Below are 72,089 nucleotides of genomic sequence, written 5' to 3'. Positions count from 1 at the left end.
AAAGGCCAATGTGGGGGAGGGAATCACATTGTAAATCGAGCTTGAGAGTGAGAGCTCTTTTGTTTTATGTCGAAATTGTGAGGGAGAAAAAGAAAGCAATGCGTGTCATCTTATCACCTTTGCACCATTTTTATATCCTCCTCTCACTCTACTCAAGGCTCAGTCAGACTCATTCCTAATATATATATATATATATATATATATATATATATATATAGTTAAATGTAATAATGAATGTTTGAATTGTTTTTTTTAATTAGATTGAATGAACAGAAGTAGTTGGTTCGACGACAGTAGATGAAGTTTGAGAGAATCAGAGAGGAATGTAGAGGTTTTAGGATTTTTAAAAATTTAGAAATTTTTAGAGGATTTATAAAATTAATGATTATAAATTTATTTTTAAAAAACCTTGTTATATAGTATTTATTGAGTAAAGTATGTTTTTAGAAGTTAATTATTCAATTTTAAAGTATTATTGGAATAAATAAAAGTAACTTTAAGCAATTAAGTTAACAAATATAATTTAAATGATTATTTTGTTATAACTATCGTTATTACATTTACTAATTAATTAATTTGATTCGAGTATTGTAGAGGTCCAATATAAAGTGACTCTTCTAATTCAGATTATTCTAATAATAAATTTTAAGATTCAAATTTTTTATTTACTTAAAGATTCTAGACTTATTCTATTAGACAATCTATTCATCATTTAAAATATTTAATTTTGGAAAATGGCTCTAATATTGGCAAAATTTATTAGATAATGGTGTGAGAAAAAATCGTGAAATAATGTTGTTGGAGAATTTTTTTTTGAGATAAGGTGTTTGCTAGTTCAAACGGAGGTCGCCAAGCAGTCCTCGCGACCTGTGCTGAGGTCGCCATGTGATCCCATCCAACTGTAGGTCGCCATATAAGCACCACGACCCGGAGGTTTGGCGGCAATTGATCTTACACAAAAACAAGTTCAGGAGACAACCACATTAAAGTTGGAGAACTTGTCTTCTTTTAAGGGTTGGTTTTAATATATATATATATATCTAAAGAAGAAGAAGAAGAATTTAAGGGTTGGTTTTAATATATATATATATAAAGAAGAAGAAGAATAAGGCTCGAGCCAACAAATGCTTATAGATGTCTTCTTACAAAGTTTGTTTGTCCGATCCAAAACTTGTTTTTGTGTAAGATCAATTGCCGCCAAACCTGCAGGTCGTGGTGCTTGCATGGCGACCTACAGGGATCACATGGCGACCTCACGCATGGACGGTTTGACGACCTGTAGTTGTAGTAAACATCTTATCTCAGCAAATAATTCTCTAACAACATTATATCACAGAATTTTTTTTCACATCATTATCTGATAAAATTTGCCCTCTAATATTATGTTTAAAAAAAATTCTCCAAATAATCCATTTCACCTATTATTTCCCAGACTAAAGTGTTTGTTATAGTAATTTTAGAAGACTCTAAGATTACTGTATGTCTTCACTATTACGATTTTTTTTCTTATTCTACAAAATTCCATACGTCTTCCACATGAGAAAATTGAGGTTTCATGAGAAAATTGAGGTTTCAAAAATTAAAATGATGAGTGTAATAAATTTTTTTTTACCACTGTTCTAAATGGGTGAGGGAGCCATTTAATTTTTATATTGAATTAAAAGTAAATAAAATATTGAAATGAAAAAGTAACCGTTTTATTATGCTCGATGGATCCGCTTTTCTCGCTGCTTCACCAGCTTCATATATATATAAAACTTTACACCAGCTTTTTTCCCTTCAAACTACACACTCATTACACCCTTCCCCATCTCTTTCCTTTGTCTTCTATTTTCATTGAACCCCCCCATCTTCCTTCTTTCTTTAATCGGAGATGGGAAGGGATTGGTATCGGGGAAGCGGAGCTGCTAAAACATCCACCGCCACCACCAGCTCCAAGAGTGCAGCAGCAGCTGATACCACTCCCACTGGTTGCATAAGTTCTGTCTTTCACTTCTTCCATTTTCATCATTTCCAGTTTCCTTTAAACCAAACTAATACTTCAACTCCGAGTAGTAGCAGCAGCGGCTGCGGTTGTTTCAAGCCCAATCAATCTTTTCTCTCTCCCCATAGTACCTTCGTCCCCACCACCCTCAAAGGTTCGATCTTTCACTCGTTCCTTCTCTCTCTCTCTCTCTCTCTCTCTCTTTTTCTTTTTCGTTTTTTGGCTGATCAGTATTCAAAATGTTCCACTACAAAACAGGTACAGAGGCCCTAAGGAATAGTTTGGAATCAGAGGGGGAAAGTTCAACTTCAGCTTCAGTCTCGGCTTCTTTGACATCAACCAGTAAAGAAGAAGAAAATTTAAATAACCCTGTAAGAATGTTTATTTGATTTCATCTTTTCGGGTTCCTATCCCTTGTTTTGATTTTCAAGATGGTAGTTTTTTGAATCGTGAGTAATCATGATGATAATGATAATGTTTACATATATGTGTGTGAAAATCCAGATGGGAATTCAAATTAAAACAAGTGGAGACATAAGGTCAAAAGACACATATTCAGAGATGAGTAGCTCTCCAGGGACCAGGACACCCACTTTGGTTGCTAGGCTTATGGGTCTTGACATTCTCCCGGAAACCCATTCACCATCTTTTTCATCACATTTGAAGCCAATAAGTAGACATCGAAGGTCATTGGATGGTGATATTCGGGGCACTCGTTCGTTGCCGGAAACTCCGAGGATTTCATCTTCTTCGAGGAGGTCGGACGTTGATCTTCACCATCGGCTTTCGCTTCAGATCAACAAGGAGAACATGACTGCAACCGAGGAGTCGATGATCTCTCGTCTCAGAGCACTGAAGAGGAAAGAGCATAAGCACGAAGACGAGAACAAGAGCCCGGGTCAGTACGCCAGGCAGATAGCGAAGCAGGTTAAAGAAAGTGGGAGCAGGAAAGTCGGAATGGACATTACCAACACGGTTCGGAACAGAGAGCAAGCTAGAGAAGAGCTTGTTAGCCAATTCAAGTACAAGAAGATTTCCAGGGCTTTGAACAAACTAGCTGAAGATTCAAGCACCGGGAAGCACTCGACTACACCTTCGTGTTCGCCCAGGCTACTATTTTTGGAAACCAAAACCAAAGATCACAATATTCAACCACCAAAACCATCAGTAGCAGCACCAGCAACAGCTCCAGAGATCACTATTCAGCCTCAGCCCAAGTTGCAGCCGGTTGAAGAGGAACAAGATGAGCAGGAAAACCACCACCAGCAACCACCAAGAGCCACAAGCAAATGCAAGAAGGTGAAAAAGACACGAAAAACGTCGGACACCATCCGAAACAAGCAAGAGGAGCCGTTCGTTCGTCCTTCAACAGCCAACAGAATTCACATTCCCGAAAAGAAATGTAAGAAAACTCCATTGTCAAATGATCTCCTCAACATCTTTCCAGTCAAAAAAGATCCTTCTCCTCCGGCCACCAAAATCCCTCAAAAACAGGTATTCAAATATTACTTTTACCATTCATCTGGAGGAAAAAAAAAAGATTTTTTTAAACTTTATGAGGTTATTGTTTGGATGCGTTACAGGTCTTGGATGCTGGAAGACCGAAACGTAGCTCACAGTTATCTAGTTGTTCGAGCCAAACGTACAACAAACAAGAAGCGACGTACGTACACGTTCCCCGACACGACAACATTGGCCACAGATGTAACGACGATACTACTACTGCTACTGCTACAAGCGCCACCACAATCGGTGAAGAAGCAGCAGAATATCATGAGTACATCGCTAGAATATTAAGACGAACAGGGCTAGAAGAAGATACCCCATTGTACTTAGCTTCTTGGTTCTCTCCTTCCCATCCTCTTAATCCTTCCATTTTTTACTACCTCGAACATTTCACCGTCTGCAATAAAAAAACCAGTGCCAGTCAACTGAGCCTTCGATGCAACAGAAAATTATTGTTCAATATCATCGATGAAATCTTGATTGAATTTTTGAAGCCGTTTTTCAATACAAAGCCTTGGGTTATGAGCGGACTCGGTCGACGTGAATATTTTAGTAACATGGATGGGTCTCAACTTATAGACTCATTGTGTTCGAAAATCATGGAGTTTCCTCGAGCTGATTGCGGTGTTCTTGAAGACATCGACGCCTTGATCGACAAAGATTTACCGGAAACGAAGCTCCAAAGTGCGGTGGCGTACGAGGATGAAGCAGAAGGGGTCGTGTCGGAGATCGAAAAAGGCATATTAGTGGCGCTGGTACATGAAACGGCGACGGATTTGAGACTTTGGTGTACTCGTTTCAACTTTCTAAGGTTGTCAAATCGAAACGTGGGAAGGGCTCACCTTTTAGGATCACATGCGTCATTCACGTGATGAGATGCTACTCGCTGGGGTCTTTGTGGACCATACACGTGGATAAAATTGTTCAAAAAGAAAACATTATTTTGTCTCTTATTTCAAAGAATTATATTTTTATTATTTTTGAAACGACATTGTTAAAAAAACTAAACTTATTTGAATACATATTAATTATAAAGTAGTTTTTATGTATATAAACTTACACACATTTACAATAAAAGCTGTTTGAACACTAACCACCTAGAGAGAAACTACATTATATTTATCATTCAGAATGAATATAAACAGATAAGCAAATATATATATGTAAGAAAACTTGAGGCAATTATTTTATTGACAATCAATTGTTCATAGTTTTAGAAATATAATTAAATACTTGACAGGAGAATTTTGTTATTTTTGTGATTTTATCAAGCTCATCAGATTAGTCTTTGCTTATGTATATTAAACAGATAGGCAGGGATACTCCTAATCCACGCATAAACTTTGTAGTATAAAATAACATGATCATTTGAAGTCTCTTGTGGATGGTTAAAATAAAATTAGAAAAAACGTAATTTTAAATATAATTAAAATTTATATGATTTTCGTATGAGATCTTAAAAAGGTAATACTCGTTGAAGTTTGAGCTTGTAGAAGAGAGAGATGAAAGGAATAAAGGCGAAATAAAAGCTGGTGTGCATGGATTTGGTGAGAAGATTCATGTTACGTACGTCTAATTTTACTATTTTTAGAGCCAAAGCTGAAGCATGCATGCAGGATACGGCTAAGACTTTGCTACTTTCACCACCAAAATCCCCACTTTACGATAACCCTACTTCAAATTACAACCATATCTCCATTGGAATATTGCCAACTTTTTATATTCTTTCTCCACTTTAACTTTAGCTTTATACAACGTAAAGACCAGTTGAAAAGAATCTAAGAAAAAGTATTAAAAAGCATACTGTAAATAATATGATTCCACTATAATATTTTGATTTTTATGTTGGGGGAAACATACACATAAGAGAATAAATAAACTATATATTTGAAATGTAAATTTTAAAATATGATAAATTGAATTATAGCTTGTTATTTTCAGTGATAGCTGGAGAGGGAACAACAAGGAAAATGGTGCAGTCAGGTTATCTTCATCATCAGAACAACAAAACAAAAAATAATTAATCAAGGCAGAGAGATTGAAATTATTTGAAAAATACAATGCAAGAGAATGAACAAGTGGCACAAAAATCCCCAGAATTTCCGAGAAAAAAACAAATCAAAGCAAGTCATGGTGTTCTGAGAGGTGGGGAAAACCCAATTTATTATAGGCGTCACATCAGGGGAAGGAATAAATCAGTTCTTGCATATATGTACCGTTGTAAATGAGATGAGACAGATAGTGAGTTATTTGAGATTAATTCGATCAATGCTCGATAAATACTCGGATCGAATGGACTCGACTCGAGTTCTTAACGAGCCTAAACGAGCTATTTGATATTCGACTCGAAAAGCTCGTGAGCAGCTCGAAAAAATGTTATATTATAATTTTAGAATTTTTTAAAATTACATTATAAAAAATTTATTAAAAATGCATTATTGATAATTATAAAATTTTAAAAATATATTAAAAATTCTATAATACAACTACCTCAAATTTTAATTTTTTTAATTAAGCAACCAAATTCCAATTGTTACATTGTATATTACTAAAAGAAAAATAAAAAGCCCATTTAATTAAGCACATATTAGATTAAACCCTAAACCTTAAACCCTAAATTATAAACCCTTAACACTAAACTTAAACCCTAAACTCTTAATCCAATTATATAATAGGGGTTAAGTTATGCACATGAAGATAACATATAAATTATGCAAAATGAAATTAACAATGATTTATGTGTAAATAAATTAATAAATCACAATTGGTCAAATCATTCACACTTGGTCAAATAAATCAATAGGTCTATTATCAAAACAAACGGTAATCAAAACATAAAATAAAAATAAATTAATCCCCGAATCATAAAAACGTAAACCTTGATTAATGATGAAATCAGAAGATTACAAATATAATAGGTCCTAAAATGATAATACTCCATTTCTAAAACACAGGCTACCCCTAGTCCTCAAGCGTTGTCATTTTGGTACTGCTTAAAGCTACGTCGGGTTATTGAAACTGGGATGCAGTTCTACTTTTGGATACGATTTCTTTTTATGGAGCTAGAAGAAGCAAGAAATCGAGGTTTATTTCGCTGCAGAATTTATTGCTGCAGCAAAATTATTAAGTGACCTTAACTTAGATCAGAATGATAACACAAAAAGTTTTGCTGATAATTAAGATGTCATTGCAATTTCTCACAATCCAATAGTTTTTCTATCGTCTATTGTATTTGTTCAAGTTTTTGCATGGCAAGCAGATGATAAAACCATTGAAATCAATTATGCATGATAGTAAACGTGCCACGTGAATCAAGAATCATACAAATGCATTTATTATGATACAAATCATATTATTATTACATTATTTCCTACCTTAATTCGAATGATACAGCAACATGAAAACATAGGAAATGAACATATACATACATGAATTCAAAACATGATACAACAGATGAACAAGCTTTGCTTTGACATCGGTCGGCGTTTGCAGTCCGAAGTTAGCCTCCCTGTCTTCTTCAATCCTCTCGAAAACACTCACACTGCTCTTGAGCGAAGGCATTATCCCCAGCTTCCTCCACCAGAAAACCCATTTCTTCTTATCCATTAATTTCTCCATTTGCATTTGCATCGCCACGCACTGGCTCTGCTCCCTCACCACCTCTTCTTTCAGCTTCTTTATCTCCATCTGTTGAGCGTTGATCTCTCGTTCGCGGGCACCGAGCCGGGGGTTCGACTTCGGCTGTGTTCGGACTCCTCATTCTGCTGAAGGATCCGCTCCAATCGACGTGCCGGTTGAGCTTGGTTTGCTCGGAGAACATCACTTGATTCACTGCTCGAACGGGCAAACGTTCGTTTTGAGCAGCGTGCAGGGATGCTTCTGGTGAGAGTTTTTGACAGTCTATCAATCTACAGAGAACTTTCCTTTCTTGCCACACCTGGATGTGCCTGCAATAGTGTAATCTCTGCTTCATAGAGCTATTTCGTATTTTACATGAAAAAAATTGTAAAAGGAATCAAAAGTAGTGACTGAGTTCTTTTAGAAAATACAACCCCTTAATGATTTATTCGGATTCATGTTCCTAGCACAACTCCTACTTGGGAGTAGAATAAGATAAATGATACAAAATAAGAGGGAAAATAACTCACTTGTTCATGCCCCCTTATTTTTATAAAACCCCGCAGCAATTCCCGTTTGTAGTGGATATCACCAGTTTCAACTGCCCAAATCCCACATCGGTAGGTGAATAACTCTAGAATCCTTGAGTCTATTATAAAAGGAGAGGGGGGTACACAGGTTTAAAACATATTTACGCTTGGGGGCAATTTAAGCTTGAATCGAGCTTGAATCAAGTTGAGTCTCAAGTTTCAATTGAGTTTTTGAAATTTTTTGAGTTCGAATTGAGTTTTAATATTATATTTTGAATTTGATTTGAGTTTGATAATTTTTAGCTTGTGAGTTTTTTAGTCGAGATGATTATGATAATTTTTAAGTCGTTGAATTTATTTTTAAAGTTTTTGAGTCGAGTTTAGTAATATTTGATTTGGCTCGTTCACATCCTACATATATGTACAATATAAGTTAGATTTTGTAAATTTGAATTACACTATTAGATTTTGTAAATTTGAATTACACTATTATAGAGGTTTAATATAAAAATAAGATTTCAAACTATAAATTTGTTTTTATTTAGGTGTTTAAATTAATTTTAGATTAATTTAAGTATTTAATGTTTTTAACATTATATTTTTAGGTGTCTAGACCGTCACGATCGTTAAATTCTATCGTTAAATGACACGTCTATAAAATTTTAAAATTATATATATATATATATATATATATATATATATATATTAAAAAACTTAAAATTATATATTTTAAAAAAAACCAAAAGTTTTTCAAATAAAAACTCCTAACATTTTGAAAACCCTAATTCCAATCCCTATATCCACCCCCCGCATCCACCATTTGTCGTTTTTACTGTTGACCCAACCTCCACTCGACAAGCAATTGAATATGATGACCCATAACCCATAAACACGATGAACAACTAATGAAGAAAACAACAAAGTCGAACATTAAACGGCAAAATCATGATACCCAAACAACCTGACGACGCTCGTAACGGCAAGGTCGACGATGACCAACAAGGGAGATTCCAAGGGTGGCGAAGTCAGCGGTAGTCATGGCTGACAATGGCGACAACAATAGATTTTAGGATTGATTTTAGGGATTTTTAGGGATTTGAGGTCTTTTTAATTTAAGAGAAATTAGAGGGTAGTATAATAATTTTTTAAATGTTTTTTAAATAAAATTTTCAAAATTACCTTAGCATGACACGTATCATTTAACAGTGAAATTTAATATCCGTTACGGTAGAGACACCTAAAAGTGTAATGTTTGAAATATTAAACACCTAGATTGATCGAAAAAGAAGTTTAGGCCCCTATTGGACACTTGTTTTTGTATTAGCCTATTATATAATTATAACAAAAAATTAAAATTAAAATATACAAGAATATTATTTGTTTCGTAAATTTGAATTACATTATATATAATTATAAACATAAATTTAATTAAAATTTACAAAATATTTCTTCCAACCCTAGGCTGAAGAAATAAATTGTAACTTAGACGGAAGAGAACATGTTTGATTCAATTATAAAGTGATTGTTTTTTATACAGAGTAGTTAGTTTTATTAAAATTAGAAAAATATCTATATTATAATGAAAATTTACAATCACAATTGTAAATTAAAACATATAATAAGAATATTTAAGGAAAATGTTAAAAATCTAACCAAATAAATTAAAATAAAATGTAGATACAAACAAATCTGACCGCATCGGCAAACAAACCATAAAACGAGATCAATCTATTAAAAGACCACCGACAAACCATAAATCAAAATCGAGATACGTGAAAAAACTATCCACAAATGCAAATCACGTATCCAAATCCAATCTGAGAGTTCAAAGTAGGGAAGATGAGCATGACAACAAATGAGTATAATCTTGATCAGTCGTGGCGATGTTAAATCCAACCCTAAGAAAAAAATATAAACGAAATAACGACCAAACGACTGAAAATGTGTCATAAGGCATAGGAAATGTGTCATAAAGATGGAGAAAACGAGACATAAAAATAAAATTATTAAAAATTTAAAAAAAAAAGAAAAAATATAAAGATACATCCTAATAAAATAAAGGAAAAACAATGAATACCGACGATCGACGACTAAAACTCAAATTAATACCGTTGCCGATTATAAAAATGAACAGAAAAAAAAACTTACGGCGGCACAAATAAAAGAGAAAAAACTAGGGTTGAAAACTCTCGGTCAAAAAATATAAATAAGTCTAGTGATTATAAAATGATTGTTGAGATTCGAATTTAAAATTTGATTTGATAAAATATATAAATTTATAGATTAATATTATTATTATATTATATTATATTATCTTTTATTAAGTCAGTTAAAATTAATATTTAGTTATTAAAATAAATATAAATTTATCATTAATAGTTAAATGAAAAATGCTAAAATATGTAAACCACTAAATAGGTAGTTTACCAAATACTCATATTATGTCCCTTTTTGAAAGCATGATGTCAGTACTTTTTATTATTATATTTTTATGTTAATATTATAATTCAAGTGATTAGTACTCTCCCCATCTAAGTTAATTAGATTTATTTATAATTGTATTTGTTGTTGTTTTTCAATTTATATTTATTTAATTATATAGTTTATCTATTTATGATTTAAAATTTTTAGGTTGATTCTCTCTCTCTCGTGTGTGTGTATATATATATATATATATATATATATATATATAAGGGGAAAAATCTAGTTACATAATGTAAAATATTTTTAGTTTTACACAGATTTATGATTGTTGTAAGAGTGAAAATAGATAACTGATATTAATAGTAGAAAATGAGAAGATAGTAACTGGAAAAAAAAAACAATGAGCCAATCTCAACCATTTATTTTCACTCATCAAACGATGCTAAATCTGTATAAAATTAAAGATTTTTGTATTGTATAAGTGGATCCTAACCAGTGGATGATGCAAAGCATGTCCAAAGTGGGTATATACCCACTCTGAAATACGAATTTCTTTATATTAATAATTAATTTTAACTATTGGTGCCTATCCTAAAATTTTATTTGTACCCATTTCATATAAAAAATCAATAATTAATATATGTGTACCAACTCTTAAAAATATTTTTGGATCCACTATTAATTCTAACCCTATATATATATATATACACACACGGGTGTACTTAATCTAAATCAGTTGTAAATTAAGTTGTGATAAAATCAATTATCAATGTATTATTATACTTACACTTATTTTTATATTAATATTAATGATTTTATCTTTCACTAACAACAACAATGTTTGTATTCGTACTCGTGTAAATATATATATTTTTGACGCATATCACATGCTCTACTTCTTTTTTAACAAAATGCCTACAATTTCTCTTTACATTTATGATTCATTATTCTCAATTTTCTTCCCAAGATAACGCCAGTTGCTACGTTGAAAGGTCCACCCCTTAAACCACGGCTTTTGAAAAGCATTTCAGACGTGGCTAACTTTTATGATCATATTTTTATTATTTGGTGGCTAATTTGTGTTATTTGAAGGAAAACGAGCAGTTAATGTGATTAGTTTACTCTAATTTTTATAGATTTTTATTTTTTGAGATTGTGGTTATATTGTATTCCTCTTTCTTTATTTAAGGCTTAATATAAAAAAATCTTTAAATTATATCATTTTTTCTTATTCAAATGCATAACTTTTTTCCGGTTAATTTTAGTGTCTAATGTTATAAATGTTATTTTTTAAAATATCCTGATTGTAACTATATTGAAAAAATTTCATATCGCAATTTTGAAAATTTAAGATATAAAGAGTTATATATGTATAGGGTAGGCAAGTGAGGTGATATATTTAATGCATGGGAGATTCAGTAAGCAACGCAAAACTTGGCAGATTCCGACTACACAATATTCCTGAGACCTGACTGGCTCTGAAATCCAAATTGAATCAGTCTGCTGCTTATTTCAAATTCGAACTGGTCTTGTGAGTGCCATTACCATATGCAACTGATCAGGTTTAATTAAAATGAACGGTGGTAGACAGATGGGGGTGCTGTTGTGGGGTTATGGCCTCAAACACTTTGTCTCCATGCTTGTGTAATCAAGAAAAAGGGTAATTGGGGAGGCTGAAGATGAAGCTATTATTGAAGTTTGCAATGCCAAAATGATGAAATATGAGGATCAGGGCAGAGGCTCCCTTGTCTAAACGCCTAATAATACCAATCATGTAATTATTACTATCAAGGTAGGGTTGGAGTGTCAAAGTTCGGCTTTATGATTTATATTCAAAACTTATGATTGTTATCTTTAATAATATTAATTTCAACCCATTTAACATTTGTCGATAATGTTGCGGAAGACGGCTATCGGATAGAGCAAAATCGCAACTGATAATTTGAGAAAATAAAAATGAAGATAAAAGAGACACAAAATTTACATGGAAAACCCCTAAATAATATAGAGTAAAAACCACGGACAAAAGAATTTCACTATGAGAAAATAGGAATTACAACTTCTCTCGATCTACCAAGGAGAAAACAATGATAATTCTCTCTTGATAAAAAGGAGAAAACAACTCTTAAGAAACTCTCTAAATTATCTCTAGTATTGGAAGAAAGCTAGAATGCTTTGGGATGATTTTGAAGCTAAATGAGCTAGGTATTTATAATAGAAGCTTTAAGGACTAATCTTGAAAATACCCTAAATTAAAGTGACTAAATGTTGTAATTATCCCTTGCATAATTTAACAAAAAATAATTTTTAATAATTCTTGAAAGCCACCGACTGCTTTGATGTTTTTCAACAAAAACATGCTTTGACTTTGAATAATCTCCCACTTGAAGATTTGACTGGAACAATCATATCTTCACACCATTCTTTCTACCTTGTACCTTCATGTTGATTACGTTTCTGACAGGCCACAAGAGGATCGACACCAGGTAAATTTATCAGCGTTGATTGCCTTCGTCATGAAATCTGCTATGTTATCTTTGGTATAGATCTTCTACATATCTATCGTCCATTCTTCCACCTTTTCATGAATGAAATGGTACTGAACTCGTATGTGCTTTGTCCTTGAATGAAATGTTGGATTCCTTGCTAGATGCAAGGCGCTTTGACTGTTACAAAACAGAGAAACATGCTCTTGATTATGCCCAAGCTCCTCCAATAGCATCTTCAACCAAATTGCTTCTTTACTGGCTTGTGTAGCTGCTACATATTCTGCCTCTGTTGTGGACGTAGCCACAACTGACTGCAATTTTGAAACCCAGCTTACAACTCCACCAGCAATTTTGAACACATATCCTGTAGTAGATTTGCTTTTATCCAAATCCCCTGCATAGTCAGAATCTACATAACCATTGATTAGTAAGTTTGATCCTCCGTAACATAATGCAACATTTGAAGTCCCTTTGATGTATCTAAGGATCTTCTTTACTGTATTCCAATGCTCTTTGCCTGGATTCGCCATGTACCGACTAACCACTCCCACTGCTTGTGCAATGTCTGGTCTTGTGCATATCATAGCGAACATTAAACTTCCCACTACTGATGCATACGGTTCTCGAGACATCTCCATCCTCTCTTCTTCGCTGCTAGGACTCATACTGGAGGATAATTTGAAGTTAATAGGAAGAGGGGTAGAAATTGGCTTACAATCTTGCATGTTGAATCGTGACAAGATCTTCTTTAAGTAATTCTTTTGTGAAAGCCAAATCTTCCTATTAGTTCTATCTCGGTGAATTTGCATCCCTAGAATCTTGTTTGCTGATCCCAAGTCCTTCATTTCAAATTCCCTAGCTAGTTGTGCCTTCAATTCTTCAATATGATCTTTGTTGGGTCCTGCAACCAACATGTCATCCACATACAACAACAATATAACAAAATTGTTATCACCAAACCTCTTGAAATAAGCACAAGGATCTGCATTAAGTCTGTTGTATCCAAGGCACATAATGAAGGAATCAAATCTCTTATACCAACACCTCGGCGCCTGCTTTAGACCGTACAAAGATTTGTTCAACCTGCAAACCAAGTTCTTCTTTTCTTTTTCTTCAAAACCTTTAGGCTGGAGCAAGCAAATCTCTTCTTCAAGATTTCCATGAAGAAAAGCTGTTTTAACATCTAGCTACTCTAGATGTAAGTCCAATATAGCACACATTGCCAAAACTACTCGAACTGTTGTTAGTCGAACCACAGGAGAAAATATTTCATTGAAATCAATACCTTCTTTTTGAGCATATCCTTTGACCACCAGTCTTGCACGATACCTCTCAACTTGATCATCACCATTTTGCTTGATTTTGAAGACCCATTTGTTACCAATTGGCTTCCTTCCTTGTGGTAGTGGCACAAGGTCCCATGTATTATTTTTATGAAGGGCTTGAATTTCCTCTTGCATCGCCATCATCCATAGTGAAGCATCTGAGCTGTTTATTGCCTCCTGGTATGTTGATGGCTCACCGTCCTCTGTTAAAAGGCAGTATGCAATATTACCTTCTATAACATAATCTGAGTGCCAATTGGGACGTCTTCTCGCACGATCTGATTGACGAGTTGTTGGAGCTTCAGAACTCTCTGGTTCTTGTTCATCATGTGCTGCTTCTTGTCCGCTGTTTGTGAGTACTAAAATATGATGCGGATATGTGTGAAAGTATACACAATCGAACAAGTAATAAAGTGATAAGTAGAGTATCGTCTCCACAGGGAATTGGGGAAATCAAATAGGTTTGTCAAGGCACTTTACTTTGTCACCTAAGTAAAGTTAGTTATGGTATATACAGATGAGAATGCAGTGGCAAAATGGAATGGACGTAGTGGAAATGGAGTGGTGATAGTGTGGTAGCAGATGGATATGTCGTGGCAAATTAAATTGTGATACGTGAAAACAAATGGAAATGTCAAGGCAAAATAAAAATGCAAATACTAGATTTAATATATGTAGGACTTTAGCTTTCTCACAAGACAAACAACAATGGAAATGAGTGATGGGAGACACAAGGAAAACTTAAGTTTATTTCTCTGAATGGTGCTTCTTCTATGCTTACCCTGCCCGACAGAGTCTACTGATGTGCCCTATCCTATCTCTAGTAAGGGACTCGACAGACTAAAGATGCCCTGGCAAAACCGATTGGCGTAAGCCCAAGCAGTGATCCTATTGACTCAGCTAATAGAATATGTCTCGGCAATACCTTTTTGCGGCAGCATTAACATCTAACCTATCGTTTATACACAACTCCTTTTAGTCGAATGAAATCATATTCTTATCTCTAAGGTGGATTAGGCCTAGTTACTATCTAGAACCCGTTGTTTATGTAGTTCCTCCCTAGCTTCTCTCGAAGACTAAAGATAAATTGTCAAGGCATTCTCTCGAACCTCATGAACCCTCCTAAGGAAAGGCTACTCTCGTAGCTCCTACAACCTCAATACTTTAAGCATCATAAACAAAATAGAATAGAGTATGAAACAATAACCATTCATTAAAATAACAACTTAAATAACCATGTGAACTCCCACCAAATAGGATTAGTTCATGGTGGGGCTCGAAATCAACAAGCACAAAGCAAGATTCATTCGTTCCTTACAACCCAACAACAAAATATAAAAGCAAGGACTAAGGGGAGGAGAGAAAGCCTTCGACGTGCACTGTCAGATGCCTTCCTCGGCCACCAAGGACTGCTCCCAGCAGACTAGCTCCTCTCGGATGCTCAGAACGCCACTCCCTTCTGCTAGTCAAGGAGAAATGCCACGGCAGGTGGGATTGACGGAGAAAGATGAGACTTTCTCTCTCTAACTTTTTAAGATCAAATGTGGCTGGAACTAAAGTCCTCTTCAATATGGCTTCCTCCTCTATTTATAGGGGAAAAGAAATCCTAAGGTTTGGTGTTAACCATCCTAGGAAACCCCAAAACCATAGTTGAGTTACTTGGGAGTCGAGCAGACTAGGCAATGATACATCCTAGGTAGCTGGCTAGAGACCGGCATAATCCCGCTACAGGCGCCCTAGGACCGACAGGATCTGTAGGGTCAGACTAGGCAACGTCATCAACAGAACCGGTGGTTGAAGCGCCAAAATGCTGCGGTGGGTATCTCGGGCAGAGCATGCGTAAAATCTGGGACAGCTGGCTAGAAAATATCTTTTCTCTCCTTGTACGCTCCTGAAATGCCATTTGAACTTGGCATTTTTATTTAGCTCAGCAATATCCTTATGTCACGGCATTTTAAATCCTCTTTTCCTTGCTTTCAACACCTGCACATCATCAGACAAGTACCTTTCCCATAAAGCAGCACCGCTGTAAAAATAAAATGCCACGGCAAACTGAAATCCACCACATGCAACTATATGCTCCTAAATGCATCTAAATGGTCCTAAATGGGCTCTTAGACATTCAATAACTTAAGTAAAAAGGTCCCAAAATATGACCTTTTCAAGGAGTTATCACACCCTCAAACTTAAGCTATTGCTTGTCCTCAAGCAATGGATAGTGATAAGCAAAACAAAAATACCATGACAAGTTCAGAATAAGAATAGTTATATGGGATAAAATTTCAGCCCTCAGCTCATATGGCTTCAACAAGCTAGACTAGTTTGAGAAATCAAGTACCATCCCCTAGGGCAAGATTCTCTATGTGGGTGTGTGCGTGTTTGTATCCAGTCCATGCTTAACAAACCTAAAAATTTTCTACTCAAGCTTTCTCAATTTACCATGACATTTTCAAATTACTACTCCCCTTTGTTTTCTTTGATTACTTCTGCTACGAGGAGAGTCAGCCCATCACTCTACCATCCCACACTCTAGATGAAAGGGAGCATACCTTTCACCCCCGAGCTAGTCAGGTAGAGTCATCCTGTGACTACTTTCATTCACTCATATGCCAAGACATAGTGGAGTGTTCCTCTACAGATATGCCAAGGCATTTATTTATAATTTATATTTCTTATTTTTTATGCGGGGTTTTTATCATTCACAGTTTTATGCCACGACATTTAAGAATTCTCTTATAAAAAATTTCTAAGTTTCTCAAGCATGGAAAACATACACTCGTGTTCAAGGGTTTCAAAGAAGTAAGTCCTAGAGTTGGTTCTATCATCCTCAACCAGTCATATACATTCTATCCTAGCCATCAATAATTCTTCATCATCAGGCATCCTCAATTAATTCCAGAAAACTAATTCTATATTTACTAATGTCATGGCATATTCATTTTACTAATACTATCATACAATGATGCGAGAACCCTACTTCCCCCAAACTTGAGAGAAGCATTATCCCCAATGCTTACTAAATCTAAGAAAAATGAAAACTACATGCTATGAATACAATGCAATGCAAGGTACCTTGGCTTCATGGTGGTGGTGCAACAGTTTGACATGGAGGAGCAGTCGATCCCTATCAACGGTCTTTCGTTTCAGTTGCTGACCGTTCCACTGAGTACCGGGAAGACACAAGTCTTCCAGGATGCCTTGGTAAGTTTCATGGTCGGCCTATTGGGCAAAGCTCGCATGGTGGTCATCAGTAACCTGCAGTTTAAAATAACGGTTAATAGCGGTAGGAGTAAAACGAATAGAAATGCCGCGAACCATCACGGCATGCTGATTTGGCTCGGTAATGTTAGAATAAAACTCCTTCACTATTGTGGCGTTAACAGGGGCAGGATGTTTGGCAAACTTCTGCCACTTATGCTTAGTGACCACGTCCAGCACTTCGCTGCCCAAATCGACGTTCTCCGCCTCGGAGAAGACAAAGCCCAACTCGAAAAAGACTCGTCGGTTCTTTATGGTTTGATAGCGTTCCTTGGCAGCCTCGTCGACAAAGCGTGGTGGTGAGGGTGGTAGGGCTGGTCGTGAGCGCACCATCGTGAGACTGCAAAAATAAATGAAGGAAGAGAGCTTTTTGAGGCGGTTGTTATGGTGGTCGACGGCAGTTGGAAAGGAGAAGAGGAAACTAGAAAGTGAAAGTAAAAAGAGAAAGTGAAAAGTAAGTGGGGGGGAATAGATAAGCGGTGGGGTAGGGCGGGAAAGAAAACAAAATGAAAAAAATTCATTCCTAAGTCAAAAGTCAAAATAAAATTTCCCTCCTTTTTCCTTTTCATTTTTCCGCCCAAAGTGTTCTCAACTTCGTCAACACGCCTCACGTACTTAGTGCGTGGGATTCCCTGGCAAAAATATGAAATGAAAATAATTACGGAATAATGAGAAATATTAAAATAAAGGCAAAACAAAAATAATTTATGTACAGATGTAAGTTAAAAATGCCACGGCATCCTTAAGATGTCGGACCAGTGTCAACGTCTTGCAAGAGCAACGCCGACTTGTCACATGCAGGTGGGACTCCTTGATAAGCCTTTAGGCGCTGGCCATTGACTTTAAAGATGGATCCATCGTCCATGTTCTTGATATCAACATCACCATAAGGGTAAACATGGTGAACTTCAAATGGTCCAGACCAGCGTGACTTTAATTTGCCTGGGAAGAGCTTGAGCCTAGAATTGAACAACAGTACTTTCTGACCCATATGAAATTGCCGTGGCAAAAGCATTCTGTCGTGCCACTTTTTGGTTTTTTCCTTATAGAGCTTGGCATTTTCATATGCTTGCACTCGAAACTCTTCTATTTCATTTAGATCAAGTAATCATTTCTCCCCAGTAATTTGCTCGTCAAAGTTTAACTTTTTGATTGCCCAGTACGCCTTGTGCTCTAGTTCAACAAGGAGGTGGCAGGCTTTTCCATATACCATCTTAAAGGGCGACATTCCTAAAGGTGTTTTGAATGATGTGCTATATGCCCATAATGCTTCGTCAAGCTTTGGGGACCAGTATTTCCTTCGGGGGTTAACCACCTTCTCCAGGATTTGCTTAACTTCTCGATTGGAGATTTCAGCCTGTCCATTCGCCTGCGGATGATATGCCGTGGCAATCTTATGTCGCACTCCATATTTCTGTAATGCCTTGGCAATCAACTTGTTGTCAAAGTGAGTGCCCTCATCGCTGATAATAGCTCTTGGGACTCCAAAATGAGTGAAGATGTTCTTATGAAGGAACTTGAGCACAGTCTTTGAGTCGTTTCTCGGCGTAGCAATTGCTTCAACCCACTTTGAAACGTAATCCACCGCTAGCAAGATGTATAAATCTCCAAAGGAAGATGGGAATGGTCCCATGAAATCGATACCCCAAACATCAAAGAGCTCAATCTCCAGAATATTTTGCAGCGGCATTTCGTGTCGTCTGGAAATATTTCCAGTGCGCTGGCATCTGTCGCACACCTTGCAAAATGCGTGGGCATCTTTAAATAATGATGGCCAATAAAAACCTGACTGGAGGACCTTTGCAGCAGTCCTCGAACCTCCAAAATGCCCTCCACAAGTTGATGTGTGGCAATGGTGTAAGATATCGCTTTGTTCCTCTTCGGGGACACACCGTCGAATCATTTGATCAGCACATTGCTTGAATAAGTACGGCTCGTCCCAAAAGTAGAACTTGGCATCATTAAGAAACCTCTTTTTGCCCTGGTTGTTCAATTCATAAGGAAAAATACCACTAACAAGAAAGTTAACCAGGTCAGCGTACCACGGAATTGCCGTAGCATATAAAATTTTCTCGTCAGGGAATTATTCTTTAATATCAAAAATGTCATGGCATTCTGAAATATTTTCTAGCCTAGATAAGTGGTCTGCAACCTGATTTTCAGTACCTTTCCTATCAATTACCTCTAAGTCAAATTCTTGCAGAAGTAATATCCACCTGATTAGTCTAGGCTTGGCATCTTTCTTGTTCACTAAATATTTTATAGCTGAATGATCAGTGTGAACTATAACCTTGGTGCCTATCAAGTATGGCCTAAATTTGTCAAATGCAAATACCACGACAAGTAATTCTTTCTCAGTGGTTGTGTAATTTAATTGTGCATCATTTAAGGTGTGGCTAGCATAATATATGACATGAAAGATTTTACCTTTACGCTGCCCAAGCACAGCTCCCACGATAAAATCACTTGCACCACACATTAATTCAAATGGGGCCGTCCAATCTGGGGGAACTACAATTGGTGCAGAGATAAGTTTCTGCTTCAGCTCTTTGAATGCATCATGGCATTTCTGATCGAACACAAAGGGTTGGTTCTATTGTAGCAAGGTGCACAAAGGCTTGGATAGTGTGGAAAAATCCTTGATGAATCGTCTGTAAAAACCAGCGTGGCCAAGGAAACTCCGAATGCCCTTGACAGAATTTAGTGGGGGAAGCTTCAAGATCACCTCGATCTTAGCCTTGTCGACCTCAATGCCCTTTGCAGAAATTTTATGTCCTAGAACAATGCCTTCAGTCACCATGAAGTGGCATTTTTCCCAGTTTAGTACGAGATCAGCCTCCTCGCATCGCTTCAGTACCTTTACCAAATTGCCGAGGCATTTTTGAAAATCGTCTCCGGAAACAGAAAAATCATCCATAAAAATTTCCAAAAAATCTTCCACCATGTCAGAAAAGATGGCTTGCATGCAACGCTGAAAAGTTGTCGGGACATTACAGAGTCCAAAAGGCATTCTTCGAAAAGCGTATGTGCCATACGGGCACGTGAATGTCGTCTTCTCTTGGTCCTCTGGTGCTATGGCAATCTGATTATACCCTGAATAACCATCCAAGAAACAATAGTATGCCTTGCCCGCAAGTCGATCCAGCATTTGATCGATGAATGGTAAAGGAAAATGATCCTTCTTGGTGGCCTTGTTAAGCCTGCAGTAGTCCATGTAGATGCGCCATCCAGTGACAGTGCGAGTAGGTATTAAGTCATTTTCTTCGCTCGTTACCACGGTCATGCCTCCCTTTTTAGGCACGCATTGGACGGGACTGACCCACGAACTATCCGAAATAGGGTATATCACTCCAGCATCGAGCCATTTGAGAACCTCTTTCATCACAACGTGCTTCATGATTGGATTTAATCTTCGCTGTGGCTCTATGGATTTGCCGTGGCATTCTTCTAGCAAAATTTTGTGCATGCAGATTGTTGGACTTATTCCCTTGAGATCTGCCATCGTCCACCCTAACGCTTTCTTATGCTGTGACAAAACACTTAGCAAACTAGATTCTTGGTTAGGAGTAAGGGCATAGGAAATAATCACAGGCAAAGTGTCATTACTACCCAGATAAGCATATTTAAGATGTTGTGGCAAATTTTTAAGTTCAAGGATAGGTGCATGCTGTAATGAGGGCTTAGGAGGAACAAACTCTTCGAAATTCAAAAGTTCAAAGCGCGTACCTGGGCTAGCTTTAAGGAAGCTAACCTGCTGTTCCTCGGATGAAAAGTCATTCGGCTCTTCAAGGAGCCTCTCATCAATATCTAGCTGAATGAAATTATCGTGGCAAAATTGATCTGCCTCTTTTGTAATTTCAGTGTCTACCTCAAAAATGCTCTGACATTCTTCATAACCATCCATGTGTTTGAGAGATCGGAAAACATTAACAGTGATCTATTGATCGGCCACTCGCATGGTTAGCTCGCCCTTCTCATAATCGATGAGAATACGACCGGTGGCTAGGAAAGGTCTCCCCAATATAATGGGCGTTGTGGCGTCCACCTCATAGTCCAGAATCAGAAAATCGACGGGGAAAACGAACTTGTCAATCCTCACGATGACATCTTCAATTCGCCCTTCTGGACGCACATGTGATCGATCGGCAAGTTACAAGATGACTGAAGTTGGTCTCGCATTTCCTATCCCCAGTTTTACGAAAATCGACTTAGGCATCAAGTTTACACTTGAGCCAAGGTCACACAGTGCTTTTCCAACAAATTTGTTTCCAATCGAACATGGAATGATAAAGCTGCCCGGATCACGTCTTTTTGGTGGTAGCTTGCTTAAGGAAGAGCAAAATTCTTTTTCCGTGGCAATTGTTTCGTACTGCTCAACCTTTCTCTTCTTGGTGACGATTTCTTTTAGAAATTTAGCATATGTGGGCATTTGTTCCATTGCTTCAAGAAAAGGAACATTGATCTGCAGTTGACCCAGAATGACAACAAATTTTTTAAACTGAGTATCCTCGTTATGTTTCTTCAGTCTTTGCAGAAAATGAGGCGGGGGTCTGGCTTCTTGTAATGATGGGGTGCGAACAGAAGTTACCGTGGTATTTTTATTTGCCCCCTCAGCTTTGTTACTTGATGAACCCTCAGATTTATCTTCTTCCTTCGGTGCTTCCTCCTGCAGTTCTTTATCAGCTTGACTGGTTGTGGGGTGTGATTCTTCCTTCGGTTTTCCCCCATACTTATCTTCTATATTAATTTGTGTACCGCTTCGGAGAGTTAGCACATTGCATTGTTCTTTGCTATGAGGTTTGGTGACTTCAGTGTCACTTGGAAGATGTCAGGGTTTGCGTTCTTGTAATACCGCGGCAATCTGACCTACTTGACTCGCTAGTGCCCTTAACGATGAACTATGGCTCTAGAGAAGAGCTCCTTGATTTTTTATAGAGGTCGAGTGGTCTTGCAGCATTGTTTTTGTTGTTGCAATGAATTCTTGCATTGTGGCCTCCAAAGAACTAGTATTTGATGAAGATGGCCCTCCCTTGTTTTGATTATGCCATGGTATATTCGATTGATAGCCCTGGGAATCATTAAAATTCTGCTGACGAGCTGGCTGTTGAGCAGTGTTGTTTCCTTGATTTCCCCAAGAAAAATTTGGATGCTGACGCCATCCAGGATTATAGGTGTTTGAATAGGGGTTGTTATTGCCTCGATTAAAATTGCCAACAAAGTTGGTGGATTCTTGATTGGTTGGGAAATTACTCTCATTGTGATTGCCTTGGCATAATAAACAAACTGAACAGGCTGCCTTCGCTTCCCTTACCTCACTTGGACTTTGTAAATTTTTTAGCATGTTGGTAATGGCAGCAAGTTGGGCTGACACGACATCATTAGAATCTAGCTCGAGAGCTCCATGTGTCTTACGCCCAAACCCATGCTTAGTTGAGGGAAACTGATAATCATTGGTAGCAATCCTATCCAAGATGTCAAATGCCTCTGCTGGTGATTTATCCAGTAACGTCCCATTTACCGAGGCATCTAGCATCATCATCGTGGGTGCGTTTACTCCATTATAGAACATCACTACTTGTGTCCAATCTTGAAAACCATGGTTTGAACACTTGCGAAGCAATGCTTTGTATCTATCTCAGCACTCATGCATCGACTCGTCATTAGCTTGACAGAATGAAGCAATGTCGTTCCTAAGTTGGGTGTTCATGTTCGGAGGATTATACCGCAACAAAAAATATTTGCACAGATCTGTCCACGACTCCATAGAACCCACTGGAACTCCACTCAACCATGCCCTTGCTCTGTCTCGTAGGGAATATGGGAATAGCTTTAATTTCATAACATCTTCGTGCACCCCTTATTGGCGAAAAGAATCGCACACTTCCAAAAAGTTACAAATATGCTGCCTGGCATCTTCATTTGGCATGCCCCCAAACTGCCATATAGAGTTTAACATGTTGAACATGACAGGTTTCAGCTCGAAATGGGCTGCCTGAATATCGGGTGCCACAATTCCAGGGTTAAGATCCTCTAAGATTGGATTTAAATGATCACGAATATCCCGAGGCCTAGCTGCATTCCCAGTATTTGGATTTGCCTCGGCATGTTGATCACCCTCATGGCCAATGCCCTGATTTCCGAGTTGGTACATATTGACACGTTGTGCTCGTCTTCTTTGTCTAAAGAGCCTTTCAATTTCAGGATCAATAAGTTCCAATGGCTCTTCAGGGTTACTTCTGGTCATAAACTCGAAAAAATATGAAAAATTAAAGAAAATATAAAGTAAAGATAACTAAAAGAAAAACAAATTACACAAGTAATATAAAAATGCTATGACAAATCAATTTAACTTCCAATTGCAATTCCCCGGCAACGGCGCCAAAAACTTGTCCGCTGTTTGTGAGTACTAAAATATGATGCGGATATGTGTGCAAGTATACACAATCGAACAAGTAATAAAGTGATAAGTAGAGTATCGTCTCCACAGGGAATTGGGGAAATCAAATAGGTTTGTCAAGGCACTTTACTTTGTCACCTAAGTAAAGTTAGTTATGGTATATACAGATGAGAATGCAGTGGCAAAATGGAATGGACGTAGTGGAAATGGAGTGGTGATAGTGTGGTAGCAGATGGATATGTCGTGGCAAATTAAATTGTGATACGTGAAAACAAATGGAAATGTCAAGGCAAAATAAAAATGCAAATACTAGATTTAATATATGTAGGACTTTAGCTTTCTCACAAGACAAGCAGCAATGGAAATGAGTGATGGGAGACACAAGGAAAACTTAAGTTTATTTCTCTGAATGGTGCTTCTTCTATGCTTACCCTGCCCGACAGAGTCTACTGATGTGCCCTATGCTATCTCTAGTAAGGGACTCGACAGACTAAAGATGCCCTGGCAAAACTGATTGGCGTAAGCCCAAGCAGTGATCCTATTAACTCAGCTAATAGAATATGTCTCGGCAATACCTTTTTGCGGCAGCATTAACATCTAACCTATCGTTTATATACAACTCCTTTTAGTCGAATAAAATCCTATTCTTATCTCTAAGGTGGATTAGGCCTAGTTACTATCTAGAACCCGTTGTTTATATAGTTCCTCCCTAGCTTCTCTCGAAGACTAAAGATAAATTGCCAAGGCATTCTCTCGAACCTCATGAACCCTCCTAAGGAAAGGCTACTCTCGTAGCTCCTACAACCTCAAGACTTTAAGCATCATAAACAAAACAGAATAGAGCATGAAACAACAACCATTCATTAAAATAACAACTTAAATAACCATGCGAACTCCTACCAAATAGGATTAGTTCATGGTGGGGCTCGAAATCAACAAGCACAAAGCAAGATTCATTCATTCCTTACAACCCAACAATAAAATATAAAAGCAAGGACTAAGGGGAGGAGAGAAAGCCTTCGACGTGCACTGCCAGATGCCTTCCTCGGCCACCAAGGACTGCTCCCAGCGGACTAGCTCCTCTCGGATGCTCAGAACGCCACTCCCTTCTGCTAGTCAAGGAGAAATGCCACGGCAAGTGGGATTGACGGAGAAAGATGAGACTTTCTCTCTCTAACTTTTTAAGATCAAATGTGGTTGGAACTAAAGTCCTCTTCAATATGGCTTCCTCCTCTATTTATAGGGGAAAAGAAATCCTAAGGTTTGGTGTTAACCATCCTAGGAAACCCTAAAACCATAGTTAAGTTACTTGGGAGTCGAGCAGACTAGGCAATGATACAGCCTAGGTAGCTGGCTAGAGACCGGCATAATCCTGCTACAGGCGCCCTAGGACCGACAGGATCTGCAGGGTCAGACTAGGCAACGTCATCAACAGAACCGGTGGTTGAAGCGCCAAAATGCTGCGGTGGGTATCTCGGGCAGAGCATGCGTAAAATCTGGGACAGCTGGCTAGAAAATATCTTCTCTCTCCTTGTACGCTCCTGAAATGCCATTTGAACTTGGCATTTTTATTTAGCTCAGCAATATCCTTATGTCACGGCATTTTAAATCCTCTTTTCCTTGCTTTCAACACCTGCACATCATCAGACAAGTACATTTCCCATAAAGCAGCACCGCTGTAAAAATAAAATGCCACAACAAACTGAAATCCACCACATGCACTTATATGCTCCTAAATGCATCTAAATGGTCCTAAATGGGCTCTTAGACATTCAATAACTTAAGTGAAAAGGTCTCAAAATATGACCTTTTCAAGGAGTTATCACTTCTGCTTCTGAAGAATCTCCTTGTTCAACCTCCTTTTCCACATGTATCTGTGTAGTCTCTAACTTTTCAGTACTATCATCGCCTATTTTTCCTTTTAGTTTATCTTCTACAAAGATAACATCCCTACTGATGATCACTTTGCGGGTAGTGGGATCCCACAAGCGATACCCCTTTACTCCATCAGCATACCCCAAGAATTTGCATTTCCTGGATTTTGGATCCAACTTTGAAATTTCTTGGGAATTGTACATCACGTACACAATACTTCCAAATACATGGAGGTTTGAATAATCAACTGGTTTACCAGTCCACATCTCCATTGGTGTCTTCAGCTCTATTGCAGTTGATGGAGCTCGATTCATCAAATAACAGGCGGTATTGACTACTTCTGCCCATAATGATTTTTCTAGGCCTGCATCCCTCAACATTACTCTTGTTCTTTCTAACAAGGTTTTGTTCATCCGCTATGCCACTCCATTTTATTGAGGAGTGTTTGCCACTGTGAACTCTCTTTTGATGCATTCTTTCCTGCAAAAGTCATCAAATTCTTCACTTGTGTATTCTCCTCCATTATTTGTTCTGAAACACTTGATCTTATTTCCAGAATCAAGTTCCACCCGCGCTTTGAAGTTTTTGAAAGTTGAAAACACATTTGACTTCTTCTTAATAGGGTACACTCAGCATCTCCTAAAGTAGTAATCAATAAATGAGACAAAGTATTTTGCTCCGCATAGGGATGTAACTGGTGCTTGCCATACGTCAGAGTGAACCAATTCTAGAACACTTTTGCCTCTAGAATTTGACGTGTTGAATTTCAACCGGTGTTGCTTACTTGTTATGCAATGCTCACACAAGGTAAGTGATACCTTTGTTAAGCCTGGAAGTAGCTTTTGCTCCACAAGGACTTTCATTCCTTGTTCTGACATGTGTCCAAGTTTATGATTCCATAGCATTGCCAAATCTGAACTACATGAGGCAACAGAGGCTTCTGCTTCTACCAAAGTCTCTCCCTTCAGCATGTACACTTTTGTAGCTATCTTTTCACCTTTCAGCACCACAAGCGCTCCACGGAACACCTTCATGATTCCTTTCCCTGTTTCAATCTTGCTTGCATTATTATCCAACAATCCGTAGGATAATAAATTTTTCTTCAGGCCTTTCACGTGTCGCACATCTCGAACAACTTTAATTGTTCCATCATACATCTTCAATTTGATGGTTCCCACGCCAATGATCTCTAAGGCATGATCATTACAACTATACACAGATCCTCCTGAGACAGGTTCATAACGATGGAACCATTCTCTTCTTGAGGTCATGTGATATGTTGCTCCCGAATCAATGAGCCATATGTCTGCATATCTCTTTCTACCTTCCACGGTGGTTGACGCTTCACATCATAGAGCATCTCCATCATCTGAAGTGTTTACAGTATTACCTTATGGATTGGAGTTTTTATTTAGACTCCAACAATCCTTCTTCAAGTGACCCTTCTTTCTACAGTTGTAGCACTTTAAATTCTTCTTTCTTCTTGACTTCGATCTACCATTTTTGTGACTGCTGCTTTGGCCACGTTCTGTTGATCTCCCTTTCATCGTTGTCAATGCTTCTGTTTGTTGCAGATTTACTTGTCTGTCTTTCTTGTTCTTGCGCCGATTTTCTTCTTGTAGAACAGCAGCTGCAACGTCATTGAAGACTAGACTAGTGACATTACTGTTTGTCAAGTTGATGATGAGTTGATCATACGAATCAGGTAGACTTTGAAGTAGAAGTTCAGCACGTTCTTGTTCTACTATTTTACAGCTTAAGGATGTAAGCTGAGAAAATAAAGTGTTCAGTGTGTTTAAATGCTCCGTCACTGAAGTAGATTCTGACATCCGGAGAGTGTACAATTTCCTCTTAAGGAAAATTTTATTGTGCAACGATGTGGCCTCGTACAATTTGGTGAGATGATCTCATATCTCCTTAGTTGTCTTCTTCTCCTCGATGCTTGACAATACTTCATCTGCTAATGCTAGATGAAAGTTTGCCATAAAATTCCCGTCCATTTCGATCCATTTGTTGTCATCTGTGAAATCCACCGGCCTTTCACTGATAGCTGCTAGACAACTGTCTTTCCTCAGGATGGCCTTCATCTTCAATTTCCACAATGAGAAATTTCTCCCATTGAATTTTTCAATATCAAATTTCGTTGCCATAGCTTCTTTTACGGATAGCTCCCACTATTTCACTATCATGAATAGTTCTCATGAACCTTTAAAGAATGGGTAATAACTTCTTATTTTCTTATGTTGGAGGATCCACCTTTTGGTGGCAACCACAAAGACAATAAGCATATATTACACACTCTAATCTGGCTCGGATACCAATTGTTACGGAAGACGGCTATCGGATAGAGCAAAATCACAACTGATAATTTGAGAAAATAAAAATGAAGATAAAATAGACACAAAATTTACGTGGAAAACCCCTAAATAATATAGGGTAAAAACCACGGACAACGGTAAAAGAATTTCACTATGAGAAAATAGGAATTACAACTTCTCTCGATCTACCAAGGAGAAAACAATGATAATTCTCTCTTGATAAAAATGAGAAAACAACTCTTAAGAAACTCTCTAAATTCTCTCTAGTATTGGAAGAAAGCTAGAATGCTTTTGGATGATTTTGAAGCTAAATGAGTTAGGGTATTTATAGTAGAAGCTTTAAGGACTAATCTTGAAAATATCCTAAATTAAAGTGACTAAATGTTGTAATTATCCCTTGCATAATTTAACAAAAAATAATTTTTAATAATTCTTGAAAGCCACCGGCTGCTTTGATGTTTTTCAACAAAAACATGCTTTGACTTTGAACAGATAATAAACTTGTTAAATGGTCGTATAGGATTTTGGTATTTCGAGTTTTTCTTTATGATAAATATATTCAAATATTTTTTTTTTATTATTGATTGATTTTAGATTAGATATATCATATGGTATTGGAATCAAAAAATTTAGTAAAATAATATTTGTGTCAAAACTATTTCGAGATATACAGTTGGTGGGAAATTGTTTAGAGATCTATGGCATTGCTATAGTGATTAGGAACTTGTAACGTGGGAATAGTGAGTTTCATATAAATATAATTTTTATAGAAACTCGTCCTGTGAACATGAGTTTTATTGAAAAATTATATTTTATAGAATCTGTTCATGTAACTTATTATGCTCATGTGATGAGTTCCTAATCCACCTCCACCCGTAACAAATATCATAGATCCCCCATTATATTTTTTCTATTTTTTAGCCACAGTATTTCCGTACATAAAAGGGGGATGAAGTTGTTTTGGGATTATTAAGCCCAACTACCAACATAGTATTGTTTAACGTAAAGTTGGGCTTCGTATTTTTGGATTACAGAGCCCAAAAGCATTGATACCGATTTATATACGTAAAAGGACTTCTTATTTTTCAAAAAAATTAAATTATTCAAACTGACCACTTAAAAAGAGCAACTTAATCAGCACCAATTTTAAAGCCAGTAATTGAAGACAATTAAGCATACTTTATGATTGATTCGAACTCATTTTAATAATTAATTTGATATTTTTTATTCGATTGTATGTTCGAATCAAATAAAACGTGTTATAATTTTAATAAAAACTAAGAATATATATCAAAATTATACATCAACTTCAGTTAAATATGTAATGTAATACATAAATAAATTTTAATTTTATGTAAAATAGATAAATTATATTTATCTAATATAAAAATAAACTATGTAACATTAATTAAAATTAAATATTAAATTTTATGTTATCTTAATTTATTAGCAGCCACATCATATATTCTCTAATTTTAATAAAAATGACTAATTTACTATTTTTCTTAACTCGAGTAGTCATTTTGTTATAATTGGAGATGCATTAGAAAATACTTTATAATCTATAGATTATTTATGTATTTTGTCCATTTAAGATAAAAGTTTTATAATTTTTAAATGATATATTTAAAATATTCTATTGACATATTAAACACAAATAATTTAAAATTTGTACAATATCTTAAAAAATTATAATACATTCATTCTTATAATTATAATAATATTAGTATTAAAAATTTATAAATATTTATAAAATTATCCGGGGCAAGGGACCTCAGATAATAATTATTGAGAGAAAATTTCCGAATTTCGAATATAGATTTTATGTCGTGAACTCAAAAAAAAAAATCGTAGTAGGAGGGAAGATAAAGCGCTTTCCAATGTACACGTGGCATTAACATGGGCTCCGGCAATGGCATTTAAAGACAGTTTATTTGTCTTTTAATAGAATCATTTAGCGTTAAATGCTGAATCGTTCAAAATTCAACGTATTTATTTCGTATATCTGAATGATTCAGTGTTGATTGATTTAACAAAACATTGTTGAATGATTCAGCATAGAGTACATTCTGAATGATTCAATACAGAAGTACATTCTGAATAATTCAGAGTCATTATCAAACAGCTTGTCACATAGAATTAATTCATTCATTCAACATTTAAATCATTCAACATTTAAATCATTTAACATTTAAATGATTCAACACTTAATTATTATGAATTAAACAAACAAGCCTTCATTAATTTATAACCAAAGAAAGCAAAAGGAGCTGCTTACTCTCTCAAACTCACCTTAGAAATTTTCTTATTTTCTCTCCTTCTCTGTTCGTTCCACTCAAATCTATATAAATTCAGACCAAACAAACTCTCATTTTCCCATTGATTCATTCATTATTTGAAGAAAAGGGTAAAGGGTTAACGTAGTAATGGCTTCTTGTTGCAATTCTTTGAGATTTGAAGGGATGTTCATGTTTTCTTCGGCTTTTAGATCATCGAAACGATCATCAAATGCCATTTGGATTCCTTCTTCTTCTTCTTCTTCTTCTTCTTTCTCTAATCTCTATACCAACGGTTTCCCTCTCAAAAACAACTCATTTTCTTTATCACACCCTCGTTCTTTTTCCATCAAAGTTTCTTCTTCATCCACCACCATTGCTGAGCCTGAAGGCATCAAGGTTGCATTTTTATCATTGGCTTTCTGTATTTTTTTATTATTGTTTTTAAAAATTATTTTGGTAATTTAAATAGTGGTTTTGGTTTTTATTTTCAACAGATAACTTCAGTTCCCACCAAGCCAATTGAAGGGCAGAAGACTGGGACAAGTGGTCTTAGGAAAAGGTGCATTTTTATTGCTGTTGCAGACATTTTCATTTTTGTTGATATTGAAATTGGGTTGGGATTCAATCGCTTAACAGAAAGTTTTATTTGTTGCAGGTTAAAGTTTTTATGGAAGAGAACTACCTTTCAAATTGGATCCAGGTTTGATTTTTTTTCTTTCTATATTTCTTCATTTTGCATTCATTATATTTGTTTTGGTGTTCAAAGGTATTGATGTGTTGATCTCGTATGTCTGCAGTCGTTGTTTAATTCATTACCACCTGAGGATTACAAGAATGGGGTTTTGGTATTAGGAGGCGATGGACGGTACTTTAACCGCGAAGCTTCGCAGGTTATTTTCCGAGCCGATTCTTGATTGTCAGTGCATTGTTCTACTTGGATCTCGTTAACATAGTTAAGACAATTTGGAACAGAAAGGAACAAATACACTCAAGCATGTACTTAAAAAAACATTAGTCTCTTTGACTGACTTCTTGTAATGTTTGAATTTGGAATGTAGATAATTATCAAAATTGCTGCTGGAAATGGAATTGGAAAAATCTTGGTTGGCAGGTGAGAGTTCTTTCACTAGTGTAACCATTGTCCCGGGGAAGAGTGATGAAACCTGAAATATGCCTTGAGTTGTCTTTCCCAGCTTTTGTTGTTTAGGCATTAATGAATTTTATTAAAGGATATAACCAAATGAAGGGTGGGGCATACGCCTTTTACAAAATCACTCCAGACTTGTATAACTTTCCACTTCTGCCAATATGTTGTCTATTTTCTTCAGACAATGTAATCATCGTTTAGGGGGGGAAAAGAAGGTTATCAAATAATTACACTTTGGGTATCATGTCCAATGTAATTACATTTGCTGCTCCCGATAATACGCTGTCTAGCAATATTTGTCTAATTTTGATTGTTTGACATTAAAGGGACGGTATCATGTCCACAGCTGCTGTTTCTGCTGTAATTCGAAAGAGGAAGGCAAGCATGCTTCTTTTCATTTTGAATGGTATCAATGTTTTCCCAATTCATGTATTTTTCTCTCTTAGTTAAACAAAATTTCCCCCCTTTAGGCCAATGGTGGATTTATCATGAGTGCAAGCCATAATCCTGGAGGCCTTGAATATGGCTGGGGTATCAAGGTTTATTCCTAATGCACCTTCAGCAACATATCTGGTTAAATTATGATAGATATTTTCCATTTAATGAAATATGACAGTGCTACATTACTTTCAACTTCAGTGTATAGGTTTGACTTCTAACTTCCATTGTGTTCATCTACTTGTTTTCTAGTTTAATTACAACAGTGGGCAACCTGCACCTGAATCCATCACCGACAAGATATATGGGAATACACTCTTTGTAAGTATTGCATGTCACTGTTATGTATGTATATATATATATATATATTGAAGAGTAAATTCCTAGTTGGTTAAAGAGGCTCTAGATGAACACCTTTTCCTGGATATATTCTCTGGTTTGTTTGTGTGTGCAAATCTAGATTATAAACTGTTTCCCGAGATTCAACCATTCAGGTTCTAAAATAGATTTCAGTTTAGTTTAGTTCTGGTTCAACTGTTACCAGATCAAGAAAACATATGAAAAGGAAAAACGAGCCTCACACAATATCAATTTTTTATATTAATAGAATAACGTAGTCAAACTCTATTGTTTGTATTCCAAAACTTAGTGGCTTTTCAGATTTGCAATTACCTCAGTATTGGAGTCAGTTATGAACTTAGTTTCACACAATCACTCTTGCATTTCTGTCCATGGTCGTTTAGTTTTGGTCAGTTATTTCATCTGTTTGTGTTTAACTTAAGAGCGATGAAGTGCCGTTGTTGTTTTTCCCCCTTTTTCATGTGTGAGCGGATGGCTGCTTGATATCTAAAATGGAAATACTGTGCAGATTTCTGAGATTAAAATGGCTGAGATTCCTGACATCGACCTTTCTCACACTGGAGTTACTAACTATGGAAACTTCACTGTTGAGGTTATAGATCCAGTGTCTGACTATTTGGAATTAATGGAGGTGAGGGAAAAAAATTGACCACCTCATCCTATAATTTTGGACGAAACTTCATGTGTTTGTATCATTGATACTATGGGGCAGACTGTGTTCGATTTCCAGCTGATCAAAAGTCTTCTCACGAGATCAAACTTCAGGTATAACTTCTGCCCTTGCCTAAGCAGGAATGGGTGTCACTGTCGGTTGTATTAGGTTGCTCCTAGCTTGTTTGGTTTTTGTTTAATTACGACATTGTTGCCTGCTATGAAGTAGAGCATGCTAGAAATGGCTATGGATAAGTTTAGATGTATGCCATAGTATCCCTATACTACACCTAACAAATTTTATCTCAATCAACTCATTTTTTCAACGGATCTTCCGTTCGAATATGCTTGAGAAACATAAGATCTTATAACTAATTTTTACTGTGTTGGGCGTTGCTTTTTAGGTTTGCATTCGATGCCATGCATGCTGTTACTGGGGCTTATGCAAAACCCATATTTGTCGACAAGCTTGAGGCCCACCTGGTACGTCATGCATATGAAACATCTGAAAAAAATACTATTTGACCTAATTGTTAATGAACTTTGTAAGCCATGCTATGTAGGATTCTATATCGAATGGAGTGCCTCTTGAGGATTTTGGACATGGTCATCCGGATCCTAATCTTACGTAAGATAGTCGCTATGTGCTAAAATTGTGGTTCCACTTCAACAATTAAATTGTACCACTATCTAACCTGTATGAAAAAACAGGTATGCAAAGGATTTGGTCAATACCATGTATAGTGAGGAGGCACCTGATTTTGGAGCAGCAAGTGATGGTAAAGAAATCTTAAATTTTTGTTTTTTGGAGTGTGGTTTGGCATTACGAAGCACCTTAACTTACGACTTTTGTTTGGTTTTGTTGTAGATGTGTATTTATTATATATTCTCAATATCGAGCCTAGTCCAAACTTGTAGAACAAAAGTTGATTGTATTTCCTTAGAAAAGGTAGATTTGATACTCTTAGAATTTAATCACAATCAAGTTGTTTTCTCTTCACTCAGGAGACTGCGACAGAAACATGATTCTCGGTAAAAAGTTTTTTGTTACCCCTCCAGACTCCGTTGCAATTATTGCTGCAAATGCACAAGAAGCAATACCATACTTCCACGGTGGTCCGAAGGTACGTTCTAGCAGCTTTTCTTTTCATGTTTTCTCAACCAAAGATACTCATATCTCACATTTTCAGGGTTTAGCTCAATCCATGCCAACCAGCGGTGCTCTTGATAGAGTTGCTGAAAAATTGGGTCTTACATTTTTTTTAGGTAAGCACTATTCTCAACTTTTGTGTTCTAATAAGATAAGAAACCAGGGAGAGAGGAAAATTTTGTGGGGGCGGTTGGGGGGCAAGCGATTATTTTTTAAGGGTACATTCTTCAAACCCCTTGGTATTTTTGTTCTAGGTTCCTACTGGCTGGAAATCTTATGGATGCTGGAAAGTTGTCAATTTGTGGTGAAGAAAGTTTTGGTACTGGTTCGGATCACATTTGTGAGAAAGATGGAATATGGTACTTGCTTTCTTTCTTTTTTATAAGAAAACCAAGAGATTTTTGGAACGTTGACTAAATAGTGTAACCAATCCCAACATAAGCTTGACTGCAGGAATTGTTTACATGCTCCTTTATGTAGCTGCATTTACTTTTGGTTCTCATTTTTGTAAGCTGCGTCTTCATAATTGCATAAAAGACCTGAGCACTTGCGTTTTATGGAAACGGTTTCTCATTCGTCAATACTTTTGGATGTTGTTATTTGATGTAAACTTATACATAGGATCAAAGTAAAATGATTTCTATTTTTGTGGATCGCAGGGCTGTATTAGCATGGCTCTCAATTATCGCATATCGAAACAAAGATAAGAAACCGGGGGAGAGATTGGTGCCTGTCTCCAATGTTGTCAAACAACACTGGACAACTTATGGAAGAAATTTCTTTTCCAGTTATGAAGTATGCATGATAGCTCCCTTACGGAACAAGATTTCATAAGTTTATAGTTTCTAACTCAGTTCAACTAGGGAATTCTTTGCTTTTGGAGAAGGTATATATTCTCTAATTAATGTTCTGTTCAGGAATGTGCATCCGAAGGCGCAAATAAAATGATTGAATACCTTAGAGATCTGGCCTCGAAGAATAAGGCTGGTGAAAAGTATGGTAAGTTTGCGATCAACCCCTCTACCCCCTGCATCGGCAACCGTCACTTCTGTATTTTGCTTCTGTTTGACTGTTTAAAATCACCGTATGTAGGAAATTATGTCCTCCAATTTGCTGATGATTTCTCATATACTGATCCAGTAAGTATTAGCTCTCTACAAGTTCCATAGTCTTTGCTTAAAATTTGATCTCCCACATACTACTGAATTCTTAAAATTTCTATGCTTTGTGATTCTAATTTTTATTTGTCTGATTTTCAGGTAGATGGAAGTGTGGCCTCGAAGCAAGGTGTTCGATTTGTTTTCACCGATGGTTCAAGGATTATATTCCGTTTATCGGTACGTGCACATTTTGTTTTCCCTCCAAATTCGAAGGCTCATACACTCTTTACTCATTCTGGTATGATTAATTCCATATACATACAGGGAACCAGCTCTGCTGGTGCAACCTTTCGAATCTATATCGAGCAGTTTGAACCAGATGCTTCTAAACATGACATGGATGCTCAAGTGGCATTGAAATCATTAATAGGTATGCTCATAATCATGTCGACAATTTATTCGTTTCTGCAATTTTATGAACAAATCATATGGTTGTGTTTCAGATTTGGCGTTGTCGGTATCGAAGCTGAAGGGCTTCACTGGAAGGGAGAAACCTACAGTCATCACATAAAGCACACACTCATACTAAGCCTATGAAATGCCATCAAATGAGACTTACTGATGATTTGAGTTTCCCCTTCGTTTCTGTCCCCTCTTCAGTTTTGTTCAGTCTAGCATTATGTAGTTTATGTGAAAGAAAGAAATAATAAAGCATTTAGCAAATTTATTATCTGCATTTATTCGATTCGGAATTTATCAGACAAATCAGAACGGAACATATCCGGACAAGGCCTACACCGTCCTTAACAAGTTCTGAAACTTATCATTTCCATCTCCAAGTGCAGCTTAGCAAGCAGATGAAATAAAATCTTTTAAGACCAAAAACAGTGCCTCAGCCTTAACAGGCTGTGAAACATCCACTCCGTGATGGTCGCCGGCATGAAAATGGCTCACTACCTATACACCCTTTTCTTCCATCAACTTGACCAGCCTGAGCTGACGATCGATTAAAGGGTCACCATCACAGCCGGTCACCAACACCCTCCATCCTATTGAGGCAAGGTTTCCCAAAAGCGTTGGCCCCTTGCCGGATGTTGGATTACAATACTCATGATCACAGTCACCCCCAATCGGCAATGCCAATTCCCATGACATATCGCTCACGCCTGGTGGCAATACGGGATCGTTGACCAACCTTAACTCGGACTCAACCTTCAAGGATCCACCAAAGAATGGTTGGTGCAAAATTAACCCTCGGATCTTCAATGGTTCAAGCTCATCGGATGCACGTATACCAGCATGGTACACAATATTACCACCTGAACTCGTCCCCATAAGGAAACAAAGTGTTTAAATCCATGTATTGTCTCAACCATTCTTCTTGTGTGGTTTTGATCCAACACAACGCTTCCATGGCATCATCGTAAGCCGCTGGAAGCCGATGCTCAGGAGCGAGACGATAGTCAACGGACACAACAATGGCTTGTATCTGCAACGCCATAGTGGAGCAAAAAACATGGAAGCCTGTCGTCGACGCACTACACTGGATAAATCCTCCCCCGTGGAAGTAAACTATGAGGGGCAACTTGTATGTGCCTGAAGATGTACCAAGCACCTGCTGCCGGGGCAAGAATATGCGAACACATGTGTTTTGACTGGTTGATAGTGATGTCCTTGGAGAGAACCGAGATGGGTTGATCCGGATCAGGCGTGGCCGGCATGTTGGGAAACCATTTGGGTTGCGTTTAAGTGAGCCGTCGGGGTTAAGACTGATTTCAAATAGCTTGTAGGGATCATGGACGGCGATGGGATTGGAAGGAGGATTTGCTTTTGTTTGATCCGACATTGGCAGAGTACTTGGACGACATTCTTTTGCTCTGGTTTTCAACGTTCTGTGTTTCAATCACCTCTATATAGTGACCAAATTATGAAGGTAGATAAGAGATATTGCTTGGCCAAGCAGTTATGTTCATGGTATAATGGCCATGTTTGTTAAACAAGTTTTCATTTTATTATTAGAAATCCATGCAAGTAGGCTCATTTGGAAGTTGGAAGGAAGCTTCATTTTTCATTGTTGACTTTATTTTATACTAACACTACCGGACCACAGGTCTAAAGACTTTGCAATAGTGGATTCTTAGCCCAAATTTGCTGCAGAAAACCAATTTCATAGTTCACTCTAAGTTCTAATTACAGTTCCTAAGCAAGTCAGTCATCTTTTTAAAAATAATATTTAAATTAATATCCATTTTAAATATTTCAAAAATTGATATATTTAAATCAATACTAAATAAATCATTACATTTTACTTATTCTTGTAACATATCCAAATCATTTAAAAGTTTGGATAAGAAATTAAAATATTCAAAAATTTGAAGACTAATATAGAATGAATATCATAATTTGATGATTAAATTATAATATAAAAAGGTTTAGGGACTAATTGAGACTGAAGATCATAATTCGATAATGCATAATATAATTAATTATGTACTTTGTTTTTTTTGAACAATTTCTACCTAAAGGAGGAGAAGGAGAAATTTGTTCATAATAGATATTGAACTCACAATTTAGGTGAGAGAGGAGGTTTCAACTGAAAGCCTTTAACTACTTACTCTATAGATTGTTGATAATTATGTATTTTTTTACTACACTTTCCAAGGATAATCTGAAATTGATCCAAAGTAAAAGTTAACATATATATAAGATCCTATCACAAAATGTAAAACTATTTTGGTTCTACACATATTTAAGTCCATTAGATGAGTGAAAATATATGACTGAGATTTACAATAGGAAATGATAATATATTCCCCGGGAAAAACAAAGAACTAGTAATCTATTTTCACTCATCTAACGATTCTAAATCTATGTAAAACTAAAAGAGTTTTACATTATGTAAGTGGATCGTAACTCATGTATATATGTATGTATATATAAGGCTATGATCCAATTACATAGTGTAAAACTAAAAAGTTTTACATATTTTTTAAGATCATTGGATGAAGGAAAATTAAATATTGTGATTAACAGTAGAAAATAAGAAGATATTCATTGAAAAAAATAATGAGTTAATCTCAGCCGTTGATTTCCCCTCATTTAATGATAAATATTAACTCCTTGTTTTAAAAGATAATTAATATTATTATAAATATTGACTCCTTGTTTAAAAAAAAACTAGGTGTAAGTTTATATAACGAGTCAATATTAAAAGATAATTAATATTATTATAAATATATTTATCTATTCATATAGAATTTTTTATTTTATTAATAATTATTTATTAAAATATTATTTATAAATATATTTTTGCATATGAAAAATTCTCATTCACAAGTTGTAATCATAAATATAAACTAGTAGTTTGTAGCCTAAAATCTATAATAATTATGCAAAGATACCTTCAAAAAGGCTTAGGGGGGCAACTTTTACGAGGATTCCTTTAAGAATTGAGAGTGGGGGGCGTCCCAATAAATAAGCTGCCCAACAAAGTTGCTACAATGGAAAAGTTCTTTCATCGTGTACCCCCATATTCAAGCAACACCCAACCTTTACGTGCTCCATTATAGGACAAGGTTCAAGAGTGTTTCAACCACTTGTGATTGGAGATGATCCCATGATTGTTCTTGGATACGAGGATCCGCAACACAATGAGTAAATTATGAAAGGATCTGAGTTTGTGTTTCTAGATTCTCTACGGTTTATAAGCCAGTTTAGATGATGAAGATGAAGGGAAGGAGACTTCTTTCAAGAAGATAATACCAATGTATTGATCCCCAAAGTCGTTCATTATATGGCTACTGGTCTATAAAGTGATCCCCTATTGTATAAAAACTAGATCCATAATGCTCGACAGTTGGTATTGGGGGTTATATATTGCGGGTGCGACGCCATAATGGAAGACACAATGGCCCCATGTGGAAGGCACAATGGCCCCATGTGGAAGGCACTCTGCCGTCAGGAACCCATGCGAATGTAACATCTATGGAGACTGATGATATGAAAGCATTCTTACTAGACTTCAAAAATGTCTTGTATTTCACTTTTATCTATGGAAACACGAAAACTCTAATATATATATTTTTATATATGTGTGTATGTATCCAGCCATAGCCCTTACGCACACGGATGAAACTGTATAAGTATTGAGTTTTTGAGGTCTCAAAATCTGGTTTTCGTCCCCGTCTTACATTAACAGATGAGCATCATCCATGCAACAGTAAGTTTATTTTATATAGATGTATGTATGTGTAAATATATATGTGTGTGTGAATGTTGATGATATTCTTGAAACCAAAGTATAAATCTTGAAACCAAAGTATAAATCATGATAGTAAGCACAAAAACTTTAATTTGATTTGATAACAAAGGACTGTATCTATGGCAGCCAGCCGCCCTTTAGCAGCAGCCGCCATTTCTCTGCCAAAATCCCAGACAATATTACCAAGTAAAGCGGACAGACAGACACCCCCTCGTAAAACAGCCACCCCAGGTCTCATTCAATTCACCACCAGTTCTATTCGAACATCCCCCTACGCAACTCTAAATACCTAAAACCCTGTCATTAATTAATTACTGTCAACATAAAAAATGTTCTTAGGGAACTAATAAATGTAAAAATTGTTTGATCAGACGGTGTTGGATCAATACGTTGCAGTGGATGAAGCTGACTGCAACTGCAACAAGTGGTGGTAACAATCGGCTGCCGTCGGCCTTTGCTCAGGGTTCTGATCCCAGCATCTATTTTGTAACTCTCTCAGCATCTTAGGCAAATTCGTTAGCCCACAGGTCTTGACCAAGTGGCCTACTCCCCACACGTCTACTTTCACCCCATGTAATTGTTGGAAATAAAACGCTCACACAAGCAACTTTTATTGAAGCTCAAAGAAATATTACAAGAACACTCTCACTCAAAAACAAGAACTACAACTCACTCTTATAAGACTTTGCTTCTTCACTCACTTAGAAGCTATTGATTTTTCTTGATGCTTAAAACTAAAATGGGAAGGGGTATTTATACTACTCAAGAACAATCCTACACCACACAAATAAACTAATTTAAACCATTACAAATTCAACAAATATCTAACTCTCACCTAACTAAATTGATGTAAGCAATGACATCATTAATTAAATGATGTAAGCAATGACATCTTTAATTAAATGATGTAAGTAATGACATCAATTTAGTTTGGGTTTGGGTTTAGGCTCCCATAATGGATCAAGTTTATGATCCAACACCCTCCCTTAAACTTGATCTCGTGACCCCTAGTAGGTTCCTTAATCTTAAGAAGTCTTCGCTGGTCAGTGGCTTGGTAAAAATATCAGCAACTTGATCTTGTGACTTCACATATTCAACTTCCACATCTTTTCTTGCAATACACTCCCTTATATAGTGGTAGCGAATATCAATGTGCTTGCTTCGATCATGGAATACTGGATTCTTCGCTAAGGCAATGGCTGACTTGTTGTCGACACAAACCTTGGTAGGCTCTTCTTGTATCAAACCAATCTCCTTCAATAGATTTCTAAGCCAAATTGCATGACAAACACATGAGGTAGCAGCAACATATTCCGCTTCACAAGTGGATAATGTGACAATCGGTTGTTTCTTTGACATCCATGTGAATGCAATATCTCCCATGAAAAATACGAATCCAGTAGTGCTCCTTCGATTATCTATGTCTCCACCCCAATCACTGTCGCTATATCCAACAAGCTTGTAATCATTAGAAACTGAATAGAACAAGCCAAAGTCAATTGTACCTTTCAGATAGCGAAGAATTCTCTTTGCGGCTTTAAAATGGGTGGTTGTTGGGGATTCCATGTAGCGACTAACCAATCCAACTGCGTGAAGAATATCGGGTCTCGTGCAAGTTAGATAGCGTAGACTTCCTACCAAACTTTTGAAGAATGTTGGATCTACACTTTCGCCTTCTTCATGTTTGGTCATCTTGATCCCGTATTCTGCCGGTGTGCTTATTGGCTTACAGTTCTCCATCTTGAACTTCTTCAGTATCTCCTTTGCATAGCTTTCCTGTGAAATGAAAATTCCATCATTTTGTTGCTTAACTTCAATGCCAAGGTAGTACGCCATGAGCCCCATGTCTGTCATCTCGAATTCTTTCATCATCACATCCTTGAATTCATTAAACATGCTTGGGTTGCTTCCAGTGAAGATCAAATCGTCCACGTAGAGGCACACGATCAAAATATCTTCATCTTTGATCTTGATATATAGAGCATGCTCGTAGGGACATTTGTTGAAGCCATTCTCTTGGAAGTACTTGTCGATTCGGCTATTCCATGCCCTTGGTGCTTGTTTTAGCCCGTAAAGAGCCTTCTTCAACTTCAACACCTTGTCTTCATGCCCTTTGACTTCATAGCCTGATGGTTGTTGAATATAAAGTTCCTCTTCAAGAACTCCATTTAGGAAGGCGGACTTTACATCCATCTGTTGTATCTTCCACTTGTTTTGAGCTGCCAAAGAAATGATTAGTCTGATAGTCTCCAATCGAGCAACAGGAGCAAATACCTCATCATAGTCAATTCCAGCCTTTTGACTATAGCCTTTAGCAACTAGCCTCGCCTTGTGCCTTTCAATCTCTCCTTTGGCGTTTTGCTTTGTTTTGTACACCCATTTGACACCTATCGCCTTATGTCCCTTGGGAAGTGAGGTAAGTTCCCATGTGTCATTCTTCTCGATGGCCTTGATTTCTTCGTCCATCGCATCTCTCCATTTCTTTTCTTGTACCGCTTCTTGAAAGCTCACTGGTTCACAATCGGCAAACAGACAAAATAATGTAAGATTATCTTGTCGTTCAGTTACCTCATAGAGATCTCTAAGGCTTCTTGTGCGTTGCACAACTCTTTCACTTTGACTCCCACTTGACGATGATGAAGGTGACGAGTCTCCTTGAGTGGTTGATGTTGGTGAAGTGGGTGGAGTTGCAAGCTCTTGTTGAGATTCATCTAGTTGCTCCCTCATTGTCTGCTCATCTTCTTCAAACTGAGGAAAGAAATTGAAGTCATCTGTATGAGAGTTAAAATCCCATTCTCCTTCTTCGTTGAAGACCACATCTCGACTAATCACAAACTTCTTATTGTCTGGATTGTACAACTTGTAGCCCTTCGAATTAGCATCATAGCCGATGAAGATAAAACTCTCGCTTTTATCATCAAGCTTCGTTCTTCTCTCGTCTGGTACGTGAACATGGGCTATACTTCCAAAGGTTCTCAAGTGGGAAATGCCAGGCTTTCTTCCACTCCATGCCTCTTGCGGTGTCTTTCCCCATACACTTCTTGTTGGAGATCGATTTGACAAGTAGACTGCACACGATACTGCTTCCGCCCAAAATTCTTTGGGTAGTTTCTTGCTTTTGAGCATGCTTCGTGCCATGTCGAGGATTGTTCTATTCTTTCTTTCTGCCACACCATTTTGCTGGGGGGATCTAGGAACTGTCATTGGTCGACGAATTCCATTTGCTTCACAGAACTCTTGAAACTCCCTGGAAGTAAATTCTCCACCTCGATCGGATCTCATGGCTTTGATATTTCTACCGCTTTCTTTCTCCACTGCTGCTTTGAACTTCTTGAAGACTTCAAAAACTTCTGACTTCTGTTTCAAGAAATATACCCAGGTTTTTCTTGAAAAATCATCAATGAAGAGAAGAAAATAGTTATTGTTACCGAGAGAGCTTGGCTTGATCGGTCCACACACATCGGTATGGATGAGCTCAAGTGGCTTCTTAGCTCTTGTCTCTGACTCCTTTGGAAAGCTTTTCCTGAATTGTTTCCCGACTAGACACCCTTCACAGAGTTGGTCAGGATGGTTGATGTGAGGTAGTCCTTTCACCATCTCCTTCTTAGATAATAGCTCTAGACCTCCAAAATTGAGATGCCCAAATCGAAGATGCCAAAGCCATGATGCATCTTTGTAGCAAGCTTTCAGGCACTTTGCAACATCATTTTGTATATTGATCAAGAACATTCTATTCTTTGACATCGGCACTTTAGCAATGAAGTTATTCTTATCATCTTTTATAGAAAGATTATAATTATTCATATGAATATCATAACCTTTCTCTACCAGTTGCCCTAAACTTAAAATGTTACTTTTCATATTGGGCACATAGTAGACATTTGAAATAAATTGATGTCTCCCATCTTTCAAACGGATAAGAATGTTACCTCTCCCTTTCACTGCTATTGTGGAATCATCTCCAAACGAAACATTTCCACTTACTGACTCGTCTAGCTCCACAAACATGTCTTTCCTTCCACACATGTGATTGCTTGCACCACTGTCAAGATACCAGGAATTTGCTTGGACACCATCAGTTTCCTTTCGTGCTAGAAGAAGAGTTTCTTTGCCATCTGTCTTTTCCTCCACGTAATTGGCCTTCTCCTCAATTTTGTTGTTGGGAGCTCTACATTCTGAAGCATAATGCCCAAATTTTTGACAATTATAACATCGAATTTGAGATTTGTCATACTTTGAGTTTGGATTAATTCTTCCACGGCCTCGTGTTGAGCTTTCTCCTTTCTCATAGTTGTTGTTGGAATTGTTATTGTTGTAATTCCAGCCTCGTCCACGACCTCGACTTCCACCTCGTCCATGGCCTCTACCTCTGCCTTGGCCACGTTGGTTTCTATCATTGCGTTGGCTCTCATGCATATCCTTGAGTTGCAGCTTGAGGAGTTGCTCAGTAAACTCATGCTTCTTTTTATGCTTCTCTTCGTATGCTTGCAATGATCCTTGGAGCTGTTCGATCTTCATTTCTTCCAAGTCTTTAGTTTCTTCAATCGTCACGACGATGTGCTCAAATTTGGGATCCAACGAACGGAGTATCTTCTCTATTATCCTCACATCGTCTAACTTTTCACCATTTCTTTTTAATTGATTAGAAACAGCTACTACTCTTGAGAAATAATCTGAAATAGACTCAGATGCTTTCATGTTTAAGGATTCGAATTCACCTCTTAATGTTTGGAGACGAACCTTCTTCACTTGCTCGGATCCTTTGTAAGAGGTTTGCAGCTTCTCCCACGCTTCCTTGCTAGAGCTTGCACTTGAAATCTTTTCAAAACCATCATCATCTAATGCTTGATAGATGAGGTAGAGAGCCTTCTTGTCTCTCTTTCTTGAATCCTTCAAAGTTGTCTTTTGATCTGGTGTAAGAGTAGCAAAAACATCATCATTCGCAGGCTCATTATAGCCTTTCTCTATGATATCCCACACATCTTGTGATCCAAGAAGTGCCTTCATTTTGATACTCCAATTGTCGTAGTTGTTGTTGTTGAGTGTCGGAACTTGGAATGGTGCCATACCATTTGCCATATCTCTCAATATAATGAGATTTTGTAAAATCCGATTGCACGGATGAATCCGGAACGATGAAAAAAAAACTTTGGAGGGACTTGGACAACTCGGTCAAGGGCTCCAACTCGGCTGAATCGGCTCAACTCGGTGAGTCAACTCGATTTTCTGGCAGCAGTCTTCCGGCGGTGCGTGGCGGTGCGTGGCGGTGCGTCAGAACTCAGATTGAGAAAATTCTGGCGGCGTCGTATTCCTCTTGTCGAGACCTTCGATCTTTCCAACTCGCTCTGATACCACTTTGTTGGAAATAAAACGCTCACACAAGCAACTTTTATTGAAGCTCAAAGAAATATTACAAGAACACTCTCACTCAAAAACAAGAACTACAACTCACTCTTATAAGACTTTGCTTCTTCACTCACTTAGAAGCTATTGATTTTTCTTGATGCTTAAAACTAAAATGGGAAGGGGTATTTATACTACTCAAGAACAATCCTACACCACACAAATAAACTAATTTAAACCATTACAAATTCAACAAATATCTAACTCTCACCTAACTAAATTGATGTAAGCAATGACATCATTAATTAAATGATGTAAGCAATGACATCTTTAATTAAATGATGTAAGTAATGACATCAATTTAGTTTGGGTTTGGGTTTAGGCTCCCATAATGGATCAAGTTTATGATCCAACAGTAATCCCCGCCCCATCTCCGGCGCGTACCTTCCGCAGGCATCCACGATCGCAACCGGGTGCGGGTATATTTGGGGTGCACCGACAGCTTCGTCAAAGCCACCGACGAACCATTCGTTCTCACTGTCGCTCCGTCTCAACACTTTGTCCCAGCACAGGTCTCTGTGCATGAAGCTCAAGTCATGTAGAGCTACCAATGCTTTCGTCACGTATTTGAGAGCTTCCACAAGTTGGTCACAGTTTAGTGGCTTGAATTTGCACCCTCTAGGTTTAAACGCCAAGGTACCATCCTTCTCGGATGCCCGACAAATGAATTCGGTGTGTGGGATTCTATGATCCAACATGTGATCGTATATGTCTTTCACCGCCGCCCATTTTTTCTTGCTCAAGAACGATCTCACCACGGTGTTTGGTGTCATCTCGACTATGTTTCCGTTCCCCAAATCGATCCTTCCAAAATCGCTGAACGGGAATTGCTTGTATGAGCCAACATTACGGAGGTTATTCAAGCATCGATCGGCCAGCAAAGGCAACAGGCCTGCTATCCTCCAACAAGGCACTAGTGCTTTTAGTCTCTCCGACGGGGATGATAGATCTACCGAATATAAATCTGTCAACATAATTCGATCTTGCGATCGGATTAATGCACAAAATGTTACCATGTAGCCAACAGCATAATAGGCTAATACGTAGGGAAGATCCATGTAAGTCCATAAAAATTTCTCCACAATTGATGATGAGGGGTCAAGCTGACCTTCCCTCAGTTGATCAATCTCCTCCCCCCTCCACAAGCAAAAATTTTTAACAAAACCTGTTACGTTTGGCCATTGATCCTGCAATGGCTGATCGGTCGACGATGAAGCCGGTTTCCGGATAACAACCATTTCGACCGAACAAAATTTCGAGACAACCCTATTAATGCAATCATCCCAAAGGCCAATATAAGAGTCTCTGGCTGTGGCAGTAGCAGCACTCAGCCTAGGGTTCGTGCGGATAATCGGGCCCAACAGATCATACACGATAGCTCTACAATCTAACAGTTCATTAGAAGCAGTAAATAGAGCTTCTTTACCAGGTGGCAAATCTCGGTAAACATCTCTTCTCAACGGAAACCGATATTCCTCGGGTGGTGGCTCTTGTAAATGCCATGAAAGCTCAACCAAGCTCGGCAACGTCGGAGGAGGAACTCGAAGGCATGCAACGTAGTACTCCGTAGGGTCTTGTAACTCCATCGGAGGCATTGCTGTGTAACAAGTAGCAAACGAAACAATAATCTCATCAACGCATGCATGTTTCCTCAATTTTGTAATAAAAATAAATTAGACTTGCATCTGATAAAGGGTTAACAAAAAGAGGATGAGGTCTTTCAAAGAAACCTGGTATCATTAAAGAGGGTGACTTTAAGATAATGGAAATGCCTGCAAAATTTCAGAAAAATAAAATGTTTTGTACCAGAAGTAGAAGATGAAGCTGGGAATGGCTTTCTTCTGCCAAGGACTTTAACTTGCTGTCCGTTCAGGAATCTATCGACGGAGAAACCTTTTAGTGGGCCATCTTCGAATGTTTCCATTGTACAAGCAATCATGGCATCATCAAAGAAAATGAGTTCATCGGCGTTTAAAAAGCTCGAACCTTGAAGTCGAACTCTTCCTTTATGATGCTCACCTTCTTCTGCCCATAAATTCACCGACTCCTCCCATGTCAATCTTATCTTCCCAATCCTACGAAGCTCCATTGAAGATGAAGAAGAAGAGTGATAGCCCCCAACGCCAACGTCGACTAGCGAAGTGTCGAGCCCTAACAGACTCGTCACCGGCACCAGTTGTTTCGTCCTCGCTAAGGATACAAACAAAACGTTATAACACCAACCTCATGCTTCAATAAATAAAAGAAAAAGATGCTTTTCACTTACCAGAGAGAGGAAGTTCTTCTTTGAAAGGAGGAGGCATAGGCAGAGCTTTGAAGCCTCGAGCATCATCGCTTGGTGAAGTTCTCATGCGAGGTCCCATGAACTGAGACAACTCCTCGAAGACTTCTTCATCAAAAGAAGCAGGTAATCTATGTAGTTTCCTCTCGTAAGGAGAAAGTCTGAAGTAACTTTTACCAACTTGTTCTTTTTCCCCTCCTCTTTCCCATTCACACACTTTCCGAAACTCACCCAGCATATTATCCCACTTAGTCCCAGCTGTCTTGGCATCTCTATTGATCCCATGTTTGTTCAAAAACTCAGCCACTTCCTTGTCTTTATCAGCCCTAGTTTTGCCCCTCGTTTGTTGTACTGCAACATCGGCTCTTGAAGAAGAACCAGAAGCATCAGACCCACCACCGAGATACTGAACCCTCCAAGCCCTAGCTAACCACAACATTTCATACGGTTTCCAAACGGGACTCACATATTTTCCCTTCCTGAATTGGTGATGAAACTGCTCCCCTTCTGATTTGCACGTTTCTTGGCCGCCTGAGGTCGTGGAAGGGAGAGGAGACTGCGGTGGAGAAGCAGTGTCGGATGAGGAACCAGCGATGACACGAGGTTGAGTCTGTATGTTGAAGGGGTTCGTTGTCGGTGATGAACTTGATTCGGCGGTGATTAGTTTCCATTGTCCGGTACTACCACCACTGTTATATCGCGTCCTCTTGGGATTAACAGACTCGAACTGTTGTTGTTCAAACGTAGAAGAAGGTACATATAAAGGCGCGGAAATGAAAGGTGGTGGTCCAGTAGCTGTGACCACAACACCACCCGATGTCTGCTGTTGTAGATGCTTTTGTTGCTTCGATTCCGACGATTCTTCGAAGGACTCTCTTGGAGAAGACGACAACTGTTGTTGTGGCGTCTGCTTTTGGGTACCATCTCCTTTCGTGTCACCCGTCATGAAACGGGACCGAACAAGAAACAGATAGAGAGCGAGGTAGAAGAAATGCTTAGACAAAAACCAGAACAGGAACCAGAAGAACCATTACATGGGGACTAGGTTGAGTGTTGTGTTTCATTGGAGTGCTTATGATCTTCGTTGTGGGATGTTTGTGATTGGAATATTATGATTGCCAGCGTATCTCTAAAAGGGAAAGTTGAAAGATATTATAAAACTTAATAATAATGGAAAATGATAGCAGAGGCTAAAGCAACTGTAGAGCCCAAGAAAGGAGTACCTGCAAAAAGTCGAAGATTGTGTTGTGTGGAACCATCTTGAATATTACCCTTCAGTTAATTTTACCTAAACTTCTAGTTGGTTAAATACTAAATTTTAAACATAATAATTCATATTTATATTTTATATATAATCAAAATATTATTTGTAATTAAAATACAATTAAGGACCAAATTGAGATAATAACCTCGATTCAAGGCGTGGCTAGGTTATTGGAGTTCTTATGTAAATTCTTATAAAGGAGTCCTTAGATCCCGAACTTATTTTTCTAAAATAATAAAAAATTTATTGTTGTATTACACTGAGCAAACTCACTTGCATTGTTTTCCCAAAAATAATTTTACTTGTTAATGAGATTTGAACTTAGGATCAACAAAGTCATGAGCCCAATGATTTAACCACTGTTCTATACTTATTTTTATGTGTCTTAACGACAACAACTAATAAATATATTCGATTTCGATATCTCTATTTTTAATACCCTGCGTCGTCGCACACTTTACCTACTCTCAACACCTCGATCCAGGGATTAAATATTATATATTCGTAATTAAAAAACAAATTAAGGGGCGGGGACCGAGGTTGTAAGAGGGATTTGTCAATTGTCATGCATGATTTGTACAGCAATTGCAACACGCGGCTCCCAAAACAAAAAGAGTATCTGAACATTGTTTTCTCGGACCATTTAATATGTTTTTTACTTCTTAATTGACGATAGGGAAAGGAGGCCCCCCGCGTCGTCTAAGGGCGGAGACTCCGAGTTTACGGCGGCGCATGGAATTTTGGTCGCCGAGGTATCACTCGATCAAATCAAATTAAAATATTTTAATTTATTCAAGTTGATTAGTCATATTCTTTAACTCAAAGTTTATTTAAGAAATTTTCGAGTCGAGTCAACATTTTGAATTTATGTTTAAATTTAATGGTAAATATTTATAATATTATGATATTATTTTATTCTAATTTAAATGGTTTTTATGACAATATACAATACTTACATATATTTCTTTATGTTTTTCATATGTGATATACATATATTATACATAGTCGAAAGATTTGACTTAAACTTGAAAATCAATTCATTAATTACTAAAAAATTTAAGTTATTCGAATTGTATTTCACACTCGATTTTAACTTGAATTTTTTTTGAATTGAGTCGAGTTTACAAAATTACAACTCGAAGTCAATTCAAATCGATTCAAGTTGAAAAAGTTAGTTTTCAAGTCAAGTTTTACACGCCCATAATCATACTGATGTTCAAAGTTTCATCCCATTTTTATATTCTTGTATTTTTGAAATTTTGGCTAAACTATTTAAATACCATTGAACTTTAGGGTTTCTATATTTTTCTCAATGGATTTTAAATTGTTTCAATTACAACAATGAACTTTAATTTTGAGTTCAATTAGAGTATTGGGCCATTAGATTGTTAATGTAACGGTTACGTTGTCGCTTTTACCGCGTGAACTTTAAATCACTTCAATTTGAACTATTGAACTTTAGTTTACGTGTCAATTTAATCTCTATAGAAAATCATCAATTATTTTGATCACTGTTGTCAGCCAATCATCGCTTGTCAATGATTTTCATTCACTATAATATCAATACAAAACATTAACAATTCACTCATATATTATTCTCTTCAAATTGATTTTCTACTAAACTCATTCAAAATCAATGAAAAATTAAATTTCTAATGCTTCGATCTTTTTTGACGGACATTGATGAGATTTATTTTGATGTATGTTGTTATTATTCTAAAAAAAAATACTTCTCATTCGTTTATATTTTCAAACAAAAGTCCACATCTTTCAAATCTGAAAAACTCTTAAACTCACAAAAAAATGGTGAATTTTTGCTTGTGTTAATTTTATGAGTTTAAAAAAAATAAATTGATAAAATGATAAATGATGATGAAACAAATTCATCGCTTAGAAAAATGATAATTTTATCAACTACTAAAGATGGATAAAAATATTTCTAATTTTGATAAATAAAAAAGGTAATATGAATGGAAATAAAAAAGAAATATTTTGAGTTTCTATAGTAACACCAAATATCATATTATCTTATTATTAATACTTTAATAAATTAAAAAAAAACCAATATATACTCCAAAATTAAATACATACAAATTATGCACAAACCGTTTGCACGAGAAAACACAGAATGACAAGTAAATGGCATCCGAGGGTCTACTTGAAAACCCTAGAGTTCGGTAGGACGGCTAATTTCCTTTATCAACACTAGCTAGCTTCTCCAGCTAAGTCTATGTCGTCTTTTAACTGTCCCTCTCTACAACCCCACACTTTCATTATTGTATCAACACCTCTCTGTTCTATTACACATTTACACTTCCCTGCATGCATAATAATTCATGTTTATTTGCTCCTACTAATCTCAATTATGTTAACAAACAGTCCTTTAGTACTTGATCTGCCAATCAGGGGACACCATTTGTCTTCTTAACCCATAAAACATATACTTAATATTCACTTTTTACGATATTTATTTAAATTTATAATTGTTTTTTAACTATATGATCCATTAAAAGTGCACTGTAATAGCTGTTAACATATGTTGGCAGACCATGAGTGGGAGCGTATTACGTTTGCTTCACTTGAAATGGAAAGGAATTGACACTTGCATTTATATTTCCAAAAAAGAATCAATACGAGTACTAATTAGTAGTCAGAGCAGCTACTGAAAATATAAAGGACATATCGGGCTGTCCCGATCGCATCGAGGGTTTCCAGCCTATCACTGATTCATAGGGATGGCTCATAGCCCACTTCATGAACCTCCAATCACCTGCGGATCTGATCAATGATTCCTACATATAGCTATATATTAGGATACCAATTCCTATTTTTCATAAATGGTGAGAATTATATAAAAATCTATCTTACCATATTATAATCTCTATTTTTACTCGATAAGTAGAACATTAATTACTTGTTCTATATAATAACTAGTATTATGATTGTATAAAAGAAAATAATTAATATACCTAATCATGTCTCATTGAGCAAGCACTACTATATTGATAATTAGGTAGCTTTACGATTCCCTTTTCTAAAGGAATTCCCTTTCGAAAGTGTGTACGGGCTGTCTGTATCATTGTGGACGATTGAGTTGGTTAATCAAGGTAACATCCCTATGCAGCATAATATAGAATATCGATAAGAAATTTAATAATTTTAAATAATTTTTATTTTTTAAATAAAGAGTAATATTAAATTTTTTTTCTTTTATTAAAATTTAATTTAATTTAATTTTAAATATTATTAATATACATAAAAATATTATATATATACATATAAGAAGTATGGGTCAGTAATAATATATGGTCAAGCATTAATATGTTATGGCCCAACAATGATGTTGGTCTGTTTCATTAGCAAGCAATGAAAGTAAAAATCACACAATGATCCTACTACACCGATGGTGGTTTTACCGGTCACTGTTTACTTTGAAGGTTGACTTTCATATGACACCGCATAATTTTTTTAGTAGTAAAGTAGGAATGTATAGTAGTATTTGTTTAGAATTTTTCTTAAGAGTGATAATTGTACATATATCATGCATAATTATTTTTACCTACGATTTTCAAAAAGAATAATATTCTGCTTAATCATTAAGACCACTTAATATATCGACTAGCAATTCAATTGGTTTAAAGGAGAGAAATGATGATGTTGTTCGGAATATTATGTATCAGTTGTGGTCATGTGACACTTAGAAACAATTGTATCAAAGAGTATAAAAGAGGATTTGATGATTTTATTAGGCATAATTCCCTCCTTCATAGGCATTTCTTAACTTTTTTATTTCACAACTATTAAACATCGAGTCCAACAACTTTTTACTCATATCAATCATAATGAACTATTATGTCAATCCTGGGCGTTTTTCTCGAAATATCATCGGTAATCGGTATATTTATCGATCTAACACCGGTCAGATCATATTTTCCGATCTAACACCCGTAGCAGTAAAGCGTGCCCCCTGACCCGCACTATACGCTGACTGGGTTACACGTTGCTATAGCGCGGCCCCTGCTCTGCGCTATACCTATTTATCTGACACGTGGGGTATAGCGCGGTGCAGGGGGCGTGCTATAGCTTTAATTACCCGACCTTTCACACCCCACCCTTCCCTATATATACCTCATCCTCAATCACTTTCATCACACCAAATTCTCTCAAATACTCTCTCATTTAAGGTATATTTTATAATATTTTTAATATTATGTATTTAATTTATTTAAGTATTTTACTTTATTTAATATTTTACTAATATAATTTTTTTGCGGATATATAATGGAAGGTGGTTTACTTCGCTTAGATGGAAATCATATATCTCGACACTTTGCTGATACGGTAACATTTTAACGTTTTAATTTAATTTAAATTATTAGTAATAATTTGTTAATTTATTTAATGCATGATTATTAGATTAAGAATTAATTTTTGTAATTATTTATTTTTAGGAGAAAGACCGTATATTAGATCCTTTTATTAGGAATCTTAAGTTAGTGATACCTAGTCGTGTCTTGACGTATTTAGTAGAGGCTAGATTTAGTTACATAGGTATATATCAGGGTCACTGTAAGATAGAACCATACCTTATTTCTGCCTTAGTAGAGCGGTGGAGGCCGGAGACCCACACATTCTATCTTCCGTGCGGAGAGTGCACGATCACGCTTGAGGATATTTCTATGTACCTGGGGCTACCGCTGGATGGAGATGTGATATCAGGGATAGCTTCTGGTTCTTGGACTACTTTGTGCCGAGAAAATTTAGGATGTGTCCCGGAAAGTTTTATCGGAGGTAGGATACCGTTAAATTAGTTAGATGCCAATTTTCGGGAGTTGAGTGCAGACACCTCTGAGGATGAGGTTAAGATATATGCACGGGCATGCATATTGCAGTTGATAGGAGGGTTGCTGATGCCGGACAAATCGCGCAACCTAGTTCACTGCATGTGGTTGCGACATCTTAGCGACTTTCGTCTCGCCGGATCATTCAGTTGTGGCTCGGCAGTTTTGGTTTTGCTGTATAGGGAGATGTGTGGAGCCATTGACTACAGGCGTAATGCTATCGGCGGATGTCTCCTATTGCTGCAATCTTGGGCATGGTATCGATTGCCCTTTTTATGCCCCGTTGTGAAGAACCCATTCATATTTCCACTACTTCTGAGGTAATTATAAAACTGATTTTGTATATTAATAATTTTATACATCGTATAATAATTTTTTTCCTTGAATAGGTGGTCTACTGATAGGAAAAATCATCAGGAGCTACCTGATGATTTAGAAAAAAATTAGGGTGATAATCGATAAGAAGGCTGGCACACTGGTATGAATTTTAATGTTTAAAAATCGATTTTAGATATAGTTATATAATTAGATTATTATTTTAATAAAAATTATATATTATTTGTTTTAGTTTGAATGGGTGTCATATTCTACTGATGATGTGAGGGCGGTGATCCCACCTGCATTGAGGGGTCCATCAGATGTTTGGATGGCGATGGTCCCTCTAATCTGTTATGCGACCGTCGAGTGGCACTCCACTGATCGCGTGCTCCGGCAGTTTGGTTGTTTTCAACCAATTCTGGATGCACCGCGTAATATGGACGAGTTGCATAGCTTAGATAGACACGGCAAGACAAATACAAATTGGCTGGTGAGGCATCATGAGTGGGTCGTGTTGTGGGAGGATCGACATCAGAGCCTTCCCCTTAGAGAGCCCATTTTACTTGACCTCTTGAGTGTTGCTAAAGGTTATTATGAGTGATTCAACAGTAACGGGAAACCGTTTCTGCTTCCCAAGGATGCACGAGGGTAGACCTTTTCGCGACGTCGACGTGATCCTACACAGCATCATCGTCCCCCGACTCGTGGACGGAGAGTAGGTGCTTCCGGTTCATCCTCAGCTGCACCAGTAGGACCTTCACAGCAGTCACCGCAGCCATATATGATGCCGCCATCACCTTTCCATTACCTGATGTCGCCGCCTTCACCTGGTTTTATGACCCCGCCGCCGCCACCGTCATAGATGACCCCTCCTGGAGGCTATTATGGGTCTATGTTTGTAGATCCGACTTGGGGTTCATATACTAGATATTTGGCGGGTTCAGCCTCATCACCCATGGTCGCAGCACATACACCTCCTGTACAGTTTTCACACTCAGCGATGTCTGAGTTTTATGAGTTTTCCCATTTTCGCAGGCCGGTGGGATAATCAGTCATACACCTCCAGGGTCCTTATTCTATGGAGGTGTTTCATCGTCATTAGCTCCTCATCAACCTAATATACCTGCTCAGGACGACGACGACGATGGTGATGGTGATGATGATGACAGCGAGGAGTCAAAACCAGTGATACGAAGAAATCCTCCTCGAGACCGACAGCCACCGCCTCGCGGAACACATTCGCGTCGCAGGCATCGATAGATTTTGTTTTTTATTATATTTGTATTTACTTTATTTTGTTAAATTGTAATTTTTTATTATTTCTCATTTAATACTTACTTTATTTTGTTAAATTTGTTGGACTTTTTTTTAATGTATTTCAGTTCATTTTGTTTATTACAATTTAATATCAGTTATTGTAATTTGGTTATCATTTACCATTTAATACTTATTGTAAGTTTGTTGTATTTAAAATTATATTCAAATACCAAATTGTTATTAGTTTAATAAAATTTAATGATTGTGTTAGTATTTTTAATCTTCATCATCGATTATCGAATGACATTAACTTGAAGTAAATACAAATTAAAGTACAAGAATTATTATTTGATAAACAAATACATCATTTCCTCATCAATTGTTACTTGATGACAATAGAAGTGGACATGTTTTTCGAGTGTGTCATGAGTTTCTACAATGCCCACATCTTCTGTCTTGTCTAGATCTTTCTCAAATATCCATATCGCAATGAATTCGATTGGATTTTGGACGACCACGCTCCCTCAATAAACTCGAATTTGGTACAATTGGAAGCCAATCTTGAACCTCATCAGGGTCTTTGTCATTACCTATGGGGGGAAACTCAAATTCGTATACCTTAAAAACTTCAGATAGTATGTATACGAGATCCACAAAATGGTTATAGTCTTGACGTGTATGCGAGCAAGATGCTATCACATGAGAGAATAGATACTTAAGAGCTTAAAAAAACCCGCAGTCGTACGTTTTGTCCCTTAGATTTACTCTTAACGACACAACTTCAATTCCTTGAAGAGGTCGCAGTAACTCTATGACACGAAACATTTCATGCCTTCTAGAGAAGCTTGTTACAGACATTCCATTTGATGCAACAATTTTTTTCTGTACATCTGCAACTAATCTAGGGTGATAGATTTGCATCCATGTTTAAGCTTGTCCCCCGAGCTTCACAAAAAGCACCCCCAAACGAAAATATATAGTTTTTACCAAAGCCGCTACAGGTAAGTGACGTACACCCTTTAAGGTTAAATTGATTGCCTCAACCAAGTTGGTCGTCATGTGTCCATATCGATATCCACCATCATATACGTTTGTCCACATTTGTTTATCGATGAGGCTAATGTAATCGTATCCTTCCTCGTTCTTCGCCCGTAAATCTTGAAGCATTGATTCAAACGTTCGAGGAAGAAGTTCGTATCCTAATCAAAAAATGTATAACTTACTAACCTGATCAAAATGATCGAAAGAAAACAAACTACATCAGTTTCACTTACCCATGCACACAAGTAATTGACGCTCATCATTCTTCTTGTATCTTCCATGGTAGTTCGTAGCAATGTGTCGGAGACAATACCTATGTTGGACAAAGGGTGGTTACCACATTGGACCCAAAGACTCCATTGTTGCTTTGATCCCAGCTCCGCGATCAGAAATGACACATATTTTTTCCCTCGTGATAACATGTGCACGTAAATTTTGGAGGAAAAAAGCCCAAGAATCTGTATCTTCTCCTTCGACAAGAGCAAAAGCAACTGGAAGAATATTGCAATTTCCATCTTGGACAACTGCCAATAATAAAACTTTCTTGTATTTTCCATACAAGAAAGTCCCGTCGATCTGGACTACAAGCTTGCAGTATTTGACAACATTAACATACTGTGGGTAAGTCCAAAAAACCCGGTAGAATTGGCATCGATCGCGGAGAACTCGGTCATTATGGTATGCATAGGAGGTTTCAAAGTCCACAATTGTCCCAGGATTCAACCTTTGCACCAGCCTAAACCAGCCTAGAAGTTCGTTGTAAGATGCATCACATTCGCCATGAAGTTTGACAATGGCATTTTGTTTTGCCAACCAAGCTTTTTTATAGGAGACAATGTACCCATACTGCGATTGTATAACTGAAATCAACACTGCAACAGCTATATGAGAGCTTGCTTTTACCATGGGCATGATGGCTTGACATATCACTTCAGAGTCCAAGTTGGGATGATATTGGTTGACCCCTCTAGCACAACATGTGTGAAGACTGTTGTATACTGTTAGTTCCCATATGTTGTTTTTCCTCTTCATTTTCGATACGCGAGCCATCCATTTGCATCCATTTTCGCATCGGGCACAGTAGCATACATATTTTTCGGTCGTCGATCGATTTACTTTGGACTGAACATAAATACGGATATTGTAATTTTTTATAGCCATCACCGCTTCTTCTTTGCTTGAAAACTCCATGCCTAAAGATAACTCACCATTATTTATTAATGAGTAATATCCATAGTCACCAAGATGAGGCATATCCGTAAATTCTGGCCCGTACATTGCACCATAATCAGCTTCACACATGTGTGCAGAGGGTCATTTTGTGCCACATTTCCTGGAACTTCATCATCATCGGAGTTGAATTGCGGTGATTCTGGGTGAATGGATAGTCCAGCCTTAGCACCATCCGCACCAGGCTCACGAAGCGGTTCTTCTGGTAGAGATGATGATTCCTCCATGCTCTCCACATTTAGGTCGAAGAACATACTACTTGCACGCCTTCCCCTTGAACTGGAAGGCATATCAACATTGAGATCGAAAAAGCTCGCAGTCGAATGCCTCCCCCTGGAGCTTGAAGCCATTGTGTCAAATGGAAACTGCACAGATGGTTGCGTCGATGGCATCTCCATATGGTCAAAGAAATTTGCAGATGAATGCCTTCCCCTTGAACTGGACGCGGTGTTGCCATACGGATTGTTCATGGACCCACCTCGGTACATATCGTAAGGAGTTGCGGATGAATGTCTCTCCATTATGACATTAAAATCATTACACATTACTGTAGTCGGGTTGTCAACTTGATCAACTTGTTCAGCCAGCCCATAGTGGAAGCTTAATGATTGACCCCGAACACCAAGCACTTGAACAAAATATACATACATCTCAATAGCGACGTCTGAATAATTACTTTGAGCTTCAACCATCATTTCAACATCATTATTGTTCGAAAGTTCGAATGATGTATAAGTTAATGACAACAATGATGTTGGAAATTTGTACTGGAACGACGACATTCTTCTACTACTTCCAACATGAATCTTCCTCGAAATCTTCGTTATCAGCTCTTCAAGAGTTATGTTTCTCTTGAATGATATTTTAACACGCTCATTTGATACGAAAACAACGTCGGTTTTATCTTCTCGAATTTCACCATCATAATAAACAATAGCTAAAAGTCGCGTCAGTCTTTGAGTTTAAAAGTGCGGCAATATTATATCTGCAAAAAAAATAACTGAAACAAACCTGATTAAATAAATTATATATGAATGAAAATATAACACAATAAATTTTTACACATCAACGTAAATAATTTAAATAATATAATTTTATATTATTACCTGCAGCGTAAAACTATTTCGACGTATACTCTCGCTTTTCAATTTTACAAACATAAAAATTAATTGAAAATAATTAGTATAACATTTTTTCAAATAATCATAATAAATAATAAGTATAATAAAAAAAATTATAACAAAATTACCTTATAACGAAAAATCGCACGAACTTCTAAACTAAATATGAGAAGATTGCCAAAATTATTGACTCGTTGACGGAATTGTTGTATTAATTTGTAAGTTGAGAGGAGAGATGTGAGAAATATAACCGGGAGGAGAAGGGTATATATAGCCATACAAGGCGCGGTACCTGCACCACGGTAGTATGGTATAGCGCGAATCAGGGTCCGCGCTAAATATAATTATCTAGATACACAGATATAGCACGATTCAGGAGGCGCGCTATACCCTACGTGACGCCAAATCAGCGTATAACGCGGGTCAGGGGGCGCACTTTACTGCTACGGGTGTTAGATCGAGAAATATAATCTGACCGATATTAGATCGATAAATATACTGGTCACCGGTGATATTTCGAGAAAAACGTCTCCATCCCGACCATAAAAAATTCAGTTTTCACTTTAATAGTCTAAACATGAAATCGAGAACCAAACAGATAGAGACACAAACGATATACAGTTAAATACAATTAATATCATTTGTTTCAAACGCTCAAAAGAAGTTATAGAACAATAGACACATATATACATATATGTACGTAATACTACGAAGTGTAGACTTAGGCGTTGGGATTGCATGTATTCATTATTGTCACAACAATGATAATGAATCTTGATGCAGATTACTATTTGATTTTATTCCCTACAATAGAGCTGGCAGATCTTGCAAAAAGAAAAAAAAAATTAAAGGTGGGGATTCTGGGTGAGCTGGCCTAGATTATTTGACAGATACTTGGAACTTTCCCTAATTTGTGCATACATGCATGCATACATACATACATACATATATATATATATACATGCATATATATATATATATATACATACATATATACATATATATACACACATACATATACTCATATATATATATATATAAAAGTAGAATATAATCTAATTACACAGTGTAAAATTTTTTAATTTTACACAGATTTAAAATCGTTAAATAAGTGAAATTAGACTATTGGAATTAACAATAATAAATGAGAAGATATTTACTAAAGACTAGAGAAAAAACAAAGAGTTAATATTTTACAGACATAAAAGATATCAGATTGTAAAATATTTCATATAAGAAGCACAATATCAGATTGTACAATATTTACAGATCAGAAGCACAAAAACAAGTCCATTTCCTCAAATTACATGTTAGACAATGTGAACATATGCCAGTGGAGAAAGATCTATCAAAATTCAAACCGTAAAGTACAAGGTTATTTTGTCACTTCACTAGTCTTGGGGTTTAGTTTCTTTTGCAGCCTGGATATACTGATGCTTGTTGGATCCTTGACCTGTTAAGTGAAATTCAATGAGTAAAACAACTCAGCTTTTGGAATTTGTAACAGGGACAGAACCCTAACATCATCAAGGAAAAACACACACACACACCTCGGTTTGGATGGTATGTAGTAAATACTCTCCAGATTTTGTGGAAACACAGCTTGCAACAGGCAGCCCTTCATCAATAAGTACAGACAGTACTGTTGAAAGGTACAAGTCTCGGTCGTCAAAGGCACAACGAAACATGATCTCAATGCCGATGAAGCTTTGCCGGATTATGAAGCAATAGTTTGAAGCAGGTCTGGTTTTTCCCGACCCTGCACTTGCAGAACCAGACACTCTCTTTAGTACATGTCTCTTAGCATCAATCTCTTTGACCTTCTTCTCCAAGTGTTTTATGTAGTTCACCGCCTCGTTCATATGATCCGACATCGACCGCTTTCCCTGGAAACCCTAAATCAGACATAAATCTCGACATGATTTTAACTAAGCTTTGTCTTACCTTGATGTAATCACCGGGGAGAAGTGACCGGAGCGAAGCATAAAGGGAGGCCACATCTTGTCTCCTTTGTCGTTCAGTCTCCCTATGCAGCTTCTGTTTCTTATATTTATCACAAGCGGCTAACCCTTCACAACCACCACCGCCACCGCTAGCCCCCATATGACAAGATTTCAGAGGCCAGGTTTTCGCCATAGGGTTGGCTTCCTCTTCAGTATGACCCGTTATCGGATCTTGTGGGATCTTGTGTTGGTTAGTAGTAGCGAAGATCTGGTACAACAACTCATCGCTTTGGTGTAAAGGGAACATTATTGTTCAAAGATTATACTCCAGCTTCTTTTTCCTGTTGATCTCCCTCCACAAAACGAAGAAAACAAGAAGATTATACGCTTGTTAGGGTGTAATGTGTAATGCATTACCCATCATTCTTTCTGCAATTTCTTTTTCTTTTGGCTTTGGAATAAACAAAAGCAATCATGAAAATGACGTAACCGGCAATTGTTAAATTAAAAGTTTTGTTTAATATACAAAATTTGACAATTTTTCAACTTAGTACTTGTATTTTTTTTTATCAAATTGATATTTGAATTTAGAAAAAATCTTAAATCGATAATTTTAGTTATTTGGGATTCTAGCAATCAACAAATTGAGGTTAAAAATCAAGTTAAGAAATCATTAAATACCATGTGTCACAGCCGACTGATTCTTAAATTTAGTGATGGAGCTACATTATATGTGGGAAGGCCGTATCCCTGTCCTCTCTCATTTGTTGTTTAAATACTTCTTTATTTTTTATTATCTTTATAATTAAATAAGTTAAACTTTTAATATATTTTTATAAAAAAAATTAATATAAATTAATAAAAATATTTATATTAACCCCTTCAAGATTAAATTCTCATCGAAATACTACATCAACAGTAAGTAGCAATTCGAGATTTATTTTTCCAAGTGTATTAGTTCATGTACTAATTTGATAAACAAATATTTAGGTACCGAGTTGCTGAAAATTATCAAACTCAAGTACGGATTCATGCATTAAACCTAAAAGTTTCAGGCTTCAGGTTCTAGGCACTGTAGCTTTGTACAACAGAAACCCACTTACTTGCATTCACACAAGGGAGATCAATCTTGACCGTCTGATTTTATCGTGGGTGATTAAAAAAAATAATTAGAACTCGAATGGAGTGCCTACATATATGAGAAATATGTGATTAAAATAACCAACGGATTACTTTGTAGTTGACTTTATACAGTTTCTACTTTCAAGAGGGAAATATTTTATTTAAACTATATAGTGTAAATGCAGTATAATACACGTTTATTGTATCTTTTTCTTGTGAAGTTACCGATACAACCATATTCATGTACTTTATAATACAAAAATCAATGAATAAACGAATTAATATATCACTCGTGACTCGATAATTACAATAAAAAATTGTAATATAGAGGAGAGAAAAACATTTATTTATTTTCTAACGTTATAGGGTTTATTTTGTTAGTAATATGATTAAGTGTATCTCAAGTTTTATGCTTTCCTATAAATTGATGTTACGTGACATCGAAAATTATAAGAATTACAATATGAAAAATATTTTTGAGTCAGGCGGATTCTTTTCTTTCTCTAATTTTTTTCTTGAATGATAAATCTTTTGGACATATCGAAAGTTTCTCTAATCATCCTCTCCCACCACCATAGCTAGTGACACTCCATTCAAATCACAATGGTTGAATTATTACTAACATCTTTAACACTATCTCTCTCTCGTTGCATATCAACATGAATTAAATGTGCAAGTTGTTTTTAAATCAAATATATTTCAATTATCTTTTATCAATTATTATACTTTACTTATGTGGTTGAAATAACAACAACAATACTGATAAAAAAAACTCTAATTAATCATTGAAGTGCAAGTGCATAGAGCAATTAAATGGTCGGGTAAAAAATAAGGGAAAGTTGGCCAACACCACCAACAGTATCGAGGGAGAAGATCTTCGGAATATACGAAGACGTAAGTCCATATTCCTTATCTATTCTGCTATTCTATTAACTCTTTAAAAGATCATAAGCTTGCATGCATGAGCTGGCCAAGAGCTTGTTAATCCTCTTAAACATTAATTACTTCATTAATTAATTTTAATTTTTAAATAGAAATATCATTGAATATTGATTAATCATTCAACTAGAATAACAATTATAACTAAATTCAATTATTACAAACATTGTTATATATATTCAATTATATAATAAACTCAATGATTAGATCAACCCAAATTAGAACAAAAATAATAGTATCTTTTATCCATATTCAGATTAATATTAGATTATATATATATATAACATTATATTATGAGAGAGTACAGGTAATGTGGGGACTGGCATATCATTCCCGTATCTCTTGAACTAACCCCAACAATCAATGTCTTGAAATCTGGAGATAAACAAAAACACCACCAGTTCACCAACACATCTAAGAAAATAAGTAAATGAATATATTTTAGCATACCATAATAGTTTGGTGCCAACTGTAAGAATACATATTTAGATGTAATTCTTACACCACCAGTCAACCAACACACATAAGAAACGCGGGGACTTAAACAAAAACACTCCCTGTACCCAAGATAAACACTAAATAATCATACAAAAAAAAAATAGAGATTGACAGGTAAAATTAGATAAAAATTCCGTAGCCTCGTACGTACTGGACATTTTCTTCCATCTTCAGAAGTAACTTTTGCCTACAAAGCCAGCCATTTCCCCTTTGATGCGGCTGAAATCACATTCAGGACAGCCTCACAATTTCTTGCTATTGTAGCGGCCATGACCACCACCCGGAAATCTATCATTTCTTCTATCAGAAAATCCTCCTCGACAACCTCTACCGCCAGAGAACCTACCACCACCATCAATTCGGTCACCAAAAGCAGCCCGTCCACCACCCAATCTCCCTCTCGAATGGTCTCTCTCTTGTAAACGTGGCGATTCTTTCTTCATCACCTCTAATATAACATAAGCTGTATTTTCAGCACCTGAAGCCAGAAATGATGATACAATAAAACTAATGTACATGTTAGGGAACAACAAAGGAGGGACATGTCTAGTGAAAATGACTCAATACAATCACCAATTAAGCCGTGAAGTAGGGGAACAGAATACCAGCAAGAAAATTTTCCACGTCTTTTTCTGCAACATCAAAGACTGCACCCATTCCATCAGTTGTAAGGGTCAGACCCTGCACTGATTGAACCTTTTCCTCTGGCAAGAATCTTTCCAACACGCCAAAAAACATACCTAATGCATGAAAATAAAAAAGGAAAAATGAATCAAATTCAGAGAGTTCAGCAACAAAAATATCAATTAATGGTGCTGAAAGAATTTTAAAGTCCTAGAGGTGCTAGTGGTAAACTGGTAATCTATCTCTTTGTTCACATATTCTACATCAATGACAAAGATAAACAAAGGAAAAAGGATTCAGGAACTTACGAAAGCGTGTAAATAGGTTTTCCAGCTTCAAGAAGTAATGTAACATAGTTCTCCATAGATGTTAGAAGGGATCTACTCTTTATTTCAGAATAGCCCTGAAAAATCATGCAATAGTGGAAACCAGAGTTAAACGATCATTTAAAGAATGGAAACACCAGAAAGTAAGATTCGTAATACGAGGAGAATCAAAAGATCCAGTGGATGAGGATGAAAACCCACTGCAGCCTTGGCTAGTGCTTTGGCAAGTAGATCTTCTGCTGATAGACCAGAAGTTGCCAATAGCTCCTGAGCAACGGACTTAAAGGCAGGAATTACGCTGCAATCTCAAATAGGTTAAGGTCTGAGTTGACAACTTACAAAGAGAAGATAAAATAACATCATTAGAAAGTATGCCCGTCTGAGATTTCTTTTATTATTTTAGCCGCTTCCACACCAGCCCATTTAGCAACATCAACTGGCCGGGGAGCAGATATATGCTCAAATTTCACGTCAAAATTCTCTTTCTATTTTAGATATGCTTGTCCTTTTAGGATCAAAAAGCATGACAGCAACTCCAGTATTGCCTGAAATTTAGTAACTTCTCAGTATCATCTCGAATTTACAAAAAAAAAAGAAGCGAAATAATGATAAACTGCTCTCCCTGTTCGTCCAGATAGATGAATATATGCTTCTACATCACGTGGAGGCTCACACTGTAATATAAATAATGATAAACGTTATGGAATCACTATCACATCATAAGCTTCTGTAAAAGATGTGTATCCAAATGTACCTGGATAATTAATTGAACACCATTGATATCTAATTCCCGTGCTGCTACATTTGTAGCGACTAATGTCATGAACTTGCCCGACCGGAACATAGTAAGTGTGATAGGCCTCTAAATGAATTAAACGTTCAGCGAACCGTTCATGAACCGTGCGACGAGAAGTTTGTTTATGTGCGTTTATTTATTAAATAAACAAACATGAACAAGATTTTGTGTTCGTTTAATTAAATGAACGAACATGAACATAAATTTCGTTCGTTCATTTATGTTCGTGAACGTTCGGTTATGTTCGTTTATGTTCATTCATTTATGTTTAACCCAATCTTCTTAAATCAATTTTGGTGACCAATTTGTAAGTATCTTAAAAATATTAATTAATTTGATATTCTGATGACCAACTCCATAATTAACCCAATTTTATTTGGAGATTAAATCTAATATGTTAACCCGTGAGGCACTTTGCACCTATATTCATTTTTCCCCTTTTTTCACAAACCCTAATATTCACTGGAGAATGGAGACGATCGCTGAAAGTTTCAAAACAAGTTATATTATAATACAATCTGAAGTTTATAGATCTGTTTTCATCTCTTTCTCTCTTTTATTTGGCTTAATAGTTTATATGTAAAGTTATTGCGGGTATATTCACATCTAAAACTCAAAAAAATATTATACTTCTTTTTAGAAATAGATGAGAAGATAAATGTAACAATCAGAAGTATATGAGTATCAATAAAGAGAAAAATATAATAGAATTTGCCAGAAAACAAAACAAATGTTTCTATGCAATTTATGAAAAAGAGTGTAATAACGGAAGTAATGGATTTTCCAGGAAGAACCCATTAATAAGTAGAAAATACACTTTGACAATGAACTTTTGTTTTCATAGTTCTTGTGTGACCTTTAGTTGTATAGTAGACTTTAGGTACGTTAAAACTTTGAATGGTGGTTTAGCAATAATATCAATTACGATATGTAACATCGAAGGGATTTCGGATCTATGTTATTGCCTTATAGTCCAATTTGTACCGTTCGAAATCTTCATGCTGTTAAATTTTCTACTCTGTCAACGGAAATGACCATTATTAACAAACCTCACTAAAGTCTGAATTGATGTCACAAAACTTTTAGCCGACGAATTTATTTGAATAACGTAGATTTGGTTGATTTGCATTGTCGACTATTTTTCATGAAAGAACAATGGAAGGTGGGGTCTCCAACGTTTATGTTCGTGTTCGCTTAGTTCGTTTATATTCGTGTTCGTTTATGTTCGTTTATTTATTAAATGAACGAACATGAATAAGTTATTTCCTTAATAAACGAACATGAACAAAAAAAAAATTGTTCGTTTATGTTCGTGCTCGTTTATGTTCGTTTATTTATTAAATGAACGAACATGAACATACTTCCGTTCGTGTGCGTTCGGTTCGTTTAGAGGCCTAAAGGTGACCTGCAAGCATTATACCAAACCTGAGAAATTGCGAAACAACAGGATTCATTTTGCTTGAGCAAAAGCATGAAAAATGATAAGCTCTAGATAAGACTCTACCTCGCGTTGGGCCTGCTGTAGGTCTCCATGCAAAGCCCGGTGATCCGGGCAATAAGCCGGAAAACTCTGAAGCAGAATCTTTTGTCTCAGTGAATATAATAGTACGGCCACCACTGAATTATATCCGCAGGAGAAATGAAGAAAACAACTAAGCCAAGTCATCAAATGTAATCTAAATAGTCGCAGTATATTATTCTAAAACCATAAATCAACCTGCTGTAACAACGAATTATATCTGGGATCAGCTGTGACCTTGCTGAGAATGCTGACTTAGAACAGGGTAAGACAATATGCCCAGCACTGGTACTAGCTTTCATCTTCTCATTACCAACAAGATAAACAGTCTTCTTACTTGTTTTAAGAAATCTTGTCGCAATCTGGAAATGAAAAGGAATAAAGTTCATGATTAGAACTATAAATGATGAAGAAGAAATCCAAGTCACATTTTTAATTCACGTACTAATAGATGGAACAGATACGGGAAATAAAAAAAATACTACAACTCATGAAAACAGGAAAGAAACATACACCCTTCACCCAGTCGGGCAAGGTGGCACTAAAAAGAAGTGTCTGAACTTTACTTGCGTCCTCAAACTTGCCGGGAAAAGTAACTCATTACTATAAGTAAATCAGACAGCAAATCACCACGCAGGTTGGGATAAAGATATAAGTACAACAATGCCAGTGCACGACCTTCTAATGTGTTCTGCATCTCTAATATGGAAGTAGAGAAAACTACATCACCTATGGGAAAAAGTAAAACAGCAGAAAGAAAAATGCATACCTAATATAAGCTCAACTTCATCAACAAATCCCATTCTCAGCATTTCATCTGCCTCATCAAGAACTCTAAATTTCAATGAACTAAGTGAATATTCCCCCTCTCTATGAGATCATGCAGCATTTGCACTAGGGCATTTAACATAATCAAATACCAAAATAATTAAATAGAATAGATATTGAATTTGATGTCATCTCTAAAATAACAAAACCTCTTCAATGGATATCGAGAACAGATTACATTTACGCGGCCAGGCGTCCCAATAACTATATCAACTCCTCTCTTGAGTTTCATCTCTTGGGTGTGGTAAGGGGCTACTCCATATAAACAGCCTGATGTCAATCCCGACACCTCGCCATAAACTTCAAAATCTTAAAAAACCTAGTAGAAACACACGGGTTAATTAGCATAAACTTCACAAACAAAAGGTACTGTCCAAGAAACTGAATTCCAAAGATTTAGATCAGTGGCGCTATAACCAATTCCCTAGTTGGTAAAAGGACCAGAACACTTGGTGCCCTGCCAGATCCAGTCTTTCTTGATGCTTTTGCAGGCCCGTTGGTTAGAGACTCCAATATAGGCAACACAAAGGCCAGTGTCTTACCCTGCACAATAGCAAACAACGTTGATGACCTACTTAAGAAGATAACTTCTTGACGGAGTCACACAACAATGGTTTGAATTGAATAAAACAATCTCCACCAATGCCAACGAGCTTTCCGCCATAATGCATCAATCAGATTCACAGTCAAACTTCAAAACCAAGAAAATCAAGAAAACGATTTAAATCATGCATTTCATATGACATTTTTTTTGTAACAAGAAGGTTGCTTCATAAATCATATTAATAGAATCCTGAGATTATGGAGTTGATACTCACTTCTACAGCAGCACATTCATCACATGGAAACCTTACATTTATATAAAAGAAAAGGAAAGGGAATCATCGTTCTTATATATATATAAAAAACTTATACAATAGTGAAATTTGATCTGAAATTAGCAGCCAAAAGATCAAGTGCATGCATTGTTCAATAAAACGAAGATCACACCTGGCCAGTACGAGCGCGGCCAACCAAATCAGTGCCATTAAGAATAACATTGAAAGTCATGGCCTGAATAGGAAACAACGACTCGATCTCCTTCAACTCGAGTTTCTTCCTAACCGCTTCCGAGAGATACGAAACCTCGAAATCGTATTCGGATCCTCAATTTTACCTTCATCGTCATCGTCCTCTTCCTACACCTTGGCTTTGTTTTCCAACCTGAAAAACGGCTATCCAAATCCTTGCTAAAGAAAGAGTATCATTGTGAGCGAACCAGAAAGAATCTCAACTGGTGATGACTAAGGGGGATCAAGCCACCATCGATCCTCCGTCACTTGGATGAGGACCTTCAACGGAGCATCTTCAACCCAGAACAAATCGTCTTCCCCCAAAGTTGTCTCTATTGCCAACAGATGTGCTACATGGTTGTTCAAACGGTACGTGCATAGGAACTAGAAGCTTCCAAAACTTTAGCTCGTCGTTTAGCTTCCCATGTGAAAGCACGATCAGTCAGGAGCGATGGAGTTGATATTCTGAATTACCGACCACGCATCCCCTCAAAGACAACCTTCGAGAAACCATCTCAACTAGGGTTATAAATGAGGCGAGACAGATCGCGAGTTATTCAAGATCGATTTGATCGATGTTTGATAAATACTTAGATCGAATAGACTCGAGCTCGACTCGATTTCTTAACGAACTGAAACGAATTACTCAATATTCGACTCGAAAAGCTCGTGAGTAACTCAAAAAAATATTATATTATAATTTTAAATTTTTTAAAATTACATTATTAAAAATACATTATTGATAATTATAAAATTTTAAAAATATATTAAAAATTCTATAATACAACTAAAACACCTCATCCCTTATAATTATGTGATAGGATTTATGATTTATGGTTTAAAATTTAAGGTTAAGGTTTAAGGTTTAAGATTTAAGTTATACACAATTACTTAAAGATGACAATCTTAAACAAATACTAAATTATTACCTAAACTAAAGTGTGCTTACATGATACATGCATGCATAAGAATGAAATGCAAATGCATATATATTAAGGGTTTGTTTGTTTGACTGTAATTGATTTTCTGAAAAACCAATTACATTTATGGGAAACAAATTCCAGAAAACCAATTATATTGTTTGGATGCTGCATTTTAAAAAGTTTTACACTGTTTAGTTAGTTTTCCTGAAAATAATTTACGATTTTTGTTTGTTTGTAAAATGTATATATTTTTATATTTTTCTAGTTATTTACATTTTAAAATTTTTAAGTTATTTATAAAATTGTATTTTATAAAATTTTGAAATGAAATATTTTATGTGTATAAGTACATGAAATTAAATTTGTAGAAAATATACTAATTACGTTGATTGTGTTATAAATACATAATTTTAAGTTTGAAGTATTTATTATACTTTATCTATTAGCATTTTTTAAATTAAATTTTAACTCATAATTAATATCATATGTAGCTTTAATTAATATAATGTCGATAATGTATTAAAATATATTATCAAAGTATATAATTAAAATTACATCATTTTTAAAACAACTATAGTACATCTCAATTCCTTGATTTTCAAATACTCATCATAGCGTGCTTTTCTTTGCTCCTTGAAACTCCTACCATTTCGATCTGTTTCAGAAGAGAAGAAAGTAGAACAGACAAACCATCAAACAGAGATTTAACACAGGAAATAAATTGTAAACAATTGATGAACTAAAAGAGGTAAGATAGATTGGGATGAAGAAGGCCAATGAGCGGTGTTGAACCTTCATCACTTTTATTTGGCCATCTTCATCAATGTTCTGGAATGGGGTAAATTTATTAATTAAAATGCAATTCTTTTCCTGTTTTATTTTCAATCAGAGAAAACCACCAAGAAGTTCATACAAATGACTGGAACCTAGAGAAAATGGCACAAGAAAATGATGGAACATTCCAAGCTAATTTAAACCAAAAGTTTAGAAAGCTATAAGCCTCTCAAGGATAATGTTCATCATCAATCTTTCAAACAGACAAATGCAGGTGATTCTTGACCATTTTAACAACCAATCTCCCTCACTCCCAAAAGAAAAGTGCTTGATGAAAAAAAAAATCACTTGGACAACAAGGAAGCTTTAACCATCAAAAGGTTGCCTACTAGAGCAAACTTTGTACCGTTCACACCAAAAGGATTTTTGCTAAATTGTAATCTCATGAAAGATAAACCAGTCATTAGAAATGCTAACCAACTTAAGAAAAATAAAAACACTTTTCCATATGCTATGGGAAAAGACAATTTAATTAAAAGCAATGGTCAACAAACCTTCATCTTCATGATCCATAGGATCAGCCTCATCGTCAGAAGATGACCAACCACTAGATTGCCCTGTTGTTTTTCTACTCGAGGAAGCCACATCTTTCAAAGCAGAGCGTAATTCCTCAGCATCCATATCACTGACACAATCATTGAAACTACGTCCTCTGGGAGACAAAGATCCAAACCAAGATCGATATTAGTAAGGTGATAAAATGTAATCAAATTTAAAGAATAATGCCCTAACCAAAGCACAAATAAAGTGAAAACAAAACTACAACAACACCATTTTCTAAATTCACAGACATATCCACACATAAAAATATAGGTATATGCAAGAGGAAACGCATTATGAAAGTTAGATACCATCATCATCGTCAATCATGGGGTGGTACGACGTCTTGGGTTCTGTTATTTTCTGTCTTACTGGTTTATTCGCTTCAATTTCCCCCAGATTTTCCTCATTCCATCTTACACGCCTACTGTTACCCCCAAGAAAGAACTATTAGATCCAAAACACAACTAAGAATATTGTAACTACAAAAAGCTACAAGAGGACAAATGACAGCGCGATTGGCACTTTTAAAGAGATTTACCCTTGGAAATCAAAGAGAAAAGCAAAAGGGGAGGAAGAGCATTAGGGATTCAAAATATTACCTTGGAATCCTAGAGCTCCTCCCTTGATTTTGCTCGAAAAAATCTGTTGATTTTGTTGATGGTGAGAAGAAGATGATGATAGTTGATCGGAGAATGAAAGAGATCAAAGGTAAAGAAAATTGGGAGGCAATTGGTTTGTAAAATGAATCCCCGACTTTTCCATGGTAAGTTGTTTTACGAGCCAAAAGAGCTTCTTTTACGTTGACTGTAATTGGTTTTACATTGACCAAATGCTTTTACGGGAACTAAACACGGGAATTGGGGGAAAACCAATTAAAAACCAATTTCGTAATTGGTTTTCCTGAAAACAAACAGACCCTAATATGAAACAATATAAGATTAAACCTACTATTAATAACTTAAACTTATATTTTAAAAATGCCATGAAGGACCAAAACAATATAAAACTGAAAATAGGCATACAAAGTAGAAATTACTCATTAAATTAAACAAGCCAACTAAGGGATTACAATGTCAAATAATTAAAATTACAAGACACAATTGAAAACAAGTACAAATTGAAGGAACACTAAAGAAAGATATCTAGGGTAAAAACTCTTACCCTAATTCATTTCCCCCTCAAACTTTCCCTGTCTAAAACTTCCCCCATCATCGTTCTCCTCTCAAACCTCGTCCACTCGTAGCCATAGTAGAAACCCATAGCCACCGTGGCCTAAACACTCCCCCAAGACTCCGGGTGACAAAGACAAGCTCCTATCGACGAGAAGGTAAGGTTTTGCTTATTGTTTCTCTGGCCACTGATGGTTTTGTTGGTCGAATGTTTTTTTTTCTATTCTGGTTGATACTCGTTGTTTTGGGTGGCTAATAGGTTATATGGTTGTGGTTTGATAGACTCTCTAGGGTTCTATTCCTTTCTTTTTTTGTTCTTTTTCAAACAAAATCCAGAAATTTTCTTAGGAACCAGAACAAGCTCCACCTTCTAAATTCTTCTTCTGACTATATGGAAAATCCTTTCGTTTAACGATAATTGTTGACCACTTGTACACGCACATGTTCCTACCTATGGAGTCTGATGAATGATGACGTTCCTTTTAGGATTTTCGTATCTTAAACACTCATGCCAAAGGGTTTCTGAGGTGTAGACACTAGTCTGCTTGCATCCGTGTAACATAGATGTTCACTGATTGTGTTGTAATTTTGTTGGATGGTTCTAAAATGACCCTTTTCTGTAGCATTTATGAGTGCAATTTAGAACATCCGTTTCTAGCACATTTCTAATGTATATTGTGTAGTCTATCATTTTACCCTTTGGATTATATTCTTTTCCTTGTGTTTCCTTCTTATGTATGCTTGAAACTTTTCAGGTAAGTGAAGAGGTGGAAAGAGCTTTGGCAAAATTTGGCCCTCCTAGACTTAGTGGAAGGTAAAATAATAAAATATCTGTATGATCATTTACGATTGTAATGGCAATTATTCTATATTCTGATGTCTTAATTTAATATATATATATATATATATATATATATATATATATATATATATATTTCAATTGAAGATATGGATAATGAAGCATGTTAGGTGGTGTTGAACGACTAATGATTTTGGTTTGGTATATCAATAGTAGCCTTATATATGACATTGTTCCCTCTGCCTATTGTTCATCAAGATCCCTATGCTTAACAATGTCAAACCATTTGTGAAGTTTGTGATTTGAGA

The 72,089-nt window shown here is 36.5% G+C and overlaps 5 protein-coding genes and 2 pseudogenes across 6 annotated transcripts; 2 read left to right on the top strand and 5 right to left on the bottom strand.

Moving 5' to 3' along the window:
• Window positions 1–1,846: 1,846 nt before the first annotated feature.
• On the top strand, window positions 1,847–4,409 carry LOC120181952. 2 transcript variants are annotated; one of them, XM_039186977.1, is made up of 5 exons: window positions 1,847–2,138; window positions 2,243–2,355; window positions 2,489–3,478; window positions 3,568–4,279; window positions 4,316–4,409. In XM_039186977.1, exons 1-5 carry the CDS (start codon window positions 1,874–1,876, stop codon window positions 4,360–4,362), a joined length of 2,127 nt encoding a protein of 708 aa, XP_039042908.1. In that variant the 5' UTR covers window positions 1,847–1,873; the 3' UTR covers window positions 4,363–4,409. The 2 variants fall into 2 exon arrangements, with proteins under 2 accessions (XP_039042908.1, XP_039042906.1); XM_039186975.1 differs by having other exon boundaries at window positions 1,855–2,138; window positions 3,568–4,397.
• A 25,741-nt stretch (window positions 4,410–30,150) lies between these two features.
• Window positions 30,151–35,474, top strand: LOC120181947 (phosphoglucomutase, chloroplastic-like). Its single transcript, XM_039186972.1, has 22 exons — window positions 30,151–30,399; window positions 30,498–30,561; window positions 30,657–30,703; window positions 30,801–30,893; window positions 31,062–31,114; window positions 31,477–31,528; window positions 31,621–31,689; window positions 31,841–31,909; window positions 32,457–32,579; window positions 32,661–32,713; window positions 33,004–33,082; window positions 33,163–33,227; window positions 33,311–33,378; window positions 33,605–33,723; window positions 33,790–33,865; window positions 33,967–34,108; window positions 34,409–34,544; window positions 34,667–34,748; window positions 34,842–34,888; window positions 35,009–35,086; window positions 35,174–35,279; window positions 35,353–35,474. The coding sequence occupies exons 1-22, from the start codon at window positions 30,151–30,153 to the stop codon at window positions 35,418–35,420; spliced, it is 1,938 nt and encodes a 645-aa protein (XP_039042903.1). The 3' UTR covers window positions 35,421–35,474.
• A 221-nt stretch (window positions 35,475–35,695) lies between these two features.
• On the bottom strand, window positions 35,696–36,695 carry LOC120181960 (annotated as a pseudogene).
• A 2,023-nt stretch (window positions 36,696–38,718) lies between these two features.
• LOC120181958 lies at window positions 38,719–47,740 on the bottom strand. The gene is made up of 7 exons (XM_039186981.1): window positions 46,780–47,740; window positions 46,320–46,703; window positions 46,193–46,243; window positions 44,868–46,110; window positions 39,500–39,589; window positions 39,216–39,268; window positions 38,719–38,840 (listed from the first exon to the last, which is right to left on the bottom strand). Exons 1-7 carry the CDS (start codon window positions 47,738–47,740, stop codon window positions 38,719–38,721), a joined length of 2,904 nt encoding a protein of 967 aa, XP_039042912.1.
• Window positions 47,741–59,209: 11,469 nt separating this feature from the next.
• On the bottom strand, window positions 59,210–60,197 carry LOC120181956 (transcription factor bHLH36-like). Its single transcript, XM_039186980.1, has 3 exons — window positions 59,811–60,197; window positions 59,417–59,752; window positions 59,210–59,319 (listed from the first exon to the last, which is right to left on the bottom strand). Exons 1-3 carry the CDS (start codon window positions 60,114–60,116, stop codon window positions 59,242–59,244), a joined length of 720 nt encoding a protein of 239 aa, XP_039042911.1. The 5' UTR covers window positions 60,117–60,197; the 3' UTR covers window positions 59,210–59,241.
• Window positions 60,198–62,595: 2,398 nt separating this feature from the next.
• Window positions 62,596–68,027, bottom strand: LOC120181957 (annotated as a pseudogene).
• Window positions 68,028–68,987: 960 nt separating this feature from the next.
• On the bottom strand, window positions 68,988–70,303 carry LOC120181950 (protein phosphatase inhibitor 2-like). The gene is made up of 3 exons (XM_039186974.1): window positions 70,122–70,303; window positions 69,765–69,941; window positions 68,988–69,091 (listed from the first exon to the last, which is right to left on the bottom strand). Exons 1-3 carry the CDS (start codon window positions 70,138–70,140, stop codon window positions 68,988–68,990), a joined length of 300 nt encoding a protein of 99 aa, XP_039042905.1. The 5' UTR covers window positions 70,141–70,303.
• Window positions 70,304–72,089: the final 1,786 nt, after the last annotated feature.

Source organism: Hibiscus syriacus, unplaced genomic scaffold, assembly GCF_006381635.1.
Source record: "Hibiscus syriacus cultivar Baekdansim isolate YM2019G1 unplaced genomic scaffold, ASM638163v2 tig00112611_pilon, whole genome shotgun sequence".
Taxonomy (NCBI): domain Eukaryota; kingdom Viridiplantae; phylum Streptophyta; class Magnoliopsida; order Malvales; family Malvaceae; genus Hibiscus; species Hibiscus syriacus.
The sequence above is the reverse complement of the archived record's forward strand: the minus strand, read 5'-3'. Positions and strand labels throughout refer to the sequence as shown.

Excerpts from the sequence above, each read along its gene's own strand:
- LOC120181952 (XM_039186975.1), top strand. The coding sequence starts at position 1,874 with ATGGGAAGGGATTGGTATCGGGGAAGCGGAGCTGCTAAAACATCCACC. Across the intron at positions 2,139-2,242 it reads CGTCCCCACCACCCTCAAAG|GTACAGAGGCCCTAAGGAAT; the intron begins GTTCGATCTTTC and ends ACTACAAAACAG. Across the intron at positions 3,479-3,567 it reads CCAAAATCCCTCAAAAACAG|GTCTTGGATGCTGGAAGACC; the intron begins GTATTCAAATAT and ends GATGCGTTACAG.
- LOC120181947 (XM_039186972.1), top strand. The coding sequence starts at position 30,151 with ATGGCTTCTTGTTGCAATTCTTTGAGATTTGAAGGGATGTTCATGTTT. Across the intron at positions 30,562-30,656 it reads GACAAGTGGTCTTAGGAAAA|AGGTTAAAGTTTTTATGGAA; the intron begins GGTGCATTTTTA and ends TTTATTTGTTGC. Across the intron at positions 31,115-31,476 it reads GGAAAAATCTTGGTTGGCAG|GGACGGTATCATGTCCACAG; the intron begins GTGAGAGTTCTT and ends TTGACATTAAAG.
- LOC120181958 (XM_039186981.1), bottom strand. The coding sequence starts at position 47,740 with ATGACGGGTGACACGAAAGGAGATGGTACCCAAAAGCAGACGCCACAA. Across the intron at positions 46,704-46,779 it reads AGAAGAACTTCCTCTCTCTG|CGAGGACGAAACAACTGGTG; the intron begins GTAAGTGAAAAG and ends TTGTATCCTTAG. Across the intron at positions 46,244-46,319 it reads AGCTTCATCTTCTACTTCTG|GTTTCTTTGAAAGACCTCAT; the intron begins GTACAAAACATT and ends TAATGATACCAG.
- LOC120181956 (XM_039186980.1), bottom strand. The coding sequence starts at position 60,116 with ATGTTCCCTTTACACCAAAGCGATGAGTTGTTGTACCAGATCTTCGCT. Across the intron at positions 59,753-59,810 it reads TCCCCGGTGATTACATCAAG|GGAAAGCGGTCGATGTCGGA; the intron begins GTAAGACAAAGC and ends TAGGGTTTCCAG. Across the intron at positions 59,320-59,416 it reads TACATACCATCCAAACCGAG|GTCAAGGATCCAACAAGCAT; the intron begins GTGTGTGTGTGT and ends TTCACTTAACAG.
- LOC120181950 (XM_039186974.1), bottom strand. Across the intron at positions 69,092-69,764 it reads TATGGATCATGAAGATGAAG|ATCGAAATGGTAGGAGTTTC; the intron begins GTTTGTTGACCA and ends CTTCTGAAACAG.